At 40.5% G+C, this 54,264-nt stretch overlaps 5 protein-coding genes across 7 annotated transcripts; 3 read left to right on the top strand and 2 right to left on the bottom strand.

Moving 5' to 3' along the window:
• Positions 1–3,281: 3,281 nt before the first annotated feature.
• On the top strand, positions 3,282–11,763 carry RB195_013221 (uncharacterized protein; the record flags this gene model as incomplete). 2 transcript variants are annotated; one of them, XM_064202928.1, is made up of 4 exons in its annotated part: positions 3,282–3,295; positions 5,624–5,765; positions 5,847–5,930; positions 11,635–11,763. In XM_064202928.1, 4 exons carry the CDS (start codon positions 3,282–3,284, stop codon positions 11,761–11,763), a joined length of 369 nt encoding a protein of 122 aa, XP_064058809.1. The 2 variants fall into 2 exon arrangements, with proteins under 2 accessions (XP_064058809.1, XP_064058810.1); XM_064202929.1 differs by lacking the exon at positions 3,282–3,295 and having other exon boundaries at positions 5,628–5,765.
• A 557-nt stretch (positions 11,764–12,320) lies between these two features.
• Positions 12,321–27,956, bottom strand: RB195_013220 (uncharacterized protein; the record flags this gene model as incomplete). 2 transcript variants are annotated; one of them, XM_064202927.1, is made up of 16 exons in its annotated part: positions 12,321–12,364; positions 14,764–14,899; positions 15,332–15,418; positions 15,571–15,642; positions 19,077–19,138; positions 19,722–19,850; positions 19,923–20,049; positions 20,116–20,196; positions 21,904–21,974; positions 22,032–22,146; positions 23,040–23,115; positions 23,669–23,985; positions 24,038–24,086; positions 24,143–24,329; positions 24,404–24,490; positions 27,893–27,956. In XM_064202927.1, 16 exons carry the CDS (start codon positions 27,954–27,956, stop codon positions 12,321–12,323), a joined length of 1,704 nt encoding a protein of 567 aa, XP_064058807.1. The 2 variants fall into 2 exon arrangements, with proteins under 2 accessions (XP_064058807.1, XP_064058808.1); XM_064202926.1 differs by lacking the exon at positions 12,321–12,364 and having other exon boundaries at positions 14,714–14,899.
• A 3,898-nt stretch (positions 27,957–31,854) lies between these two features.
• Positions 31,855–32,258, top strand: RB195_013219 (uncharacterized protein; the record flags this gene model as incomplete). Its single annotated transcript, XM_064202925.1, has 3 exons — positions 31,855–31,943; positions 32,016–32,127; positions 32,196–32,258. 3 exons carry the CDS (start codon positions 31,855–31,857, stop codon positions 32,256–32,258), a joined length of 264 nt encoding a protein of 87 aa, XP_064058806.1.
• Positions 32,259–32,570: 312 nt separating this feature from the next.
• Positions 32,571–43,226, bottom strand: RB195_013218 (uncharacterized protein; the record flags this gene model as incomplete). The annotated part of the gene is made up of 26 exons (XM_064202924.1): positions 32,571–32,589; positions 35,624–35,787; positions 35,885–36,058; positions 36,247–36,332; positions 36,534–36,589; positions 37,570–37,709; positions 37,768–37,837; positions 37,913–38,049; positions 38,120–38,287; positions 38,349–38,461; positions 38,783–38,878; positions 39,402–39,487; positions 39,584–39,681; positions 39,741–39,844; positions 40,730–40,828; positions 40,882–41,025; positions 41,087–41,191; positions 41,255–41,348; positions 41,413–41,577; positions 41,641–41,699; positions 42,107–42,232; positions 42,517–42,602; positions 42,680–42,741; positions 42,838–42,923; positions 42,979–43,082; positions 43,138–43,226. The coding sequence occupies 26 exons, from the start codon at positions 43,224–43,226 to the stop codon at positions 32,571–32,573; spliced, it is 2,730 nt and encodes a 909-aa protein (XP_064058805.1).
• Positions 43,227–44,529: 1,303 nt separating this feature from the next.
• On the top strand, positions 44,530–51,041 carry RB195_013217 (uncharacterized protein; the record flags this gene model as incomplete). The annotated part of the gene is made up of 10 exons (XM_064202923.1): positions 44,530–44,583; positions 45,485–45,641; positions 45,737–45,893; positions 46,110–46,248; positions 47,273–47,371; positions 47,675–47,993; positions 48,076–48,218; positions 49,678–49,838; positions 50,577–50,732; positions 50,789–51,041. 10 exons carry the CDS (start codon positions 44,530–44,532, stop codon positions 51,039–51,041), a joined length of 1,638 nt encoding a protein of 545 aa, XP_064058804.1.
• Between the last annotated feature and the right edge of the window lie 3,223 nt (positions 51,042–54,264).

Here is a 54,264-nt window from a genome sequence, read left to right as displayed (position 1 = left end):
TCTTCCTAATTGCCGCGAAAAACGGCCCGGAAGATACGGCTTCGAGCGTCCCGGCGCACTATTTCCTACAAGGTGTTCGATTGGAGCGCGTCAGCCTTGTGCACGCGCCGCATCTTCCGAGACGTTTTTTACGACAATTGGGAAGAAATGGACGGAATCACCCACGTCTCCATAGTCTACTATCCCGAATATACGAATACTCCACCTGAAATTCGTACCACCTCAGATTCGTGGGGTGATGCCTTTAAATAGTAGCTGATATTTTACATGGTCTGACGTGGGACCCTCTCTTTATGTGTTCAACGATGAGTTTCACGTCATTTCATGTTACCACATTATTCTTCGCTAATTGTTGAGGAGAAAGAGAAAAAAACGCATGCTTCGAATCATTTTTCCAAATTGTTACGATACTAAAGGAATATTTATGGGGTGTTAAATCAACTTTGAATAATCTACAAACGTAGTGCTGATTCATTTACGTATAGAACTATTAAATCAACACTTCAATTCATCATCATTTCGTGAATGTTCTTAAATTTCTGAAAAAAAGCGAGAAAAGCGTCCTTAGAAAAAATAGTAATTTAATTTCACGGAAAATCCCACCACATTCAATTTCTATTGATCAGTCAAAGGCGGCATACTTGAAATCTGACGAGGTGAGGGAATCCGCGACAGGGTCGTTTTTTTTCTTTTACGACGATTTCAGTTTTACGAGAAAAAAAACTTTAAAATCCTCATTTCATTTCTCATCAGTGTATCTCTTCAGTGCATAGATTTCTTCAAAAAAAAAAAAAAACGAAAGAACCGTGGTTAGAGAGAAAAATAAGGATTGAATTTCACGAGAAATTTCACTATCGTTAATTTTTCTATTAATCAGTAAAGGCGAATGAAGCGAGCACTATACACCTAATAAATTGAGAATCCTTCAAAAAAACTCATACATACCTCTAGAGTGACTACGTGGGGGTCCTTTCCGTCTACAAGGTGGAGGGTGAACAATCTCTCAACTCATCGATTCGATCGAAATGCTCTGAAATTCGCAATATACAATAGAAACATATATTAAAGGTAGCAAAGACAAAAATGACAATGTTAAGATTTCTTCACGAAAAAATAGGATTGATTAACGACGTGAGAAGTGGCCTCGTCAAGAGAATTTCCCTACGAGGTACCTAACAACACTTCGCGTCTGCCTGAGAGCGGTCAATCAATGGGCTCCTAACTTCCAACAGAAGCGGTGCTTACGCATGCGCCTACAGACGTGACATGTGATTAGGTGCCTCGTCGGAGGATTCAATCGAGATGGCCGTTTTCCACGCCATTTTTCAGGAGAAATAGGGAGAATTGAGCACGATTGCGATCATACTTGTGATCTACAAACCTTACCCAATCTGCTCGGTGAGAGATCTCAATAGCGCCCATTTTGCTGCCTTCAAATCTCTGAACTGTTGCATTTTCGGTGATCACGTTCAATTATCCGTAAATATTGTGGGTTTCAGATCTTATTTCCTTGGTAAGGGGATAATTATAATTTCTTTCGGATTAGATTTTCCATTGTGAACTGGTTACATCAAAAAATGAGTGTTCACAAACATTGCAGCATATTAAATCGAACGTGAGCTTATGCTGAAGAGAGCTCAGCGCGATGTCGATCACTTTTTTCTATTTGCATAGGTCTCCTTTGTATCATTGCACGATCTCAACGCTTAGCATTTTGCACTGGTGCTAGTTGCTTTCGTTGAACTTTTTGATCTTTTTTTAGACATGTTTATCTTTTTTCATCCTATTTTTCACGCCGTACACAACAATCATATAAACATTGCTTGTAAACAGTAATAAAACTCTAAAAGCCGTTATTTCACATAGTATTTTCATATTTCCTCGCCGTCTTCATTTCTTTCACCAGATCCAGATCATTTTTATAGAACAGATATAAAATAAAGTAATTTCTAGCAGGAATTTTAACCTTTTTTATTTCACATTAAATCGGCCACCTTACGAAAAATGTTATCGCAGTTTGATTTAATAATCTTAGCTTTCTTGGATAAGGATGAACTTGACATGAACAAAAAATCTTCGCAGAATCGAAGATTCAAGCCGCAAGACGAAAAAAAAAGTCAAAAGCTGAAGAGTTTAAACGATTGAGGGACTCTCTTGACAGAAGTTTTTCTCGAATGGAAACCAGTAGCCGCAAAGCACGCGAGGACTTCAGTTTTCCAGCCTTCACATCCGACTAATTTTCATTCTCTCCTATTTTTCACAATTACTACACGAAATTGTAGCGAAATATTTCCATGCTTGTGAAATCTAACATTCTCACTTATAGATATTAGTATTGCGTTAATTATCACATTTACTATTACTATAATATCTATTATTTACTATTATTATAGTATTATTAGTTTGAAATTTTCATTTATTTAAATTATTATATTATTTACAACGTTATTTATTTATATCTACTTATTCATTATGCACTACTTACAAGTATGATTACTAGAGGAGACTTCCCTACACACTTATCTGTGCTACTACGGTTTCACCTTCCGCGAAAGATTTGATACCGTACTCAGCAAGTAATCGATTCTTCCCAAAACTCGTAAACAATCGATCGTCGATGTTAAGATTTAACCCGAAACACTACGCATCGACTATTATTCATTTTTCATAATTGAATTCTCCTTGCGTGATCATTTTACTTTCCGGACAGTCACTTCTTAGGCATTTTTTGTCATTTCACTCAGTTCTGCCGTTTCAATCAATACTTCTCGCTCCGTATACCATTGATCCTACTGTTTCAATCAATACTTCTCGCTCCGTATACCATTGATCCTCTCAAAGATTAACTCATCTCAGATTTGTAGAGAAAACAGAGATTTCGCGTGTTGCCATCCTCATAGTTCTTTCAATGACGTCATCTTAACAAGCAGAACGGGTAAAATTTTCAGCCTGTTTCTGTTGTTTGCGTTCTTCTGAGAAAATCTACATCACTATTGTTGTTTTTGTCGTTGTCGCTTCTCTTCGCTTTTATTTTTCTAAATCTTGACAGCGATTTCTTGTAAGGGACGAGGTGCCTTTAAGAGATCCCACAACGTCTTGAAGTTCATCTCCTCTACTTTCTGCTTTATCTGCTGAATAACACTGCTATGTCGATTTTGGCAAATGCTTTAGCAAAGCAAAAAACAGATCTCAGCTTCTCAATTCTATACGCATTTAATTCAGAATCGCATTTATTCACTCTTCTAGTTTTATTTTAAAGATCATAACATCTGCCATTCAGAATGACTGTAGCGCAGTGAGTAAGAGATATAATTGCATAACCGATGGTTCGAAACCACCTTACAGCCAACCGAACCTTTCATTCTTCAGGATCGGTGAATTGGTACCTCACCTAATGGTAAAGGATAAATGATAAAGGATTAAGTGTCTGGCGTAAATCTACCCGCTTCTGACTCGCCACCACGTCCACTTTAATTCAGAATCGCATGAGGTTTACGAACGCGTAACTAGGCTGTACAATAATTGCGGGAGCCATCCGATGTATCATGTCAAGTATCGAATGTTTTTATCCTCCTAGGCAAGTCTGGCACCGATTTATGGACCCCGAAAGGATGATATCCTTGGTTGGTCTTAGGATGGTTTCAAGCACTTAATCAGCCCATGCAGCCAAGGGGGAACCTATTACCGACTGCGCTATTTCGCCCCACCAGACTTATCTGAGGGGATAAAAACGCTGGCTTGGTACACTGGCAGGTTCACAAAAGCTTTTATCCTCCCAGATAAGTCTGGTACCAATTTATCGCGGGTGGGTATAGTATAGCGGTTGGAGGTTCCGCTGCCTACACAATCGGTCGTAGATTCGAATCCGCGCTAGGGCTCACTAAGCCTTTAATCCCTCCAGGGTCGACAAATTAGTACCAGACTTATCTGGGAGGATAAAAGCACCGACTTGACACATCGGCTAGCCACCGCAAGTCATTGTATAGTTACACGTTCGTGAACCTCAAACGATTCAGAATTGAGGTGAACGTGGTGGCGCATCCCAGGCGGATTGACTAACGCCAAACACTTTATCCTTTATCCTTATCCTTCACCAATTTATCGTCTCCGGTGGGACGGAGAAGTTGGTTGACGCAAGCGCGGCTTCGAACTATCGATCGTGCAGTCACAGCCGGACCTCTTGCTGACTGCTCGACGCCCGCATGACTTGAATAACTGTGTAGGTAGTGAAGATGTGGTAAACATCCGAGGCGCATTTATTTCTTATGTCAATTTTATTGACCGCTATCGCAATCACTTCGTTACGAGAGAAGCTTCGCTTCGTTCGATGAGTGGAATCTTGTTGATTCAACACGTCATACCCGCTAGATCAGTCAGTTCCATGTCGGATTAACTACTAGGATTGTACATAGCTGATTTCAGTTCTATTATTTTAATGATGAACTACCACACTGTTTTAGAATTTCAACTATTTCTTTTTCAAGAGAAATTTTTTCGAAAAATTGGCCGATGTTGACGAAAAAACAAACAGGACAGCCAAGTGAAAGTACCTCACTTAGCCATAATATTTGGTTGGAACATAAATTCTCACCGTTTTTATGTCCTGTTTGTTCTTACTCCACTTCTGAACTTTAGTAAAGTGGATATAGTCAGTTTTAAGTTAATGCACAACATTTCCTGTCTCAATGAAATCTCTTCAAACTTTTTCTCATCTCAACAAAATTTTTCAACTTCCATCTTTAAACTTATCACGGCAGTCCTCACGCACTATTAGCTCCCTCTCCGTAAACGGTAGAAATATTCCGTGTTGCTTCCACTGCTTTTTTGATTACGACGGAACGCGAAATAAAACGAGTGTCAAAAATAGTTCCTTTTTGCTTCCGAGAATATCTATTTAGAAAATTTCCATCTCATTTACGAAAATAAAGAAAAAAATTAGGTGATTCGGAAAAATGATGATGAAAAGCTTGTAGAGGAAAAAAAGCACTTTTGAATTACACCATCCATTTGGCCAGAGTTCAAAAAGTCGGAGTCAAAAAAAACAAAACCAAGTATTAAAAAACGCCGAGAATTTATATTAATGTCCAATACTTTATGATCCTAACACCTCTCATGAACATTTTCGATGTACAACGGCAAATGACATGCTCCTGGCCACGAAAAATACATGGAACTCGCCGAAACAGTGGAGTTGGATGCTTTCTTACAAAGAGATAATCCACGGTTTCATTTTATGGAAAAGGATAAAGCACCTCTGTTCCCTCTCCTATAATCGGATAAACCTTCACACAAAAAATTTGCTAATACATCAGATCTTTTTTCAATTCCGTTTACTCTTCTTGAGCCTGGAAATGATTGTATGCAAAAGAAAGAGGCAGAGTAGTTTGGAGAGATATATGGAGCATTTCGGATCTCTGAAGAAGACGTAAGTGCTAAAATTACAGGCCAGAAAACAATGTACAAGTTCCACCTAACAACCTGTGAGGGAATATTTCGTTGAAATCTGTATACTTCATCCTCATCCACTCCTTTTCACTACAAAATTTAATAAATCGTTATCGTATGAATCAAAAGATTCAACGCTATGATGGGATTCAACAAATTATATAACGTTATCCTTTAGATCCATGTCAACCCCTGAAGAAATCGCTGAAGGCCGTCTCGAATGTAATTGCCAATATCCGATGGTGTTGGTTGCTATACTTATCATCACGATCATTATCCTTTTTTGCTGTGTTTGCTTCTGTTGCATTGATGCAACCAGTGTGAGCTGATTTTTCTTTTTTTTTCTTTTTCTTCATTTAAAGTAGTTGGAATTCGTTCATTTCAATTTTTCAATTTTTCAGCATTCTCCATTCAAAAAGCAAACTGCAAAGATTCGCACAAACTGTGCTCCAATCCTGAACACCACAAAATTCATCGACCGTAGGGTTAGTTTGGTAACCAGATCTACATTTTGAATCAAATATTTCACAATTTTGAAAGCCGCTTTCAAAGTTTCTCCACAGAAACAAAATGGAACCCAAAAAATCACCTAAAACGGGCCAATTTGACAGGATTGTAGCGCGACAACACATGGTGAGTAGCATTTGGGCTTGCAAATTGACGCGAAGAAGTCAGGCACCCAAGGAGGTGCTGAGATCCGTCGTCATTGAACTCTGTAGCTCTGCCCAGCTTCGACCTGCACCAAAGGCTCTCACATCTACTCGTCACTGTTCCACATCTTGCGGGGCTTGGCATTTCGCGGGAACTGCCTATCGACACCGAGTGAACCGAATACCTCAATTCGACAATGTTCGGCAGTTAAGCGTAGTTAAACAGAGAGTTGTCATGAAGAATTCTATGTTCCCTCTGGGAATTTGACCAATTTCGATTAGACTTTGATGGTGTGCTGATCAGCAGTACCTCTTTGCAATATCTGGGTAATTTCCACTTAACTTTCCAAGTTATACAGCCCAGAGTGCCCAGAGTGTATGCTCCAATTCCTGATTGCATTCAGTACAAGTAGGGTCACCGCGAGCATGTAAAGTAAAATCGCTGACTGATCGGCAGAAAACCAAAAACAAGCAAATCTTTCGTCTTTTTTTCCAAACCTAGCCTCAATTTGACCTTTGAATTTAATATAAAAACTGACACCAATAGATTCACTTGTGCTAGCACTGCCAATCGGAGATAACTGGACCTCCTACCACCGAAAATTTTTTTGAAAAAACTACCTGCGGCTACGCATCAGTAGGGCTGGGTTCTAGATGACTGGGCCTCAAAGATAAATGATTTTTAAAGTGAATATGTTGTTTGAAAAGTAAAATGATACCCATATATTCGTATTATACAAAACATATACGTAATGTACATGCTGTTGGGATCAGTTTGGTATCTCACCCTCTTAGATACTTAGATGGCCCGTCTTAACTGGACGTGCGGGTCGCAGCATCTTTTCCACTCGTTTTATTCCCTCGCCATTGTCACAAAAAAATGTTCTCAAGCTTCGTGAGTGACGTTGACAAGGTCCTTGAGTCATATCCATTTGACCTCTCAGATCCACGTAGCCCCGTCTCTTTCCTTGCTTCTCTCGAGTGCGTTTAGCCTCTCTTGGGATCCACTCTGGCTTTCCTTTAGTGCATCTATCTTCGATTGCTCTCAGAATGTGACCAACCCATCTACACTTTGTTTTCGATACCTATTAGAAAAATGGGCATGGGTCGCAAAAAATGGGACATTTTTCTTGTGTCGAAGCTGCAAAAACCGATTTTGTGTGCATCGGTTAAACTTGAGAAGACATCTCCCAAATGCTCTGTGGATAGCAGGTAGCTTCTAGTTGGTGCAGTGGTGTCTGTCCATGTCTCCGCTGCGTAACAGAGCGATGGAAGAACCGTGGAGTCAAACAGATGGGCACAGAGATCTTCGTCCGTCAGTTGTTCCGTAGTTTCCCTAAGGGGTGCGAATCCTGCCCACACTGCACTCATCCTTCTATTCAGTTTTCCCTTCAACCAGTTCTCTATATTCATAGGAGATCCGAGGTAAAAATAAAACGAAGTTTCCACGATTTGATTCCACAGACACGGCTTCAAGTTCTACTCCTCCATCCTCGCAGTAGACGTCCTTCATAAACTTTCTTTTCTCTCTTTATTCGCAATTCTTTTCTCTTCCCTGTTTCGTTTAATTCCTTGAGAATCGTTTCTGCTTCATCGATACCTCTCGAAGAGAAAACGATGTCGCGCGTAGAACGAAGGTACGAGAGAAGTCCTTCATCAACACATATGTTCCTTTCTTCCCAAGCAAGTGATTTCACGCTCCATTGTGCTGCAACTGTGAACAGCTTCGGCGATATAGTATCGCCTTGTCGTACCTCTTTCCAATCGGTATGGTGAAGGATGGAAAAGCTGTATCCTCACGATGCACCGATCGTAGCAATTGGTTAATTTCCTCACATACGTCCACTCCTTGATAGACACGCTGACAGTATTACAATCATCTCTACGCTATTGAAGGCTTTCTCTTAATCGGTGAATGTTAGGAGAAGGGATAGGCAGTATTCATAGCAAGCCTCTATGAATCTTGACATGGACTGGATTTGGTTTATGCAGCTGTACCGTAACGGAATTCAGCTTGTTTCGTGTTCTTCTTGAGGGTGAGCTTCATCCGGCGTCTCAGATATGCGCGTGAGGATGATCTTGCTGAATACTCGGTATAACTCGCCCAGCAAGCATATCGAACGGTAGTTTCAATCCTATCGATAAGAAAGGTTAGCGAAGTCCACTGGTCTGGAATCCTTTCTTTCTGATGCTATGACCTCATGTGCGCCGCTAGAGTTATATGAAGCGGTTGACCACCAACCCGAAGAAAGTCTGAAGATATGAAATCAAGCCGGGGCTTGTGCCAGGTTTCATGTTTTTGACTTCCAATTCCAAAAAAATTCGTGACTCCCAATTCCAAAAAAAAAAAGAATTTGTGGTGGAGCTCCACCTGTGGGAATGATTGGTCTTGACGAAGGAGTTGAGGAACGCAAAAAGTTCGAAGAGAATCTCTACGTGGTGATCTCCATCTCACGACGCAAAAGGGATGCGGATCCCGTCTTTGCTCAGAAAGGTTGTCAGCGAAATATTAGATTGGCGGAGGTCCCTGGGACACTTCTTTAGTCTTACTCCTCCTTGTGCTGCTTCCAGAATTTTCTCCTGCCTGTATTTCAAGAGATCCACCTATAAAGCTTTTCTATGGTTAATGTTTGCTAACCACTCAATCTGCAATACATTTAAATCAAGCCTCAAAGTCCTTCTCCTTTCCAACAGTTCTTTTGTGGTCTTTGAAATTCGATCCTAGTTTGTCGTGTGCACATTCGAAGCACCTTCAGCACAGGATCGCAGTCCTCTTAGCTGCAACTCGCAGTCCAAGTTTAGATCCTCCTCGATGTGCGAGTCACCTTGGAGCAAGGATTCCTCGAATATGTAATCGTCGTATTCTACTTTCCTTCTTCGTTGTCGACAGCAGACGCTGCACCCAACAAGCGGCTACGTCGTATTTTCGCACAAAGGGACGGCGATCGGGACCATTACAAAAGGATGGTATCACCTAGACGTCAAGCAGGCACCATATTAAATTGGCGAAAATGTCATCGATCTCCACACGACTTCTCCTATTGGGCAATTTCCATGTCCAAACACGATGAAACTTCCTCATGAAAAGAAAATTTCCATGAAAGAAGGTAAGGTTTGCAGTTCTTTAGTACAAATCTTCGATCCTGTTTTCTTCTTTTGTGGCCTTTCCTAGCTCACCGTTCAAGAATCCGGCGACGAATTTGTAGAGGGACTTCTTGTTGCGTATCTCTTCCTCCAGCTCCTCTTAAAATCCGTCCATTTCGGATTCACCAACTGCTAATTTTGATGAGTAACAGTTGATGATGCAAAGAGCGTAGGCGAGGAGTAGCCAGATGAGGTGACAGCAACTCGTGAGAATCGAAAAGATGGACGACAGGAAGTGTGCAAAACAAAATCAACACGCGACGCTACCTTCTTTCCACGAATGATGAATGTACCGCCATTCATCTGCCGTATGTCGCTCCTTCTGCTCTTCGTCTCTTGGAGAACAATCACGTGGAATTTGATACGCTGTTCAGCTCCGAGAAGGGAGTATGTACCTCAGCGTTTGTGGACACCATAGAAACGAAGTCTGAGACATGACGAATCACGCATATATCGCATTGATGTCTGAAACCCAAAGGCCAGTACCCAGGGCACTGAGGAAGTGTGTCTGCTGAAATACCTGATAGACGTTTCCCATACTAAGCAGCCCTGTCTGAGGAGCTAGCATTCACAACAAGTAGCCGCCCAACCTATATGGATCAGGGAGCCGTCTTGCGATCTTCTGTCAAGACGGTGGCAATTGTTCACTCTTAGCTAGGCTTTCTTTCGAGACCTCAGAATGTTGGATATCCACCAAACTATGAGGCAGTGAACCGTTGTGGAGGAATTTAGTATCTCTCATGTAGAATTCCATAGCTTTTAAGATGTTGAAAATTTGAGTAAATTAACATGATTCTACTCCATAACCGATCGACATTAGAAGCTTGGTTTTTTTTTTACTAAATCTGCTGGAAAACTATTTGTTCTGAAATGCCCTTGTCTCTTGATTTTCTAGCTCGACAGAATTTTCTATTTTTGCAGCCAAAATTGCTACTTCAGTGCTTCACATTAGCTATTGTAATTTTTGGAAGTTCGTAAATAGTTAACAAACGAGCAGTGCCTTCGGCATATCGCTCCAGGAAACGTTTCCCGTACTATTAACTGTTTCATTTTTTTTAATAATGTTTTAGCTGCGGTCAGTTTTAAAACTGCAACGATAAAAACTTTGTATCTGATTGCACTGAACTTATTCTTTGAGACTTGTCGAGAAAATTCTGAAACATCAGGTAAACATGTTTTTCAGAAGGAAGAGCTGAGAAATACTATGGGAGAAATCGAAACAGTTCATAGTAGGAGAATCGCTGTCTAGAGTAATATGCCGACGGAAGCGTCGATTAGTGTCGATCATTAATGTAGTCGAATCATTTTAATTTGGTCAAATATTCAACAACTTCAAAACTATCGAACTATACATGAGAGATATTAAATTCGTCCAAAACGATTCACTACCTCATAGCTAGGTGGAGATGACTCTGGGGATCGAACTATGATGCAGAGTAGGCGAACGACCTCCGGTAGAGTCTTCCAAACTGAAAAGAAGTTCCAAACATCCAACATTTCGAGTTCTAGGAAGAAAGCCAAGAATGTGTTCTTGAAGAGCAATCATCTAGAACCCAGCCTTGTTAATGCCTAGCCACACGTAATTTTTTCAAAAAGTGTTTTAGTGGTAGATTTTAAGAGATCTAATTATTATATATCCAAAAGATGGTGCTTGCGCAAATGAATCTATTGATGTACAGACTTCACAACAAAGATCAGATTAATGCGAATTATGAAAAAAGACGCGGACCCGCATCTTTTTAGAAGGAAAAGCAATTTTACTGTAGCTCTCAGACTCATATATGTGCTCAGTCATACTCGTCACCACGTATATATCTGTTTTCCACAACATAAATAAGTTCTGTAATTTTTTTCCGTTCCCTTTCATAGGCTACATAAAGCGAAAAGGGACCATTAGCTATCCTACAAAACAAACAACATAACGAATCTCATGCCCAACCTCTTAATGGCGCTTTTTTTAACACGCATGTTTATGAGTGACCTGGTGAAAGATAACCAGCCATATAAATTCTAACTTGGAAAAAAAGTAGTGTATGCTTAACTAGTGGGGTTGAGGTAATGCACTGTAGAAAAGCTGGAAGTGAATCAGTCGAAATCGCTGATCCTAATACATTTCGTAAACTTTTGATCCAATCCATTCTTCGCCATTTATAAATAGAACTATATTACATCTACTTCAACTCACACTACAATCTCCTAATGGCCTTTTTTTATTAGTTCACCATTGTTTAAGTCTTTAACACTAATAACTTTATTCATGGAGAGTTTACATTTCGCCTACGGTACCCTTGTTTCAGTTACATCTTCACCCATTCCTTCCCCCTTCCTTCAATTTAGGAAATACATAAATCATTTTAGAAAATGTGGTTTCCTGTTATTTACGTTCAGATTTCAGTTCTCAGAGGACGGTGGAACACCAGCGTATACGGTGCTGAACAGTAGCCTAAGCACAGACAGCTGCACATGCTCGATGCCTCTTACACGATCATTTCACTCTGATGCTTCTTTGGTCTCTACGGTGTGATATTAGGTCATTTCGCTTCACCATACGAATGACCTCATAAGGTTTTCACACAGGTACACATTCCTCAACAGATCGTCTCACAAAACAATTTCTCGTAAAATTGTCCTTGGTTTCATGTTACTTTTTTTTTCTTTCTCAAAATTTTGAAAGAAATTTATTTTTTGTTGTACATAAATGAACATTTGTGCATGTACATATCTCAACATCATAATGGGGATTTCAAAAGAAGAAAGAAAGAACAGCCTTCAAACAGTGAGAACCCTACGGTCGGGACACGTGTAGACACCTATTTCTCCAATTCGAACAGGGAAATGAGGCGCAAATCGTACTAAGCAGGTTTGCACAGCAAACAAACATAACGATGGAGGACTTCACTTCATCTCCTAATTTCTAGGAACCTAAGTTAAAACTTCCGAAAATACAGAGCATACGTCAGTTTTTTTTTAAACCGATGAATCACGCAAATGTACAGGATGCGAACCTAGTGTTTTTGCAATAATAATGAAATCTAGTCTTTTTTTATTGATTTTCTTGAGCTGTAGCCAAGATCGTCTTTACTAAACAACGGCTAACGTTTCGGCGTTATCGCCTTCGTCAGAGCCTAGAAAATTCAAAGAAATTAGTGATTTGTCCTCTAAAGCGCCTCATCACCCTACAGAAGGCATCCAAACGGTAGAAAAACTCAAACAGCAACACATTGGCTAATACTTACTTCATTAGCTAGACTTGGTAACGCAACCGACCACCACGTACCACAACTACGAGTCACAAGGGTTTTATATAGGGACCTCACAGCCCGCCCCGTAGATCAAAACCTGCATAGGTCTTGACATGGGGATAACTTGTTTGTGATAGCAATGCACTCATTCTTCTTGTTCATTTTTGGAGTTTTGGCGGTTATCCAAAAGGCTTCTAGTGTTCTGCGTGCTGTGATCTCGGACTCGCAGGAGTTCGGATGATATTCGATATTCTACGGTGTGCTCCAAGTGAGGTGAAGGTTTTAGATTTTGCGAGTCCATCTAGATCTCCTTGACCCTAATGCACAGTACACTCCCGTTTCCCTATATAATCGCCACAGCACAACCTGCACGTGATACGATACACTACTCCTGATACCATGCAATCACTCTCTCTGCCATACGGGCAAACCACGCAGCTGGGAGTTGTGAAGAGTCGATCATACGCACGATTACGTACCAGCTGACTCTTGAGGTCCGCTGGAGGTATTTCCACAATCTTCACGTCATTCTGTAGACCCGCTTTTCGTAGACAGCACCGTACCGGTCCACTCATATCATCAGATATCTAAGGTAAACAGAAAGGGATCTTTTCTGGGCCATCTACTACGTTGGATCTTCGAGAGGGATGCCGTGCTTGTCATGTAGCACCATCTGCAGTTGGGTACCCATTGTATATTCACTTTATGGGCCAGATTTACAGACCTGTGTACAGAACGATACGATATACGATAGAGACTTGAGTTTCCCTACCGATTGGATACTTTCTGTAGGGTGATGAAGCGCTTGAGAGGATAAATCACTAATGGCTCTGAATTTTCTAGGCTCTGACGAAGGAGACAGCGCCGAAACGTTAGCCGTTGTTTAATAAAGACGATCAATACCAATCTTGCCTACAGCTCAAGAAAATCAATTAAAAACTACATTTCAACATGCCGAGATTCAAAGACAGTCGAACATGGGCAATAATGAAATCGTTAGTTTTTGCATTAAACAAAACTAGTTTGGCAAAACAACATAGGTAAGACCGTAGCATTTTAATAGTTCACGGACGGAAACTCATGAATTATCGGAAAATTAATGTCCATTGGTATCCCTATATCGTTTTTGAAATAACAATAAAATCGTTGGCACTTGCTTTAAACAAAATAAAAATTATCTGACCCTTCCAACATTCGCTATGCACAGTACATTGGAGGCAGGGAAGTTTTTCTTTTTATTACCAAACCCTGTTCCGAGATTACTGATCCAACGTAAGATTGTGCCGCCATAGATGAGCCGGACCCTCCTCAACTGAAGAGGATCTAGCTCAGGAGGTGCAGCTCTAGCGATGAGGGGGTGATGATGATGGGACTCCCCAAACCGCATAAAAGTCTGCCTGCTGTCCAAAAGTGAAGAGAGCCCGAGCACCGGCTCCCTCCATCGCATGTATGTGCGTCACACACGGGAGCAAGGTTTTTTCGACTAATATTGAATCCCCAGTGGAATTCAATATGTCATTACCGAACTACTAAACTTGAAGTAACTTGAAGTGAGTTAGTGACGGTAACTTGAAGCTTAGTTAGTTGAACTTAGTTGAACTAAGTATTGAATTACCGTCACCGACTCGGCTCCCTGATAATAACTAAGAGTGAAGTGCTATGAGACAGGGAATGGATTATAACACGACCGCACGGTCCTCCTGTATCATCGCCCGAGCAATATTCATTTCGAAAACACTGTTTCGCGCCGCACCCTGTACAATTCGTGCGAATCAAAGTTCTAAAAGAGAAAGTAGTGGTGATGTTCCTACACACAGTACATTTCAATGGTCCCCCAAAAACCATCATAGGTGTATTGAGCGGGATCATAGATGTCCCACAGTAAAAATTAGACTTTGTATAGTCGGGTCAAAACAACATGAATCACGAGTGTGGTTGCGGTGCATTTGTCTATGCGTTCGAAATGGCGCGGTTGGAGCAGTTGGAACTGAGGTGGGACAGTCACAAACTGCAACGATGGGCGGCACCAACAAGTGTTTCACCACGCTCCTAGCTGCTACGCTCCACCGAAGCGCCTCGAGAGAAGACGCGTACGCAATTGCGTGCGTGTTTTATGTCGTTTTGACTCTACTATACGTTTTAAATGTCTAACGGCAGCACAACAGCTGCAACAAGTGTTCCCTGTAATGATGGGATTTAAACGTCTAGTAATAAATAAGCGAACTAGTGAAACTACGGCTGCAAAAATGTGAAACAGGTAAGGCGAGCTTTCCTATGCTCACAATAAATCGGTGATGTCACCACAATGTATGAAAATGAGTGGTGAGAGCAGATCACGTTGACGATTCTCCCTGGATAGTTCATTGTAGCTGCTGAGTAGATCATCTGCTTGGATACGGTCGTAGAAAAGGTCATTTTCTGCAATTATGCTAATTCGCCTATGCCTTTATATTGTCTTATGAGATTTGAGCATTTGTCATCTACCCCACACCAAGCTAGACTTCTAAGTAAGATCATAAGAGCAAGGATGGAGGCTAAAAATAAAGAAAGTGGATCGCTTCGCCTCTTCCTAGATGATCCATTAATAGATCAGCCTCCCTTGAGAATCGCTAAATTACTTAGCCACCGTACTTGCCAGGTTATTGTTGGATTTTTGATACAAAAAAAAACCTTCGCCGCAAAAAACTGCTTCAAACTTAACTTCAATAAACTTTAAGTGGTTCAACTTGCCATTTACTTATACTACTTAATAACATTCAGTAACACCAATTTCTGATTGACAAGAATTAAATTAAAATTAATAAATAATTAATAATTAATAAATATTTCAGATATTTCAAAGGAATTTACCTGACGCATAATATTCTTCAGAACAGGGCTATTGCATTTCGGTTTCGGTTTCGCATTTATCTCTGACAGAGTCATCCCTACAGCAGGCTAAAAGAAAACAACCCTGACATTAAATGTTATGCATATTGGTCATCAAAAAAGACTTCATATTCCTGGCAAATAGATCAAAAATCAAGATTTTTTTAGACGGAACAAGAGAACAGTTACAGTCTTACACTTTTATGTTCGGAGCAGCTCACCTTTATTTTCCTCGCTTTTCTTAGTCTTTTTGCAAAGGCGTTCTTTTTCAAAAGGATGTCTTCTCTCCGATGCTGAAATATCAATGTTAGAAAGACTTCATATTTGGAAGTACAGGATCGGCACATTTTCAATGTACTAATGAAAAGTAGATTTCATTAGGGTGCTTGGATTTTAGGACTAAGATTTTTTGGTCGACTTTTATGGATAACTGAAGACTCGACACTATCACATTCATCAAACACTGGAAGCAGATATAAGTGATTTGACCTGTTACTCTAAGGAAAAGGTTCAAACGGCGTTTTAAAAAAAACCGGTTGGAGATCAAGATTTACTTTCTGACTCGAAAATGAACATGTAACAGATACATCTTGACACCGCAACTAAGAATAATAAAAGTTCACTTTGAAAAAAAAGCCAGTAGGTCAGAACCTGACGGCGACCCAGTAGGTTAAAACTCACAGCAGCTTTAATATGACGCTCGTTTGCTTGTGAATCCGATGCCCATAACTCTCTTTTTGGACTACTGCCGGTTATCCAGAACATTTCTGTTATTACAAAATTGTTTAACTAATTTAACTTCGGCTTTTACATTATGTATTCAACTGTGAGCTGAATGAAAACTTTTAATTTTGTGAGTTCATTTACATGTTTCTAGAATTAAGCACAGATTGACTGTCCTGTTCTTTCGTTTATTTGAAATTTTCGATGTTTGACTCTTTAGTACAATATACAGTTTGTGGTGCAGATAACGAGTATGAGCGTGCCCACCCTCAATTTCTCCTGATCGTTCTCAAAAATGGCCTTAGCTCCTACCAAGTACGTTTGAACGCGTCTTCCTTTTACAGGCGCCACATCCACGAGCGAGCGGTCAGAAATCAATGAGGTCTCCTCGGCAGCGTTTCCAAGTAAAATCAATAAATAGTCTATATGCTGAGCGGAACCGGAGTATGTACTAAGGTGGCGCTTTCTTTTGTATCTCGTAAGAACAAGAGCGGTTTCCATGCCGTTTTTCAGGACGACTATTAAAAATTGAGCGGAGCAGCGCTTGCACTTGTAATCTATAACCCGAACTCCCACATAAACTCCAACATCGCCTATTTCATGGAAAATAAGAGCCATTTCAGCATAATACATCCACATGATATGCGTATAGTTGTCGCTTAAGGTCTGCTAATTCTAGTTCTAAATACAAAAGATTAGAACACCATGTGGGTCCCACAGCGTCCGGTTAGTGCGTCCGTGCAAGAATGCTATAAAATGGGGTGGGAAGGGTCTCATGGCGTCGGACTAGTGTCAGAAATAAGAATCAACGAAATTACTGTGTCCCAGCACACCTCAATAATTCCAGGTGTGGTGTTTCAAATAAGTGAAACACTGTGAACCGTTTTATAGCCGTAACACTGCATGCCCAAATGTTCTGCCTTCTCGCCTTTTGTTACCCTCACCATGTTTCAGAAACCTTCAAAGACTGGATGCAACTATTCAAGTTGTAGTTAGCTGTTTACTTGGTTTGACGTAGCCCCGTTATCCGAATGATGATGGTGCCCAATTCACGTTTGTACTGTTTGTTTATTGATGAGTAGAAAGAGGAACACTTTGTCTGATACTTCGAAATATGCTTTCAAATTGTTGTGGTATCGAAGGAGCATAGATGTAAAATCAAGCTTGAATATCCTCTAAATCTAGATGTAGATTACGAAGATACCTGTAGTGAAATGATCACAAGAAAGACATCTATCAATATTTTCGTTTCTTTGAAAAAAGGAGGAAATAAACGTCGTTTGAAAAAAAACATTTCTACCTCTCTGACAGAAATGACAGAAATTTACGAGAACTGGCTTTGTTTTAAGTTTGTACTTACAATTGAAGAGAGGCAAGCACCAGAAGTTTGAAGTCCGACTTTGGATGGACGCTCAGACTGGCTTTAATAATAACATATAACCGGGTGCGTATCGTTAGGTACCCGCAACCTCCGCGACAACCTCTCCTTAGATGAAACGACTGGCGACGGCTATCGTTAATTGCTCTGCGCAGCGGTGACTAGCGTCAGCAGAGCATTGCGCTGCGTTCGCCTTTCGCCCCGCCCATCACATCGTCCATCTTCGGCCTTCATCGTCTGATGAGGTGCGAAACATGCCTCGCGGGAGCAGTTTATTTCTCGTATTGCTTCTGTACGGAGTATCGATCGCTTACGTATAGAGATATAATAAATCGAAGGATTGCACACGAAATCAAGTGGAAGATAATGTAATGTAATAATAGTGTTTTATCTATGTAAAACAAACAAATCGAAACTTTTACAAACTATTGCAGTATCTTACATGGATTAAATGGTCTGTATAAACACAAATATACATCTATATCTTCTAAATAGTTTATTCAATCACAAATCTGCATCTTTCAAAAACCAGGTTCACGTTTCTACACCTTTTAACTTTCATTTTGGAACGTTTTCAATTTTTGGCTTCATTTATGTTTTCTCATGTTGTTTGTTTTTTTCTTGTACAAATTTTCTATGTTCTTTCTTCATTTTTAAATCTTCCATTTTCTACGTCTTTTTCCACTTTCTACGTTGGTACCTTTTCGTTCTTTGAACCTTCCTAGAAGTCAACTCTATCACTTAATTGCAATACAAACACGGCACATGACCACAGTGACGTGGTGATGGATGGGCGTGGCTTAGTGATCACAACTAGTCTAACATATGCCTGCTCTTGCCTACCGACAGCCTCTTCTGCAGGCACTTATTCGGCTGCGGGTACCTAACGACCGTCCCCCCATATAACCGCAAGACAAATTATTATTTGCATCGTATGAACATCATTAAAGTTTTTTCTCTTGTTCCAGAAACTTCGCACATCACCCCGAATGAACTAAACCAGCTTCTTATCGCGATTTTGAGATGTTTTCATTTTTACCACAAGCTAAGTACAGTTTGCTACCATGTTCAAAGAGAAAATAGCTTTTTTCACGAATGGTTGTGTACATAAAGTAAATGGTAAGGGATAAAGTGTGTGGCGTTAATCAATCCGCTTGGGATGCGCCTCCACGTTCACTTCAATCCAGAATCGTTTGAGGTTCGCGAACGTGTAACTGGTCTATACAATGACTTGTGGGGGGTTGCCGATGTGTTAACGTAGTGTTTTTATCCTCCCAGACAAGTCTGATACCAATTTATCGACCCCGGAGGTAAGAAAGGCTTGGTGAGCACTAGTGCGGATTCAAACCTCCGATCGATCATGCACTGTAACCGATACACTATACCCGCCCTATGTACATGTACCAAAGAATGTTTGCCGGTTTTTGATTAATACACATCCAATACACAACACCTCATAAAGTGCACACCATTTCAACAGCAACGCTGAATGATGTTGGCTTACAATATGACATTAAAAAAGTTCTATCACACGAAAAAAAAAGCAGCTTCATTGTTATACTTATACGTTCTCATCCCTTTAAACATTTGCAGAGACAAGAAACCTAAAATAAAACTAGAACTTACATGTTTGCCGACAACACCACTGCCTCGGCGCAAACTACGGTATTTGCTGCCCCATTTCGAATCTGCAATGCAGAATTTTCGTCCGTTTGTACATTCACTGAGAACACGGTCATTGGAAGTACTTAATAATAGTCGACAATTTTGAGGGAAAGTCTCAATTTCTAGGATTTTATTTTAAAAACACCGTATCACGATTTTGACGTGGTGCGGTACCCAGCGTGGTTCCTCTCATTTTTCCTTGATCGTCGTAAAACAAACGGCATGGGAACCGCTTCAGTTCCCAACTTTCCGGTATCCTCAACAGCCTATTCATTGTTTTTACTTGAAAAGGCTGGTGAGGAGACCCATTAATGTTCGACTACTTGCTCGTGGACTGGGCGCGTGCCCAAAGGTGGCGCGCTGCAACTGGAATTGTCGTAAGAAAAACAGCGTCTTCCACGGCGTTTTCTACGACAATGAGGGGAAATGGGCGGAACCACGTTAGGTTCCGCCATCTACTATCCAAACTCTACGCTTTTACTCCGAATTCCGCAGCATTTCAAAATCGTGATACGCTGCCTTTAATTATGAACGATTGGCCCGAAAGAAAATGTCTTAATTTAATTTACTCTTTGTTGCTTAGATGATATTCCATTTATTTCTTACAAAAGACTCTGGATCTCTCGAGTGGATCTCCACGGACCCTTCTGATTGGGGCAGTTGCGTACAACCCAGCATTCGCTCTTTCCTGGCCTGATAATCCTTCACCAAATTTTTCATCTAGAGTATTCATCCCTAAATAAAATAAAGAAACGTAACGACAGAACAAAAGATTATATAGTATGCATCTCTTTCGGGCAGACTTACGGGGAGGAGACAGAGGGGCATTCATCCAGAATAACGAGTTCTCCCCGATCGGAGATAGTGACGAAGAAACCAAATTTGAAGTAACGGCAGCTGTCGAAAAGTGTTCAGATGGTTCTCGTGGAGAATCCTAGAAGAGAATTACAACCTGTCTTCGTCTTCTTAAAACCTCTAAACAAAAAGAATAACTCATTACCTTAGGAAAATCCGAAGGAATTGTAGTTTTAACGCTGTTTTCACTTGATTCCGGAAAAAATTCCTCTTGGGGATGATATACCTTAAAACCTCAACAATAATAGTATAGGAGAAATATTTAAGGGGAACATGCTTGACGATGTTGGAGTCCCTGTGGGAGAATATAGAGTTCGTAGTGGAAATCAGCCTTAGTTCCTAAGTACGTTAGATCGCGCCACCATTCTTCACGCGAAGCGTTCTTGACCAGTCAAAAATCAATTAGGTCTCTCAGTGTATGCAAGTAAAACCAATGAATAGGGTGCTGGCGAAACCGAAAACCCATTGTTGTCCCACAGAAGACCCAACGTCATCGATTTCGTGATATGCTGCCTTTAAGTCGGATGATTGAACTAAAAATGACATCCATCACAGGAAGATACGAAGGAAACACCAAAATAGCAATAACAAAAAGACAAATTTGATTTAAAGCGCAAAAAAATCCGAATGAATATTTCACTGCTTAGTTGGTTTGCGACGCATGGATGCTACGATTGGAGAAGGTTAAATTGCAAAAAACGCACTGCATGTCATTTACATACTAGAGAGGATAAAATCTGAAACAAAAGAAGCGTTCTGCAAAACTTCATAGGTGTGATTCTTCTTCGGGTAGATTAAAAAGTACAACCACCCAATTCTAAAAAAAAACGGTGAGCAACAACTCTCGCATAACTTTGGTCCACATTTGGTTTATGATAGAAAAGAAACACAGCAGAGTGTGTAGTGCTAGATCGGGCTTTGCCAATTTCCAAATTTATATTTACATCCAACCAAAAGGTTCGATGGATGTGGGCGGATGTGACGCAGTCGGTTACAGGTCAGTTGTAGGTACATGGACGAGGGTTTGAAACCGCCCTAGTGGAAACCAAGCCTTTCATCCCTCCGGGGTCGATAAATTGGTACCAGACTTGTCTGGGAGGATAAAAACACTGACTTGATTATTGGCTGGCCCCGCGAGTCATTGTATAGGCCAACACGCGTTCCAAAACCTCAACGATTAAGAATTCCAGTAAAACCCGTTGGCGCGCCCCAAGTGGGTTGATACGCCAGTGACTTTATCCTTTACCCTTTTAAAAGGTTCGGTGTAACGCAGTCGGTAAGAGCTTCCGCTGTGGCTGCATGATCGCCCTAGTGCTCACCAAGCCCCTCCGAGCATAGGTGCGATAGGAAGGAGCCAGACCCTTCTCAGGTGAAGAAGGTTTAGTTCATGGGGTGCAGCTCAAGTGAAGAGGGTAATTTCGCCAACCGTCTAAAAGTGAAGGAGGTTCTTTCTCCAACCGTCCAAAAGTGAGGGGGGTCAGAGCACCGGCTTCGACTATCGCATCTATGCCTCCGCGGTCCACAAATTGGTACCAGTCTTGTCTAGGAGGATAAAAACACTGACTTGACACATCGGCTAGCTCCCGCAAGTCACTATATAGGCCAGTTACACGTTCGTGAACCTCAAACGATTCTGAATTGAAATGAACATGGGGGAGCATCCCAAGCGGATTGATTAACGCCACACACTTTATCCTTTATCCTTCTATCCATCCTAGTGCGCTTTTTCATAAGCACGCGCAGATAAACATAAAAAACATAAACATGAACTTGAGAAGAACTCTATAGTCGGAAAAGACGACTAGATCTACGAAAAAAAAACCCTGATTTCATATAAATACTTCAAAGATCTTCTTTCTGACACCGCAGCTTTTTTACAGGGGAAATGAGAGTATTGAAATGTCAAACACCACTTTTGGAATTTTGTGCTTACTTCAATGTGCGTAGTTTCCACTACTACTGGTGGAGGCGGGCGTTCAACTACTGACGTGATGGTTGCAGTTCCTATAAACAGAAACTTGTAAAATATAAAGAGTAGCTAGTGAATAGTGGAAAAACAACCTTGATTGTTTTGCTTAGTTGTCGTTTCTTCTAAATTCAAGGCGTCCGTTGCAAAATCAAAGTATTTTTCGGAGGTATAATCACTGTCAGCGATATTGGAGAGTGGCGTCACATTCTTTAAAAAAAGAAGATTAAAGGAACGATTGCTATTGTAGCAGTACGAAAAACAAAGGAAAAAGCAGCTTCATAAAGGTAACCAAAAAGACTGAGACGTGCAAAAGTGCGCAGTTCTGTGATTTAAGTACTACTTTACATAACTTGGAAAGGAATATACGGCAAAAAGAAACGGGAAAAGTAGCGGCAGCAGAGAAGTAATCACAGCAATTGGCAAATATACGACTGATATCAACTTGACCATGATTTAAAGTCACCACTTCATCAATCTAACGACTTACTATCCCTTAAATAGTTGCATCGTTGGGAAGACGGTGGCACACAAGGCTTTTCACACGCCTTTTACAAGATTACCAGAAAACATTGGGCCTCATAGTGCCCACACTTCCGAGCTGCCCTACCTCTATTTATTCGTGGCGAAATCACGACATCGTCAGTTTCGTGATAAGCTGCTTTAAAAATAAGTTGTTTATATTTCCATTCGGGATTCTAGAAAAGGGCAAGAGTGACTCAGGCACACTTTCGAGTGAATTATTTGTTACCTTCATTTCTTTTGCAAAATACAAATGACTTGAATGAAAACAAGAGAGAACAAAATTGTTTTCTACTTTAAAAAACAACTTCAATGAAAACAAAAAACAAAAAAAAATATCTGGCAGAGAAATAAGATGAAAGCGAAGAAGTCGGGGCGGAAAGAAAAGAATGAGAAATAGGAGAGGATGTCATGGTTCTAACATTCGACAGATACTGGAGAATGAATAAATAAAATAATCGTGTGAGTATGATGCCAGAAGAGGAATATCATGAATATGATGATTATAAAATTAAGAAAGGAGTGGAACACTGCATTTAAAGAGGCGTAAAACATCGAAAATAACTTGTAAAACCACTCACCGTTACGCTGTCAACTACAGTATCAGGTACGAATAAATGATCAGAAGGATCTACCGTGGCAGCTGTCGTAGTGGAGCTAAACTAGCCTGCATAAACTATGAGAAATAACAATATAGTAAAATAGTTGAATGAAAGAATGAGAAAAGTTTGAATGGACGACGGAAAAAAGAAAAAAAACGGCAAAACAAATCAAATAAACAACAGGTTGAGCAGAAACAGATTAAAGTATTGAAGTAACTAAATGTTCAAATCAAAAAGTGACCGATTAAATTAAGAAATGAATGGTTGGACAAAGAAGTGAATTGGAGGTGGAAGAAACGATAACAAAGTGTAAAGTCAGGAGCATCTGAATGGTGCGGCTTTACTCTTTGTTACTGTTTGTTCAACTAAAGTATAGTAGGGTCAAAACGACATGAAACACGGTGCAAATGCGTAAGCGGTTGCGGTCAACGCGATGCGATGAGCGAAGCGGTTAGGATCGAGTGAGGACCCTTACTACCACCATTCATTCCTGCAGTTCGCGATGGCCCCACCTCGATTCCTACTGGTTTCTCCACCGTGCTAACATTGTAGCGCAAAAAAAGGAACAAAGAAATAAAAAGAAAGCCGAATTCTACAAAAATAATCACCTCGGTTCATTCGTTCTTCCCTCTACAGAAGGCGTGATGGAAATCCCCAACAATAGTTCAGGATTGGTTTGAATCCTAGTTGAAGGAATAGGAATAGGTTCAGGATTATCGTTTTGCTCTTCTGGAGGAGTAGCTGAGGTTGTCCAGGCTGGTTCAGGAGGTAAGGTGGAAACGATCGTGAAACCCGCTGGCGAAGAAGGCTGCGATGGTGTAGGCGATGCGCTTTGTGGAACCTCAGCCGAATGTAGCAGTTCTTTTCTGCCTGCTGTTCCTAGCAGGAGCAATCTGTCTACGTCAGAAAGGCCATTGTTTTCAGTCTGAACACAAAACCATACTGATGGTGACATGGTGCTTTTGAAATTTGCTTACCAACGTTGTTGAAGGTGGCACTTGAACGAGGCTGGGTGAAGGTACGGGCCTGAACATTTGCCTGATGATGTTCAACATGAAACTGAACACTGTAGGAGAACTAACCAGTTATTGATGAACGTCGGAAGATTAACAGCTCTCGGTATCGGATGACCACGAGAGCGGTACGGCCTCGAAAGCGACACAACCCCAGACGGCCGTAGATCATAGGGCATCGATAGTTGTGAATATGATTGTTGTTTATAGGGTGATGAAGTGGTTGGAATGTAACTGGGTGCCAATCGAGTGGGACCTACAATTCAAACGTTTCACATAAATACGTTTTAGATACATTAACTGTACTTAACTAGAACTAAAATCACATACAGTTCATTTCAAAGCACTGACGGCAGCTTCCAACATTGATCAAGCATGGAAAACCACACAAACAATTCTTACTATCCGTCGCTTGCCCTAAAAAAACTGATTTTATTCTGATTTAACACCAACTACCGACCAAACACCAAGAACCCATAAGTAAAGTTTAGTAAAAAAAAATCTCCCGTTGTACAAATGCACTCTGACGGAAAAATGTGAATTTGCAGGACACACTGGTATACAATGAGAAAAAAAATTGCCCACGTACAAACGCATCACACGGCCGAAGCAGATTTCCACTCGTTTTAGCACTGGAAATGCTTCCGCGGCAGGTCCTGCAGCGAAGTGCAATTCTACCGAGTTTGTATCAAATCCAAAGGACAGATATATTTTGGGTAAGGGGTCAGGTTTAATGCAAACGTGGTTAAAATGTCCATACCAGAAAAGCATCCTGAACTTTTTTCTCGTAAAAGGAAACAAATTACAACGAGCTACCGTTAACAGTCATTTCCTAGTGTAGTCCCTTCTATCTGGTAATATTTGATTCCCTTTGAAAAGAGAAGCGGATCTAAGAAGTGGAAAGCGGTTCCGCAGCTTATGTGTAAATAGTTGAGACCACCTAAGGTTCAACAAAATCTTTCATCTTCCGTACCCGATAAATTGACGCTAGACTTGTCTGGGAGCATAGGGATATTATCTTGGGTCAAGTTATTCTATGAGTTCATTAACTTTGACTTCAACTCGTAAACAATTCTGAGTTGAAGTCGAATACGTATAAAAAAATTGTTCAACGCCGATTACTTTATCCCTTATCTTTGCTAAAGAAGAGGAGAAAACAAAGAAAATCAGCAAGTTGTTAACAACGTTCATTTGTACTTTCACTCTTTGTTTGTACTATCCGAAACCTAATTGACCGTCCAGATTCTTTTTTACGTGGGTCACGTGAGTCTCCGTAAATATACACTACAACATTGTCTATCCTATATGATCGGTATCCATAGAACTAACGGGAAGTGAATTGTCTTCGATCAAGTATGAAGTAATCACAAGCACATAAAACGAGTTCAAGAGTCAGAAAAACTATTTGGTCACCGATCTTAGCACTTCCAGTTTTGTTATCACATGTAGAGATTAGCTTTTGTTGAAAAACTCAAATATAGCTGCTTATGAAAAATTTTGCAACACCGTGCGCTAGATTGAAATCGCAAAACTGGCGACTCAGAGATCTTTGTGACTCTCAACATAAAATTCGGATTGTAGATTACGGCGGCTACGAGCGGGCCCACTCTTAATCCCCCTTAATGTTCCCGAAGAAAAAAACGAGTGGGAACAGCTTTAGTTCCTACGAGGTACGTGAGAGCGCCCAAGCCTTGTACATGCTTCGGTTCCCTCAACACCCTATCCGTTGGTTTCACATGAATAGCCTGCTAAGGAGATCTCATTGATTTTCGACCGCTTGCTCGTGCACTCGACGTGTGTGCAGGAGTGGCGCGTTCTAACGTGCCTCGTACGAACCAAAGCTGTTTCTCACACCATTTTTCCAGGGCTATTAGACAAAATTGAGTGCGGCTATACTCATAGCCATAATCTACACTTTGGATTCTATATTGTCCATGAGAGATCCAAACATCGGAAATTTCATGACATGCTGCCTCTTTGACTTTTTTGAAACGCTCAAATATAGCAGCTTATAAAGAAATTGTAAGCTAGGTTATATAGTTCTGCGGTATCGTCCAGTAGATTAACAGCATTTTTTCTTACCAAAGCTAAAAGGGTATTGTGAAGGAAACGACCATTGTAAATAACTTTCGAATTCTTCCTCAAAAAGTATAAAGGAATAAAAAAAACCAATGTTAGGATGCAAACCGCTGAGATTAGTTCTGGAGCGAAGCCAATTACCCTAAAATCCCATAGATAAGAGCGGTTTAATTTACCGATGAAAATGAATTGGAATGAAATTGAAATTGAATGCAGTCACCCCTCTAACTTGATGGATGGATAAATAAAAATCGGAGAAGAAGTTCAGAAGAAGCTCCGCCCCTCAACTCTAAACCCCGCCCACGTAATAAACAATTCATATACAAAAATAGCGATTTTAACGGAATTTCTGCCGGAATCTCTCTAGAAATGCCGGAATTTGATCTCTGGATAGAACTTGAAGAGCCCGTTCGATCAGTAAAATTCCATAGATAAGAGCGGTTTAATTTACCGGTAAAAAATGATTTTGGAAAAATATTTTTAAAATTTTATTTGTATATTAAACAACAAGGACTCCAACATACCTAAACATAACACTAAACTTTTCCAATTTCTACTTCGTCATCATCGTTTATATTCATCGTGGCAAAATCGTTTTTGAGATTTTCCAAATCACACAATGCTTTTTCAAAGCTATGTTCTCATGGCCGGTAGAATCAATTTTAATGTTCTCTCGTCCCTTCACATCAACTGTCCGTTCATAGATGATATCAAAGGGAACTGGTACTTCATCAATATTTCCCAAATTGAAAGGGGATACGTTTAAGGCTTCAGCTGCAACGAACTTTCGAAAATCCGAGCATTTTTGTAGATGGTCAGACGGTAATGGCTGACCGACACTTGTTCTTCTTTGAAAAAAAGTTTTTTCGCGCCAAAAAGGATGCACCAATGCGCAGATGCTTTAAAATTTTGGTGACCATGCTCTTCTGCTAATTCCTTTGCTTTGGTCCTTATTTCTTTCACCGTAACAGCTCTATTTTCTTCTCGTTTTTTGACAACCCAGTTGTAGATGGCATCTTCAACTTCTTCAACGTGTTTTTTGTATCGTCGGGCTCTCTTCGTTGCTGGCATCTCTTGAAGATTTTGTCGATCAACAACTCACTTTCTTATCATTGCTTCAGTGACTTCAAAATGACTAGCCGCTGTCAAGGTTCCATGCAAATCACGATAATTGACGGCGTCTAGCTTGAAAGCTGCTGTATACGATTTACGACGTTTCATAGCAGGTGATACAGGAAGAAAAGAATAGAAAAGTAAGATAAGTAGAGTTGGTAGGCTATTATTCGATAATCATGATAATTACACAACGCAAAAAAAAACGTATACAAACGTCAATTTTCATTCAGACCTCTTTCTGGACCCTCTTATCTCTGATTTTAGTATATTTGAGAATAATTCACCATAGACATCACCTGGTTTAATGGTCTTCGTACAAAGCTGTACTCATAAACTGTTCAAATTTTACCTCTCAAAACGTTTAAGTATTAAATCTCTTAATTACAGAACATGGATCCAAAAGTGGACTCCATAACTAATCCTCATAGTCTCATGGATTTGTTTTCCATTACATAATTATATCCCTCATTCTCCTTTTCCTTCTATCTCTCTCTTGACACATTATTTCAATGATAAAATCAAGAAAGAAAGAAAGAGAAATAGATAGCTAGAGAACTGAACTCATGATACCATCCATGAAATAGATTTGTGTCTGATTGAAAAAAAAATATGATGAAAGCATACCTTGTGGAGGGAAAAAGAATCCAATAACATCGTGAAGAAAACATAGAAGAATGACGATATTCATTCCAGTGTCTCAACTATACCAGTATGTTCAGGTGAAACCTCACTACAATACGAAATCCTATCGTGCGCACAAGAAGAAGAGTGCAAATGGCTGAGAAAGTTTCAATTGCGCTCGGTCGGTTGCGACGACGATAATCGCTCCGGGTCATGTATAACTGAAAAGAATCCCGATTTTCACGTTCGCCTCGTACAAACTAGTCTCTCGACCACAAACAATGGTCAACGATGAAAATGAAAGAAATTGAAATCGAGAAAAGGAGAAACATAATTACAACAACAAAAAAGAGAACTACATCTTTCTCTCTACAACAACAAAAAAAGAACAAAAATTACAATAGAAATAATCGTCACCTAGCACATCGATCTCCGGTGTAAATTTAATTGGCTCCGATGAAGTTGAATTAATCGGTGAGGCGCAACGAGGTGAATGTTCGATGAACAAAATGAGGGGCAAAAGCAAGGTATTTGTCAGAATAAAAGTCAAAGATAAAGTCACTGGCGTATTAATCCACTCCACTTGGGATGCACCAACGCGTTTTACTGGAATTCGTAATCGTTGAGGTTTTGGAACGCGTGTTGGCCTTCGAACCCTCGAGCATATGGCTACAACGGACCTCTAACCGACTGCTCCACACCCGCCACATTTGTCAGAATACTTCAAGAAATTACTTGAAGAACATCCATCACAATGCTATCTCAAAAGGTTGTACAAAATCTGGTACAATTGTGAAGTTGTAGACTTCAATCAAGAAAAAATCGTGAGAACATCAAATGTACTGTGATCACTTTTCAAAATTTCTGGAACAAATGCTCCAGAAGTCTATAGAAGAGATCGAAATATTAAGTGATGATGCATTCATTGTTTAAAAAAAATCCTATATACGATCAAAATACTACACTTGTTCAGATTCTGTCACAAAATAATATACAAAAAACTCATTACACTCACGAAATCAAAGACATCTGAGGTTGTACTGGAGAGTATTGCAAAATTCGGAGGTAACTTCCCATAACCACTTCTCAATATATGATCTAAACGCAACAAGACTAAACTTGACGGGAAAAGGGAGTCCAAGGAATTACTAAATCAACTAACCCTGTTTAGTGGCTTGAACCTAAAGAAACTTGCTTAGAAAGCCTAAATATCGCTAACAGCGACAAGGCAATAACTCCAATACAAAATGGTCAAGGTAAGATTTGTTTTCCATTAGTAGTTTTGTTGACATTTCACGACCACCTTTTGGGCCGCTACTTCCTATTCTTTTTTCCCCAAGTTGACCAGTTCCAGAGCTGCAAAATTCAATGTCTAAGCTACCGCATCTTCCCCGGAATTCGAGGCGAATACACATTTGCTTTACAAGGGCCAAACCTTGGGCTCGATTCTTCGAGCTCGATATTTGTTCCTGAGCTTGTCCTCGCAAGTATAATATTAGGTTGACGCGTACGTAACTTTTTTTTTGTAATTCAAGCTCCAGCGAATGTAGCGTAGTCGGTAAGAGGTTCCGCTCTGTCTCCACGATCTATCGATGGTTCAAAACTGTCCTACTGCCAACCAAACCTCTCACCCATCCGGGGTCGAAAAACTGGATACCACGCTTGGGAAAATAAAAGCACTGACTTGATATATCGGGTAGCATCCTTCCCACAAGTCACTGCATAGGCTAGACACGCGTTCGTAAACCCCAAACGATTCTGAATTTAAATGAACGTGATGCCGCATCCCAATCGCCGAACGCTTTACCTTTATCCTTTACTTTAAACTCGGGCAGAGAAGAAAAGGTTTAGCGTTATGTAACATGTTGTTTGAAAGAGCAATCCATTCTCTGCAAGCCAGTGTTTTTGATCTTTACGTTGATTTAATTTCTCTTAAGTTTTAGATCAATAAGATGAAGTACCAAGCCTACAAAAATGAGCATTTTCGGCACTATCTTCTTTTTGTGTATAATCGAAGTGCTAAAGCCACAAAGGCTGTTCGTGTATTGTAGGAAGAAGACACAATACCAACAAGAACGGCGCAGAATCGGTTTAAGCGATTCGAAAAAGGCAATTTCGACCTCGAAAGATGCGATTCGGTCTTGGCGCCCTGTTGAGTTGAACGAGGAGCGATTGAATCAACTTTTGTGCGAAAGCCGGCGTTAAACGACAAGTAGAATTGGCCAGGAAGATGGAGTGTGATCAGTTCACGGTAGTTCGGCACCCGGATTCAATAGGGAAAGTTCGAAAGCGAAGATGGTGTCGAAAATGATCATTTTTCTCGAATTGACACTCCATCTTATTGATCTAAAAATTAACATCAACAATCGAATCAGCATAAAAAAAACCAAAATCACTGCCTCGTTGAGAAAGAAACGGAAAGAATGCCTTCTCGAATAACGTGTTATATAACGCTAAACTCTTTTTTTTTGTGCACTAGTTTGAATTTTTTTTTTAATTTCATTATTCATACATCAACCTAATCCTTAATTAACAACACCTATATGCATTTTGCGTTTCTGAAATTTCCAGAACTTGTCAATCTGCGTTGATTTTAAGACATGGAAGATCTACATAAAGCTACAACTCCTCCCTTCTTGAAACCTGGACCTGTGTGCAGGAGTTTCAGTGAAACTTTGCTTATAACTTGACGTTTCGACAATCTCCTCTTTATCAAAGGTCTAAAAATCCCCTGAGGTCTCTGATACTATGCATACCCAATCAAACTGCTCCTTTCTTCTCGCCAAGTGGCGATTTGGCTCCAACGGGTGTAATATAATAGGAAACTACCCAAGAACTCAAAAAGGAGAACAAACTAAGAAGTATCACCGACGCGTGGGGCTGGTAAACCACCACGTTCATAGAGGTTGTCACCCTATGCGAATGAGATCTACGCACTGCGCAGTCTCCTTTGGTATTGACGTCTGGATAGCATTAAGGAACGGCATGTGGGACAATATAGTGAGACTGCAGTTGGAACCATATTGAGGATCGACAACCAGAGAGCGGAGGCATATCGATAGAGTAAGCATCGTATTGGGAACCTCGAGACATTTTCAAGCCCTTCAGGCAACAAATAAAGTTTCATCAAAACCTCATCGGCAAAACAAGAAATCTTACGTTCGATCTACATTCGATGAAAGCTCTCAATTGTCGGACTTAAAGACATCACTCCACGAATCTGAGGTGGTACGGATTTCAGGTGGAGTATTCGTATAAGGGATCGTAGACTATGGTGAGGAGGGTGATTCCGTCCATTTCTTCCTAATTGCCGTAAAAAACGGCCCGGAAGATACGGCTTCAAGCTTTCCGGCGCGCTACTTTCTACGAGTTCGATTGCACGCGCCGCATCTTCCCTGCCGTTTTTTACGGCAATTACGACGAAATGGACGGAATCACCCTTCTCTCCATGATCTACGATTCCGTATACGAATACTCCACCTGAAATCTGTACCACCTCAGATTCGTGGGTTGATGCCTTTATCTTGGGTCTTTCAGTTTCTTTTTTTTTTGTTGTTTTTTTTTCAATCTTTTCGGAAAGTATTAGAACTAAACGCTTAGGCCCGTCGCTTACGCCAAAACAGATGACGAGTTTTTCTTCTCCATGTAATAGGATTGGCATTCGTACTTATCACAGAACGTTTCCGCTACCTACGTCAACTCACACGCATTTTTATGGGCTCATTTCCAATCAGCGATCGATAGAATCTGCAAAATCCTTGGAAACATTTCTATTTTCATTGTTTCCTCATTCTTTATGCTTTGACGCGAGAGAATGCATTATTCACGGAACATTGGTGCGTTGACAAAAAAATGCAACCTCCCCCAACTCCCAGCGCATTTCACGTGAATTCGATTATGGTAATGATCTTGTCAACACTGTTTCACCAAACATTTTCATTTCAATCCTTTCGTACTTGTCTACTATGAAGATCGAGAATTTCTCTCAATACTCACAATATAACGGCGAAAAACTTAGTCGACCAGACATGTCTGATCTAGAAATACTCAGGAGGTGAGTCTTACATAGTTGTATCAATGTGATTTCAGGCAAGTTCCTCTTAAAATTTAAAAAGAAAAATTTTAGGACATATCGGCTTTATTTGGCTGTAGCACTCGCTGTTATTACAATACTAATTGGCACCATAATAATTTTGGCCGTACTACTATATCAGAAAATCCACCGACTTGATGAAATTGTGAGTCATTGAAGAATCCATTTCTTTTGAGAGGAACACAAAACCACCACAATTCATTGTGTATTCAGGAGGACGATCTTGAAATTTGTCAAACATTTCTCGTGACCAAAAACCCTCTAAATACGACCTAGACGTATAAAGAAATTGAGCAAGTTTGGTGGTGGAAATACTGAACAGCATTTTTTTTCCTTTCAAACACTGTTACCAACGTTTTTCATTATCTACAAATCTTGTTATACCGTTTTTCATCGTGATTTATTCCACCTTCACCCATGACACTCTAAAACTGACCATTTATTTGCAATCTTCGTATAAAGCATTGCTTTCGCAGCATATTTTAATTGTTCATGTCCTATACAATAAAAATGAGGTGCTAAAGTAGAATCCAACAGTAACAACTTCAACAACAATGGGAACAACGATTGATACAGAGCACACCTTCATCATTGACGTTTCGATTCCCTAAAACGAATGTTTTATGGAGAATAGCTAAGAGGACCAAATTTTCGAATAAGAGTATGTATGTACAGTGTCGGCTCAAATCAAACTTGTGCTCACAGCGGCTGTCCAACCCAAATCGCTGATCTGAAGCTTCATAAACGAAATTGGAGTTAAGGGGACCTTCATGATTTGCTCATTCAGAGACCACTACGACTCAAACGCTTAGACGACTTCAAAGCAATCAAATAATCAAACTAATTGGCACAAAACCGAGTTGAGAGTGGCAGACAGGTGTTCGAATGAACAAAACCCACGAAGGTTATTCGGTCCCATTTTTCGTCTACACCGCAAACACGATAAGGAATATCTCATTGTTGTGGTACGAACGCGTGGCAGCTGCATTAACAGCAGGGCATTGGACTGATCCACCATAGTTACCATACTACCTACCTAAAGGCATCACCCCGCAAATCTGAGGTGGTACAACAAGAAGATACGGCTTCGGGCGTTCCGGCGCGCTATTTTCTACAAGGAGTTCGATTGGAGCGCGCCAGCCTTGTGCGCGCGCCGCATCTTCCGGGCCGTTTTTTACGAAAATAGGCAATAAATGGACGGAATCACCCCTCTCCATAATCTACGATCCCATATACGAATACTCCACCTGAAAATCATACCATCTCAGATTCGTGGGGTGATGCCTTTAAATATTCTCGCCGGGGTGTCTTCCTTAAACATAGCTCTGCTCAACCTTCTCGATCCAGAGCAAGAGTTCGCGCAGAATCCATCCATTCGTCACTGTTCCATATCCTGTGAGACTTCGCAGCTCGTTTGCACTGTCTATGGACACCGAGTGATCCGAGCTTCTCAGCACACAGTGTATGGGAGTACGCCATAACGAAAAGGAGAGTTGTTACCAATGATTCCGCGCTCCCTCTCAATGTTTGACCGATTTGGGATGAGCTTCGGCGGGTTCGCTGGGCGACAGCAACTTCTTCCAATATCTGTGTAACTTCCGTCATGTAACTGTGCAAGTTATATACTACGTACGTCCCCAGACCGTAAACTAAGACGGGTGCGTGTAAAGAGGGTCCCGGCGGAATTTCCAGCATGCCCCGGTTATGCCTCGTAAGGGCAATTAGCGATGGTGCCCTGTCCTAAAGAGATTCACTTTCGTTGGCACCTAAATAACTGACTCTGCTTACCTACCGCTAATCATACGCTGCATCACCGGCTAGGATATAATTCACTATCTGTTGAATTGTTCTGGAGAATCAGACACATTCACTTCACTAACGTGAGGTGATCTCAATTTAGTAATCGTAAAAGAAGCAAGAGAAATCCTCACGTGAAGTTTGAGATAAGGATGTATCTAATAGCTTCAAATTACGAGTATAAAAATTTTCGTTAAAACGAAAAATTTCGAAAGAAAGAAAAGAAAAAACGTTCGAAAGTAACGGTAATGAAAACTATCGTTATCCTGTAACTCGCAAGCTTTTTTGTAGCCTAATTTATTTCTGGGCAGAAGAACCTTCTGTATCTCTGAATTCTTGAAACTTACAGGAAGGAAAAGAGTTCAAATTTGGTAAGATTTCTAGACTTTCTGAAGGCGATATAAAGACAAACTCACTGCCTTTCTTTATTAGAACACCATACAAATGCTATTATTATTATTCTATCCTATTATTCTATCTAATACTATTACTCTTTGACTTATTCGGTCATTTCGACAGCTCACACCACTCTTCTTTACATATTTCCTCGTAACTGCGCAGTTTTCTGCGTCTCTGTGGTAGGAAGGACATCTATGACGGTTGTCTGCGTCTTCATGAACGACTGGAGCGTGACCTCGTCGAGATATGTTCACGTATCCGCCGGCATATCCACTGGGCACGTTATGTCTCGGACGCATTCGTGGAGAATCCGCCGGGACCCTCTTTACCGTTCCCCAACTAAGACGCCTGATTGTATTTAGCATAAGAAAGGTCAGCGCGAGCAGGTAGTCATCAGAGTCAGCGCATACGCGTACTACAACTGTATGAGTAATCTTCGTCGAAAACCATCGTTCCAGAATAACGTTCGGTATGGTCGTTTTAAGAGGTTTAAATCATTCTCTATTCGCTGCGATGACCAGATCTTGCCCCAATTAGGATGCTGGACATGCACTAGCAAAAGTTTTAAATATAGCTCTCTGCTCCTAACACCACTGGAAAAGTACTAATGATATTTTTGAAAAAAAGGAAGTCGCCATAACCCTAGCGCCCTATATTTTCTCAGTGCTATTGTATTGTTCAGTGCGGATATTTTTTTAGTGTTTGTAAGTACTCCCCTCCTTATTAATGGCATCACCCCACGAATCGGGTTTCAAGTGAGTTACGTCTATACGGGGTCGTAGATTACGGGGGTGATTCCGTTCACTTCTTCCTAATTGCCGTAAAAAACGGCTCTGAAGATGCGGCATGTGCACAAGGCTGGCGCGCTCCAATCGAACTCTTTTTAGCAAATAGCGCCCCGGAACGCTCAAAACTGCATCTTTCGGGCCGTTTTTTTACGGCAATTAGGAAGAAATGGACGGAATCACCCTCCTTTCCAAAATCTACGACCCCATATGTAGGCATAAGCCACCAGAAACCCGCACCACTGCAGATTCGTGAGGTGATGCATTTAACTAACTACTCTATGATTATTTGTCTATTATGAAAGAGTTGCCGGAATTCGCACTGCTCTTTTTTTTGTTTGTTTGTATCCGCTAAGTTAAATTTATTGTGTTTTACCCTACTTTGCACAATAATACTTCTCTTGCTCAAATTTGGCAACCAACGGCAACTACACAGTTGACCACGTTTTTGAATTGATCTACACTTCCGTTCCCTTTTTTTCAACGAAATTTCTACAAATTAACAGTACACAAAATTGACAGCGATCTAAATTCCTCGGAACCGCAGAAACTGAAGTTTTATAGCTATTTCATGAATTGTATTATGAAATTCCAATTCAAATCAAGAACTACAGCTCTACCGAATGATATAAGAAATACACCAATTTAAAAAGAACCCACCATATGTTCCTAACTAAAGCCGCCTTTTGCCGCACCAAACGTTTACGATGTCCTAAGGCTTTTGTAGTAGTTCCAATTACTATCGTAATGTCCGAGTCAGAGAAGTCATAACTTGCACGTTGTGCCAATAATTCAAGCGATTCAAGGCACGCAAGCACAGTAGTCTGTAAGCAAATCATACATATAAAAGAAAGAAAGGAATGAAAATATGAAAAATTAATGCGAAGACACAAAATGATTTAAAAAAAACACAAAACGTACCATTGGTGTATTTGTATTATCCATAGTTGCCGTTACAGCTTTGATGATCTGTAAGCCATCCTCGGGTAATATGTCAGACGGTTGCAATCCTGCCACATATCGTGGCAAGGCCGAAAGTACAGCTGGTTGGATATCTTTTCCTGTAGATAGTGCCACCCGAAACACAGTTTTAAACTGAAAATAGACAATAACCACAGAAATAATTGTAGGAGATGTCGATTGGAGAAGGCTGATTGGAAAAATGGAATTTGCAAAATAAAGACCCTTCGGTTTTAGACCATTGAAAAATTATAAAAAAGAAGAACCCTTTCCCTTCTCTCCCTTCTCCCTTTCTTCCTCTCTCAAATCGCAATACTGCTAACCTCATGGAACTGCTGTTCAACTGCAAGATTGTTCACGGATGATTTCAGTAGAGCAGGAAGAAGAGACATCAAAATATCCTTGGCAGCTGAATGATAAAAAAAAAGCTCACAAACATCTGCAGAAAACCGAACACATGACATGAATCAAAGATAAATTCACAGCACATCGAAACCTTCGACCTATCGAAACATAGAAACTTTACTTTTCCTCTTCGGTCAGGTTAGCACTTTTAAAAAAACAAAATATAGAGCAACAAAAAGAACCACAATAACCACACATCATATACCTTGATTTGCTGAGTTCACAGCTGTCACATAACAGGTGCTGAGTTGATTGAAAATCCTGCAAGAAAAAAAAACCGAGAGAACTCTTTCATTTGCAGCGTTAAAGCGAAAATTCAAAGGGTGAAAATAGCGGTTAAGTGGGACCATCGCGAACTGCAGTAATGAATGGTGGTAGCAAGGGTCCCCACTCGACCATAATCGCTACGCTCCACCGCTTCGAGTGCAACCGCTTGCGCAATTGTGCATCTTCATGTAGTTTTGACTCAACTACATTATTTAGGGGAAAAAGCTTAGAGATTATTTTTCACTCAATAACAGATGATGAGAGATGACCATTGTGACCAGTTAGTCCGTGAAGATAAAAATCATTCAGTTGTTGTTTCAACCAAACCGACACCATTTCGAGAATCTTCACATCAAATGGGAAGTAGCGTCTTTACAGGTATGATTTTAATGAGACGAGAAGATAGCACCGAGATAGAATGTCCTGGCAAATGTGATTAACTGTCCAGGCAGTGATGTGATTTATGGTTGCACCTCCCAGAAAAACTTCAAATATAGCTCAAGTGAAAGGATATTCTTACCATTATTCTTTATGGTAGGGAAAGACAGAGCTAGTCCATTATATGTGGCCGTTAATTCCCCATAAAAACCAATGTACCAAAACCCATGCCCACGAAAAAATTAAGGAAAAAAAACTGGGACTGCACGCTCTTCTTCACTGGAGCGTTTCTTGGCACATTACATATTATTTTCCACGTACTTTCACAATAAGAATAACACCCGCCAGTCGGTATCTGTATATTTGAGAGTTGATAGATATGCATCTGCGACATGTGTGATATTTTTTGTGGGCGCTCAGCGCTGCCCACTTACTCGCTTTGATTAACTTCCGCTCGAACACTTTTAAAAACTCTACTAGTTCTTTTTGTACATAAAAGCGGGATGAGAAAAAGTAAAGCTCTGCAATAACTACGATGTTAATTTGGCTTCTAATTTTAGAGAAAGAATATAGCAAGCAAATATTTTCCCGCGTACCTCTGCTTCCACAGAAAAGTAGTCCTGTATAAGCACCTTCGAGGATCATTCACAGCGTTATCAAAATCGAACAAATCACAGAGTTGGGCACATAGTTTCTGTCTTTCTGCTTCGTCAACAGAACAGAGACGATTCAGAAGCTGAAAAGCATAGACATAACTTTTAAAAGAGATTCAAATGAATGCGAGGAAGAGTTACCTCTTGGACCATCTCAACACCTTCTCTCTTTCCAGATAAGAGTAAGCCTTTTGCAATGGCGCAGTCTACTCTGAAAAGCGAATTTACCATTAATGCTTAACGACAAAAAGGTGAAGATTTAAGAGTAAATTCGGGAAAGACCAACTCGTATTTGATATCCTTTTTAAGCAGTTTTAACTGCTCCATATCCTCTAGATGATTCGCAATACCGACGCATAGCAGATAAGCACAATGCTCATCACAATGTGAAGAGCCCAAACAACGCTCCATAACATGTACATTCTTAAAAAGAAACAAGAAAAATCCTCAATCCTACAAATATAACCTATAATTCATAACCATTGCAAAGCACCTGGGACTGAACCACAAATAAGCAAATCATATCAAGCTGTTCAGATGATTTTACTGACGCCATAGCTTCGTTAACCAATTCGAGACGCGAATCTCCATCCAGAAGCAGTCCTAAGGACTGGAGGGTCTCTGCATAAGCAGTTACGATATCCTCGCTCACAGATTTGATCTAAAAATCAGTAAGATACCCCTGAAGATCAAATAGAATCACTTACCAAAATGGTACCTACCTCTACAGAAAGCGCAAGGTATTGATGTACAAGATTTGAAACTAATTTTGGGGATTTCTCAGCAAGTCTTGTAGCCATTGTTAGAAAATATTCGAACAATTCAGGGCATGGATCTGAAAATAGTTTCTGTTATGAGTTAGATTTGCAACAGTGACGTATCAGGACAACTTTTTCGAATATCGGGGAAGAAAAAATGAAATCAGCAAAATCAACCAATGCTTCTAAATACCACGAGACATACGCGCATCCGTACAACTTCTTTTCTAAGGTATTTTCTAGTTCTTTTTAGCAACTCGTGAGCCTTTAATATCTTCCTTTCCGCAAAACTATTGTGTAGCCAGGAAAGTGTATGGAAGAATAAAATGTCAAAGTGAATCAGTCTTTTTCCTTAGATCAAGCTCATCAAATAGTTCACAAAGTAAAACGCCACTTACATTGAGCTAGTGTTGAAAATATGTTCTCCGATAACTCGCTAAAAGATATTTCATCATGAACAGCAGCACACAGCATCGGAAAGTCTTGTTGTTTGCCTAAAATTAAGTACATATATACTGTAAATATGAGTAGAAGTCCACAAGGATCATTCATCGTATTCAACACTACAAGTTCTCGAAATTTCTGTCCGAAGAAGGACCGAAAACAAAAGGAGACATAGAAAACACATCAAAAGCTTATGGCGTAACCACAAAATAGGAAGAAATAAAAATAGCAATGGTTCCTAAATTACTATTCGATACAAAATTACAAGTTCTTCCTTCGATTAGAGAGCATGTCTTCGTTCAAGGACTTAGTTCGAAAAATCCTGCTCGACACGAGATGAACGACAAAACAGCTTCGGGCATTATTGTTAAATCAACCGCTTCTTCTTCACCAATTTTTTCAAGCATTCTTCATTATTTCATTTTTCAAACAAACCCCTTGAAAAGTGTTACCTAATCAAAATATTAAGCGAAAAATCTCAAGTGAGTTACATCCACTCTGGAAATTAAATGGAATTTTTTACACTGGCAAAATGTATATTTTGACAGATTGCTAGTAATTCAGAAAACCTACAACGTCCAGCTTTTTCCGAGATAATACTGCGCATAGATTCCCAGTCTGTCTCTGCAACTGCTGTTATAAGTCGCAGATAGCTTGTCCTAAATCAGGAGAGAAAAGTGGGATTTCTCACATGATTCGAAGTATTCCTCTCTCTACCATCAATCATAAAAATAGAAAGTACAAAAACAACTGACTTGACGGTTCCAGCCATGAGGGTGTTCCAAGAAAACTTAATCAGATCCTGACTTTTCTTTTGGATATCGTCGGAAATAGGCGTGATTCTCAAATAAACCTAAAAATTCAAAATCCAATCAAATTTTCTCATAGAGTGAAATGCACGAAAAATATGACCGTAAGGCAATTCAGCATAACTGTGAGGGCTTCATTCGGTGCTGTTTCTCTAGCAACTTCCAATGACGCGAACAACGAAGACTCGAACTGCGACAGGACAGCATCTGCAAGGAAAAATTCGTACATTAGTGAGATAGGAAGGTCGAAGGCATTGGAATAACATTGGAAGGTAGAGGAATAATCAGCGTCTTTGGGGCTGACAAAAATTATTGTAATCACACGGATCCGTTATCCCTGGGATCTACAGCATGGAGATGCACGCACCACTCACTCCTCGAGCTAAAAGTCCCAGTTTCTACCACGAGGGATGCGATGTAAGCGCTGTATCTATACATTCCAAGGTAAATGGAAGTGGCTGCAAAGCTCACGCCTTGGTACGCTTCTGCAACTACGTACTAAAGGGTGCACTATACATCAAGAAACTTTAATTGCACACGGTTACAGTACATGTGTAAAAATCTCTATGAATCAATACATATATGCTTATGTGACACAAAATGCAGGAATTCCTAGCCAATATTTGAAGTTTGAAATGTAAACTCTCTTATTTCCATACAAAATGATGCAAGTATGTTGTAAGTATTGAAGAAGACCTTCAACTGCAGAAAAATACTGCCATATGCAAGAATAGTCTTTCGGAATTAATCTGAGCATGGTAAGAAGAGGGTTGGAGGGCTCGCCTGGTCTTGGAGATAAATAGACGGAACTCGGAAATTATGTGGAAAAATGACCCGCTGATCGAATGTTAATCATGAACTATCTGTGACCGAAAAAGTGTTATGAAGTCCTTGGAAAATCAATCTCGAATGCAACCAGCAACAAACCGCATCATATTTGTCACTCAATAAAATTGAGTTAATCTATAAGGAAAAAATTTTAAACAGAACAAAGTCAACAATTTCGCAAGCAGTGCACTAAAATATGACGACACTTTTAGCAATATGCTATTCGTTAGAGGAAAATCGAGAGAATACCTTCTATTCACTCACCACAGCCGTGATTATGGATACACTCGACCCAATCGCTTAATGCGCGTAATCCTTCTTGTGTGATTTCCAGACGGTTGGCCCTAACATTCACCACATCACCTGAAACGCTAAGTAATGAAATTATCTTGTGCAGTTATACCAAACCAGCAGACCTTGCACAAGCATAAGAATCCATGGTACTACGTGATTGTAGATCTGATTACGGATAGCTGGCCCTGCTTCGGTTGCACATCGAAAAAGTGTCAGAGCTCGTTCGGTGAGACCCATTTCCGCCTGCAGGACAAATGGCTCAAGGTCTAAAAGCAAGGAAAGAGACTGTTCGTTGGAAAGGGAAGGAAAATAGAGAAAAAGGCTAACTTTCGACAAGCTGAGAACCAAGGTTAGTCACCGCACCCTCACCAACTAAGCTTAGCGCTTTGGTAATTGCTGTGAGAGCTCGTGAAACAGAGTGAGGAAAAACACCTAAAGAAGTAGGTAGGAAATTGATATAATACAATTGAAATATTTAGAAGATACCCGCTATACCTTTAGGATTCAAAGCAACCACGCGAATGCCTCCCAGTATCGGCTCTAAATGATCGACTATTTCCTCAGCTGGAAATATCGAGGCTGCTTCAGCCTTAAACAACAACAATTTCCAACGGGTCTCCGAAGAAATGAGACACTAACAAGTTTCTACTCACAAGCAATTCACATGTATCCCCTTTTTGTTCGGGAGTGGATTCATCATCGGTGAACTTCTCCTCGATCAGCAAGTAGCAGAAAGGAGCAAAATCACGATGTGCTACTAAGCATTTCAAGCATCCTTCGGCAAGCAGCTCTTTAGTAATGGTTGAACTGCTGGATGCCTGAAGAAGTTCTTTCTCGTCTTCACAATGACATTCTAGATTTGCTTTGATACTAAGGTTCACCTTGTATTCAATAGGAAAATAACATGCAACGACCTCGAACAGATCTTCAACAAGTGGACCTGAAACATAATTACGATAGTTTTCAATTGATTTTCCTGAGCTGATAATTACAATAATTTTTCTTAAAGTTGAACGACAACTTTTTTTTTTTTTTTTTTTTTTTTTTTTTTTTTTTTTTTTTTTTTTTTTTTTTTTTTTTTTTTTTTTTTTTTTTTTTTTTTTTTTTTTTTTTTTCTTTTTTTTTTTTTTTTTTTTTTTTTTAAAATTTTTTTAAAACCCCAAAAAAACTTTTTAATTAATTTCCCCAATTAAACAGTCGAAACATCATTGATAATTAGTTGCAACAGAGGAAAGTTAGGAAAATTAATTTCCAAGAAAATAAAAGTTGAACTCGCTCCTACTTGAGCACTTACATTACCCACACTTTATAATTTCTCTAGGAAAATGTCTCAAATGACTTTCATACCCATTGGAAAGGACTGCGCAACAACGACGAACATTCGGAAGACCACTGGGAGACATCGCGGATGTCGTTCACCTCCAACGGTTCTGATGAAAGTTAAGACGAAATTCGATCCTAACGATGCCAGTTCTGAAACATCTACAAATAGGAGGTGAAATGTGTATCTGTAGAATTATGTTAAGTTTCAATATTTTCAAACAACCCGTGATACGCTATCAATTCTTGATCAGGCGCATTTTCCCCGCCAATGAATGCTCGTGACAGAAAAACCATTAAAAAAAGATAACAAAATGATAAACACTTGACGAGACAGTGCTCACCGCTAAAAAATGTTCCTTTCTCTCTTCAATGGAAAATAAAAATCAAAGCTTAACTTAAAAATACGAAGTCATAGAACTAGTTTTAAAGATTACCTTCCAAACGATGCAATAGCAACCATTGTAGCACCTCATACTGCAGCAATCGGTTTTCCGTATCCCATCCTTGAACGTTTCCATCTCTTCAACAATAACTGATAAGATTATTCGCACCATCAATAACATATAAAGACATTAAAACCAAAAAACAAAAACCAACGTGAACATTATTTGGACAAGCGGCTTTTCAAAGCCGCTAGGAAGATTTTGGCTGTTACAGACCTTAACATAAATCTTCATTAATAATCAGAGTCATTATGAAAGGCAGAACGAAAACGTGGAACTGCAGACGTCTCCTTTAAATGAATAATGATCTACCAAATGATTGGCGCCACGAACAGCATGAGATGCAGAGGCTGGAGATGATTCCAGTCGTCCGAGGAAGAATTCCAGGAGAAGAGCGACTAAATATAGCACCATAATCCAACTCAAAGAAGAAGTAGTAGAAATGCTCTACACCCTGATCTCCTGTCAGAAAATCATTCGGCAAAGACGAGATTGTGTCTGTAATTTCTGAGAGAGCGGCATCTCTAACATCTTCAGTCTGCGACAAAAGATGTGGTCTGAAAAGATATCAAATCTTCTGGAAAATTCTCATTGGTGTCTATTCCAACTAACTTTTTCAATTCGAGATATTCGCTGAGAGAGAGTGACTTTTCAATAACCACCCGCTTGTAGAGATCCGTATCAGTTAATCCGCAAGTCATGCTCTGGAAACATAAGATAACCTTTTAAAAGCAATATTTCAGGAACGCTGCACGAAAATCTAGAGAGTAACAAATCAAGAGGATGCTTAGCACATTTCTAATTAGATGACTACACACCATGTTGAAATCTGGATGATCCTGGACAACGTCAGTTATAAAATGGCAACAAATGAACAGTTTTCCTCTTTATTTCTATGATTTTATAAGGACCAGAGAGAAAAGAGTGTTACCGAGTGGACTTGTAATGATCCAGAGACCGTCAAAGTACAGAGTGAAAGTTAAACGACTGTAGGGGAATATAGCACTATCAAACCAGTGAAAAATGACACCTTTTGACGTTCCAACTCAACTTTCTCGTTTTAATTTCATGTTCACATCACACAACTAAGAAAGTTGTTCTCTAAAAAGTTTCCATTCTTCTCCACAAAAAAATCTTCAACTGCAGCCGATGTGTACTATCCATTTTCAAACGTCCGCATAGAAGTGATAAGAGAGGAAAAAACAAATAACAACAACATGTTTGATTTGATCACCAGGTGTTTATTAATGGCCGAAGAAAACAGTTTCTGCCTGTCGCACGGTAACCACCAATGCTGCAAGGCTAAGCATTTCTTTTGTGTGTTGATAACACTTCGCAAATATCCAAAACTAGAATGTTCTTCCTATTGCTGTTGAATGTTATTGAAACGAACTATGTGAATATTAAAGGCATCACCCCACGAATCTGAGGTGGTACGGATTTTAGGTGGAGTGTTCTTATACGGGATGGTATACTATGGAGAGAAGGGTGATTCCGTCCATTTCTTCCTAAATGCCGTAAAAAAACGGTCCGGAAGATACAGCTTCGAGCGTTCCGGCGCGCTATTTTCTACAAGAAGTTCGATTGGAGCGCGCCAGCCTTGTGCACACGCCGCATGTTCCGGACCGTTTTTTACGCCAAACAGGAAGAAATGGACGAAATCACACCTCTCTCCATAATCACTATCTCGTATAAGAATACTCCACCTGAAATCCGTACCACCTCAGATCAGTGGGGTGATGCCTTTAAGTTCAAACTACATAAGGTTGAACACGCTTCCTTTCCAAGCTATCTATTATCTATTATCACATGAGTCGCCCACTTATTTTTCACAATTTAACGACAATATCTTATCAACAGGGTATTTAGGCTAATATCAGCCCGACGACAACCTATTCCACTTTTTTATTCCGCTGATATCAACCTGCATTCGAGCAACTACAGCTCGCTATAACTGTTGGAAAGTGGAAGGTGATCAACTAGACAGTAAAACGACGACCTACTATGAGACCGTTGACGCTGTTAATTGTCGTCATCGCATGTGGAATATCCGTTCAGGTTGGAAAAAATTAACTTCTTTTTCTTCAAGAAGGAACTACCCTTCTAAAATTCAAGAAGAAATTTGAAGAAAACTCCTGAGCAAGCATTGCAGCTCCTGAGTTAATGCTATGTGAGCATGACAGAATAATGACGAAAATATGAATAATAATAATGACCACAAATACAAGCAGAACGCAATTCTTCTCTAAAAGGTAGAATATACTCTGACGACAAAAATGTCCCCTTTTCGCTCCACATAATTGAGCCAAAAAGAATGCATGTGAAACTAGAAGAATAACTCAGTCTGACATGTTCAAAGAACTGCTAAATTCCACTATTCATTTCGATTATCTCGGGATGCCGAACCAAAAACTGCACAATTCTAACTGCAATGCTAAGTACTTTATAACTCTAAAGAATAAGAAATTGTATATTCGGTGCATCAAACCTTACACATACTGTTTTAAACAGAAAAGTTTCAAGAAAAGGAGGAAAGCCAAGAGAAAATAAAACAACTTCTATATTTCGCTTACAGAAAAAAATCTGCTTTCATATTGAAAGAATTGGGCTGAAAGCGTATGAAGAAGTTTCATCACTACTTCCTTAGCTAGATATTTGATGTACTGATAAGAAACATGAACAATGGCAGGTTAGCACACAACTAGCAGGAAGTGAAGGTTTTACATCCCTACAACGATGGATTTTCAAACTCTCTTTCCTATTCTTCAGGCGATTGTGGAAATATGAAAAAAAGCACAGTCAAATCGTTCTAGGATAGACCCTTAACCATCTTCAATAGTCTCATTTCAGTGATCAATTCCCTTTTTTAAGGCATGGCTATTCACTTAGAAATAATCTGGCATTTCTGCATGAAAAATATTTTATGTAGCCTAAGAAATCATTGGTTTACTCTTTCCAGAAAGAATCGAACAAAGGCGAACCGTCTATAGCCATCGTCGGCGCTGGCATGAGCGGTTTGTCAGCAGCTCGCCGACTGATTGAAGATGGTACGACTAACATCGATATTTACGAGGGACTGAACCGCATTGGAGGACGTGTACATCCGATACCCTATTGTGTGTTTAGTTTTAGTTCATTAAATAGCCCTTCTACAGAATATACGAACTTTTCCAATATTCTCAACACAATCTGTAAATGAATTTGTTACCAGATGGCGGATACCTACAGATGGGGGCCCAGTACATCAACGGAGCGTTCAATCCACTGTACAAGATCGCTGCCGAGCTGGGAGTGATCTCGGGAATTGTTTCCGACACAGCACATCTGCAAAACCCGGAATTCCTCCTGGGTACCCAGGCCATACCCAGGTGAGCAGAATTTGAGAATTTCTGAAGAATAACTATCCTGAGAATTTACGAGAATATACTACTCAAAATATCTCGAGGCACGTGAATAATCTCAGCCTAATCCTTACAAGGACAAGATATCCCTAACTTGCAATTCACTATTTGGTTACTGCAATTCTGTCATACTCCAATCTATGACGCGTGAGTCCAGCTAAAGTGAATTCTTTTCATTTTTAGAAAAGACATCGAGTTGTTCATGAACTTCGTTGAGCCATTGGATCCGAAGTACCGCCAACTTGCAAAACAGCACGACCTACTCTCACGAATCTACACAATGAAGACTATTTTCATGGAAGACTACTCAAGATTTCTCAAGGTATTTTCCTTAGAAGTTCCAGTTAAAGGCACCTCAAAAATGGACTCTAGTCGGCGTAAAACGTTTTGTAACATAAGGACGCTAATTCACCGCGAAGGCATGCACAAGGCTCCCTCTGCAAAACTAACAAATACTTCCACTAGTTTTATTGTTTGTCTTGTTCCTAGGATGCCTTTAAGGTCTTAGCTTGTAGGAATTCAATTTCGCACCCATTCTTCTAAATTCTATTTTTGTGTAATTGTCCATGATTAGCGTTTGCTATAATCGGGATGATATAGTCGAGTCAAAACGACATGAAGCACGGACATTTGCGCAAGCGGCTGCGCTCAACGTGGAGCGGTGGAGCGGTTGGGATCGTGTAAGGATCCTCGCAGCCGACAACCACCTCTGCAGTTCGCCATGGTCCCACCTCGATTCCAACCGCTGTTTCCACCGCACCGCTTCCGGGCGCGGCCGCTTACGCAACGGTCCGTGCATCATGTCGTTTTGACCCAACTATAGATAAAGTCCCGAGATTTTTTCTAGAAGAAAGCTAACTGTGCACAGTTACATACACAAAAAGGTCGGAAATGCAATTTTTGTAAACTAAACCTTGAGGAGCCCTACTACCTTTGAGGAGCTACTCAACTAGTGAAAAAGAGTTCCCCTTGTAATAAAACTAAGGGAAATGGAACTAATACGCAATTACACAAAAAGGGGGCAGAAATTAAAGCCCCACAAGCTAAGACTTTAGAGGCACCATTAAAGCGTAAAAAAACGATAAAAGTGGTGAAAAACACTTTACTCAGACAGTATAATCCTATTCACGCAATGCTAAAGGGAAACAAATGAGAATTCTGAAAGGGCAAATAGGAAAAGGGTCCGGGGAATTTTCGCAACACTGTAGAAGAAGCTTAGTGCAAACCTTCGCATCGCATCGTCATGCTACAACACGCTTTACCTCCTAATACTTAGTTAATGGAAATGGCGAGGAAAATCGCTTCACTTTCATATCAATCGCATCCTACAAACATAAAACCTTTAGAAAAACAACATAAAAGGAGCAAGAAAGAAGGTATTCGATGCACTTACACGCTCCTACAGATCTTACTGGGAATTCGAATGGGCCGCTGATTGGTCGGACGTGAGTTCATACGAAAATTATGACGAAGACAAGAAAGTGCGCAATAAATAGCTAGTCTTTCAAAACACATACAACAGTTCCACCTTCACAATTCGAAATATGTATTCTGACAATAGTTATGACTAAAAAGCGACTAGGAGAAATTAGATTCTGTGAAAATCGATGCAGAACCCCCGCTAATGAATGATAAGCGCTATTCAAAAGTGCGACAAAACCATTTGAAATATATATATATATATATATATATATATATATATATATATATGTACACATATATTACTAATGTAATAATATATATTCCAGTTGAGCCCTCGAGTATTGACTGAATTCAACGATCGTGGTACAGAAGGAGAATCTTTTCTCACGAATAAATTCGGATACAAGGCAATCTTGGATCACCTACGATTGCCAATAGCGGATAACATGATCCACTTCAACACAACTGTCACAAAAATTGATCATTCTCAAGAAAAAATCACACTGACGACCTCTAATGGTGAAATTCCCAAAAAGTACGACTACGTGATAGTCACTTCATCCTTGGGCCACCTTAAAAAATTCCACCGTCAACTCTTCAAACCGCCTCTTCCTCGTCAGAAAATCGAAGCTATAGAAAAAATTGGTTAGTTTTAACGGAGTATATGAGGTCGTATACTTACTTATAGCACCCCGCTCTCAAGACCTGATCTCAATATTCTTTCCAGGTTTTGGAGGATCTTGCAAGATTTTCTTCCGATGGGAACAACCTTGGTGGAACAACGAGACCTATTCAATGATACCGCTACCAGTTGAGGGAATGGCACGTGAAGGCGTCGATGCTTTTGAAAGGGAGCTCACTACGTTGCATGTGGGTTTCACACGTAATTTACAAGAACGTTCACTATAGAGTTAGCTGAAATAATGTTCTGTGCAAGCAAAAATGGCATGTAACGATAGAAGTAATGATAGAAACTCTCCTTCCTAAACTTTGCACGAAATAAGAATTACAAAATTTGTCAGAGAAAATATTTTTGAGCTAAGTACACTGCGATTCCACTGATGTCCGTTCGTCGAATAACAGCTACATCGAAGGTCCAGCACATAAAGTAGAGATCAAGATGGAAACAAAGTTCCGAGATATCTTGACGTAAAGAAGCTGCAGCCATAGTTTGAAGGAGTAGTCCGACACCACCGAGCAACCGTACTAATCAATCAATCCATCGATCATCAAAAATCAAGATCCACCATCAAAAAAAGTGCTTGTTAAGCAGAGTGACATCAATCGCGCCATTAGCGTTTCACATTGAGCGCAGACGCTTACGCAACTTCACCAACGTTCAGGTCGTTTTAATCCGACTATGCGCAAAGGAGCGAGTTTTTCTCCGATTAGAATGTTTACCGAAGTTGTTACTCCCAAAATACCGCCGTCTACAAAAACACAAAAGTGCCGTTTCAGCACTTCGCTAAACCTATAGATCTGCTTAGGTGAGGGGGGTACGGCTTTCCTAACAACATAAGACGAAGACCTGTAAATATTGGCAGCACGAGGTAGGAGGAGAATAACGTAACTTTTTTTGCTGTGCCTCAAAATCTTAATAAAAGATAAAGATAAAGTCACTGGCGTATCAATCCACTTGGGATGCGACAACGCTTTTTACTTGAATTCGTAATCGTTGAGGTTTTTTGGAACGTGTGTTGGCCTATACAATGACTTGCGGGGCCAGCCAATAATCAAGTCAATGTTTTTATCCTCCCAGACAAGTCTGGTACCAATTTATCGACCCCGGAGGGATGAAAGGCTTGGTGAGCACTAGGGCGGATTCGAACCTCCGATCGATCGTGCAGGAAGCGGAACCTCTAACCGCTACACCACACCCGCCCTCAAAATCTTAGTAACAAGCAACAAACTCAGAAATCGTACTTAGAATGGGAGCAAAACCAATGAATGAAGAAGAGTGAGAATGAGAAATAAAGGAATGGGATTCTATCACCCTATTCTCTTAAGAAAAAGAATAATAGAATTTTATTGTTCCATCATGTTTCGTTTCTTTTTTTCTCAAGCTACATATATCATGAAGTGGAGCAGCTTCTCTTGAGTACTACTTTAAGCCTTCTGGAGCAAAACCAACCAAATTACTATAACATGTTCAGAAAAGTTTCTAAAAACATCGATATTTCAGAATAATTAGTCTTAAAGATAACGTCGGAGTAAGAACAACCTCTTCTTAAAAAGGTTGTAAATTCTCAAGATAGCAGACTTATCTCTTATACTAGTAATGGATTGGATTGCATAGATGCATAGTTGTAAAGAAAGAAATCTATTTCAGGTCACGGATTGGGAACCGAATACCTTAACAGCGTGGGTGGCAGGTGCTGGGCAAGCAGTTATGGATAACATGACTGATCAAGAACTCAAAGACCGTATCACAAAGCTTATCCGAGATATGAAGAATGACCAAACCATACAACCACCAAGCGAGATTATTAGGTAAAATAAGTGGTAATAATTAGAAGAATTGAAAAAAAAAGTTCCCAATTGATTGAAAAAAAAACTTTATCTCATTTCAGTGATAGGATTTTTCTTCGTAGTCAAATCACAGTGCTCAAGGCGGCGCGGAGAAGCGTACTGTTTGGGATCGAGGTCGGGCGCTCGCAAGCACCACTCGTAGCCGAAGCTGGCGAAGGTCCTACCTCGATCCGAACCGCTACATTCACCGCGCCGCTTCGAACGTAGCCGCTTAGCTGGACCGAGCTTCAGGTCGTTGTGAATCGATTGTAATAACTATGATGGTAACCCGGTGAACGACAAACTTATATGGAACTGTGGGGATATTCAGTTACAAGAAAAACTAATCTCGCACAACATTAAATTCTCCAAATAAAACCAGTTTTTTGGCCATTAGTAATTTTCTATGCAAATCGCATGACTGCGATGAGGGTTCAGTTGGGGTTAGACGGATGGAAGAACTTATGTACGTCCAACAGAAAAAAATGCTTGCGTTATGCAGGCGCGTCGGGGATACCACGGCAATCTGGCGGGTAGTTAGTACTTAGTTGTAAATGTAGCATTTCTGGCATTCTTAGGAATAATAGAAATGAAGCGATTGCAAATATGTCGATTTTCACCTCGACATATACGCCAGTTTCAAGTAATATGCAGCTGCAATTTAAAGTTCTTCTCACATTTGATGCTGCTATATCACATCCGCAATAGTCAACAGTTCAGGACGAAACTGACGAAGAATGATCTACTGCTGGGATCGTACTCGTACATAAGTCTTGCACAAGCACGAGCTAAAATCTCACATTCAAAGCTTTCGATCCCAATAAAGCAGAAAAATCGACCAAGAGTGCTCTTCGCTGGAGAAGCAACTCATCATAGGTTGTTCTACTACCAAAGACTTTTTGTAGAGAAAAAAAATACAATTAACTCTTTAGGCTCTTCCAAACAGCTATCGGTGCCTATCTGAGTGGTCGGAGAGAAGCGGATCGAATTTTGCTTGATTGGCAGACTCGCAGATCTTTCTTGAGCACCAACAGGCACGACCCAGCAACCAGATTAGGACTCAAAGAAACAAGGACTGCCACTGTTCAAGAGAACTATTCCATATACAACAAGGATGTTGTTCATCCTAACCCAGTCATTCTATGTACCCGTGATCTTCGTAGCGCTTTGATCAATCACCCGTAATTCTTCCATGAGAACCTTTGCGAAAATTGTAGCGAATTTCTCTAAATAAAATTGCGTTAGCCCCGTAAAACATACTTGTATTGGTGAACTTTTAGAGAAACAGTTAAAAGTGAAAGCAAGAGAAGCAAATTCAAGGCTAAAAGTATTCAAGCACATAGATGCCCCCTTCACTTTTGAACGGTTGGCGAAATTACCCACTTCACTTTTAGGCGGTTGGCGAAAGGACCCCCTTCACTTGAGCTGCACCCCATGAGCTAAACCCCCTTCACCTAAGGAGGGTCCGGCTTCTCCCTATCGCACCTATGTTCAAGGATTTAAACGAAAGGTTCTGCTTTTCACCTCGGAATTACATTAACGATCAGGTGCTGCCAGTTATCGAGACGGGACTATCGCTTTTTCCAATCACCGCTAAAGTCCGAGTGATGCTAGTGATGGTCTCGCCCCAGTCTCAACCGCTCATCACACCGCACTCCTTTGATCGCACCCGCCCATGCAAGTGCACCGAACTTCGGATCATTTTGAGCCGACTATAAAAAGGTTGCAATATTAATATTTTGTTGCCTGAATAGAGATGAGAAAGGGAAACATTCGCTTCACCGAAACAGAGTAGGATGACCACCCCGAGGTCCAGCTGATCCGAGCTGGTGCGGTCGGAAATCGGAATAAAGATCTCTTCGGCGACTTCGAGCACGATTTCATCGTCAACTGTGTCTACTTCCGCTCTAACAGATAGGATGCTCCAGCTATATATGACTACGACAGGAATTCACCTTCGTGAAGTCGTTGAATTACAGTAAGCGGTATCCAACGTGTAGGTATAGTCGCGTCAATACGACACGAAGGATGGTGCAGTTTTGTAAGCGGCTGCGCTCGAGGCGGTGTGGGACCATAGAACATAGCGAACTGCAGCGATGATTGGTGCTGGCAAAGGTCCTCCTGACCGCTACGCTCCACCCCACCGCTTCGAGCACAGCCGTTTACGCAACTTGCAGCTTCATGTCATTTTGACCCAACTACGTGACCTTTTTGTGAGGTCCTTCGACAAATGTGGAACTATAGTCTGGTCAAAGCGACATGAATCACCAGTGCAGTTGCGGTGTACTTAAGCAGCAGTTGAAATAGGTGGTGCTAGCAATGATTTTACCACGCTCCTACCCGCTACACTCCAGCGAATCGCCTCGAGAGAAATTACGCAATTGCGTACGTGCTTCATGACGTTTGACCTCACTATATTAGCGTTCTTTAAAAGTACACAACCCATCGTTTGCCTATTCACAGAGTACTTCTTCGTATCGATCATGTCATATATATGTTCTGTCATTCTCGAGACATCACAAAGGCCACCATTCCTGATCACTTTGAATGGCTACGGTTACTGGTTGTTATCTGTGATCCCGTCCATTTGTACCTTACATCCCAGACAAGCCCGCTCCCCCAGTTAATGGAGTGGAGAGATTTGCGAACACTACGAATCACACAACAGTAAAGTACACATTCTCTCTTAAAGGCATCACTCCACGAATCTGAGGTGGTACGGATTTCAGGTGGAGTATTCGTATACGGGATGGGAGACTATGGAGAGGGGGGTGATTCCGTCCATTTCTTCCTAATTGCCGTAAAAAAACGGCCCGAAAGATACGGCTTTAGGCGTTTTGGCGCACTATTTTCTACAGGGAGTTCCACTGGAGTGCGCCAGCCTTGTGCGGCGCCGCATATTACGGGCCGTTTTTTTACGGCAATTAGGAAGAAATGGATGGAATCACCCCCCTCTCCATAGTCTCCCATCCCGTATACGAATACTCCACCTGAAATCTGCACCACCTCAGATTCGTGGAGTGATGCCTTTAACAAAATATGCCAGCACTGTACCAGAATAGAAACTCATAATATCCGCCATAATAACAAGGTTTGTAGAATGAATGAGGCGAGAGTAAATATTGCACATAGAGCTGAACCCAACATATTGAACATGGTTCATTTTTGTTAGACTAGATTGCAGTTGTCCTATTTAGGAATACCATCGACGTCCATGTTTATCTAGGAACAGGAGGCTGTATTGTAGTGGATAGTTTCAATTACCCATGTTCGATCCATCTTCGAGTCGAAACGGCTAGAAGCTCGTTAGAGTTGCGTTAGCTGTGCCGTTACGCTCCACTGCGCTCGAAGAGGCACGGTGGAGCGCAGCGGTTGAGATCGAGCAGAGCCCATCGCGGCACTCATCGCTGCAGTTCGAATGGAGCTAGCCATGGTCCTATCTATTTCTCAACCGTTGTCTCTACCGCGTCTTTGCGAGCAGGTCGCTTCCGCAACTGCACCGAACCCCTGGTCGTTTCGACCTGACTATAGGAAGTAAACTGCATTTCCTTCTTTCCTAAACGACGGTTACTATCCCACTGTCCTTTTTATTTTTGCAATATACTGCAGACAACGATAACCCATGTACTATTTCTGTATCCAAGTGTTACTATTGTCGGGTCAATACAACATAAAAACATAAAGTATCAGGTATTTGCGCTCGAAGCGGCGCTGTGAATGTAGCGGCCAGGATCGACGTGGTACCATCGCGAACTGCAACGATGGGTGATGCTAGAAAGCGTCCTCCCTCGTTCCTAACCGTTACGCTCCGCTGCACCGCTTTTGCGCCATTTGCGCAACTCTTACGAGCTTCATGTCGTTTTGACCCGACTATACCTTTCCATTCGAAAGAAGAAGCGTTGAGGGTACCAAGTAGTGGTAAAATCATTTCTTTACAGTATAGTGTCGCAAAGAAGCAACATTCTGAGAGAACAACTAAAAACCTCGCCCATATTTACAAATACTATTTAAAAATGCTCAAAAACCCATTACGCCGCGCCTATGAAGGAACTACTTCACGATTTCTCGACCAGAGGAGCACGTGTAAAACGAAATTCAAATTTGTCACAAGATCCAAACAACAATGATAGGGGTTAAAATAGTACTAGAGTTAACCATAGAACTTATCCTATGAGGTTACTGTCGCATTCGATTACGAAACTAGACACGTGTTCAAGAAAAACTAACAAGTTAATTCCCCAACTAAAACAGCCGGTATTAGATAACGCATGGTCCGTCAAAAAGCCCTGAAGTACGATGCAGTTGCGTAAGCGGCTACGTTCGAATCGGTGCGCTGAAGTAGGGATGAATTCGAGGTGTCGTTGCCTTCACCACTGATCGCTGCACTCCGAGTGAAGCTATCGATGAT

The sequence above is a fragment of the Necator americanus genome, chromosome V (assembly GCF_031761385.1).
Source record: "Necator americanus strain Aroian chromosome V, whole genome shotgun sequence".
NCBI classification, from domain to species: domain Eukaryota; kingdom Metazoa; phylum Nematoda; class Chromadorea; order Rhabditida; family Ancylostomatidae; genus Necator; species Necator americanus.
This window is presented reverse-complemented; position numbering and strand designations above follow the sequence as displayed.